Here is a 72,089-nt window from a genome sequence, read left to right on the forward strand (position 1 = left end):
CATAGTTGAATCTGAAATAATGTAATTTAATCCTGTGTCTACTTTATAAACAAAGTACATAAATGGATTAGCAAAATGAAATAGAAAATATCTCTACAGAGATTCATAACAAAAACAAAGTCTTTTAGAGGTCTATCTTTATCATTCATCCAATTTTTAATTAAGATATGCCTCCTAACTTGAAAGAGGCTCGTTTGTAGCTCAGGTGCCACATCATTCTTAATTTACTCTTGCTTACAGTGCATATTTTATAAGGCATTATTATTGTAAAATAAACTAAGAAGAGAAAAAAGAAAAGCATACTAGATAATTTCACCTTTTTTTTGGTTTTCATGTGAGTGGAGCAAATTACAAAATCTGTAGTTGCCAAAAATGTGCACATATTTGTTAAAGGAGCAGCTGGTAATATTGTATACAAGCTGCTCTCCAGAAATTAATTGTGAATATTAAGAATAATTCTGACCTGGGTCACAGCTGCACTGATTTATTTTTTCCCCCTAGACATTTATCAGGCCTGTCTCTTCTTCCACCTAACTGAAAAGCAAGAAGTCTTAGAGTTTATGAAGAAAAATCTGCCAATGTATTATGAACCTATACAAGCAAGACATCTGCTTAAAAACCCATGCTTTGGGGTTGTTCATGATTGTAGTATGCCAAATTCTGAACACTATATGAAACATAGAATTGCTTTGGCTCACCTTCTCATTATAGGTAATTTTTTTAAAAGACTTATCTAAGTGAACAAATTAAACAAAATTTAGTAGCATATATTGAGTGGATCTAGTGATAAGAGTAATTTGGTGTCTGGGCAAAAAATTTGTATAAAGTATATTGCTTTATGGTGGCAACAAAGTAAATCTAAGAAAATGATTTCTGGGGATTTTGACCCAAGTTACTTTCTATTTGTGTTTATGTGTTTTTAAACTTCATTTGTGATAAAGCAAGTGCAAGTATTTTTTTAATAATATATTTATTAGAGGCATATAACTTTTATTTTACTATTTCTGATGCATAACAAAATATGATATGCTGACTTTCAAATTGTGGGTTTCAGCAATATTTCAATGTTGTGTTAATTTATTCATATGTAACATGGGAATTTAAGACAAATGTGATAGAGTCTTTGTAAGGTCCACTAACAGTAGCGTAAAGCATATGGCATATAATAATTCCATACCTCACAGACACTGTTTTTAAGAGACTTTAAAGGCTGAACGCTGTGACCCATGCCTATAGTCCTCAGCACTTTGAGGCCCAGGCAGAAAGATCACTTGAGGTTAGTAATTTGAGGTCAGTCTATGCAACACAGTGAGACTCTGCCTCTACAAAAAAAAAAAAAAATACACAAATTAGCTGGATGTGGCAGTATGTGCGTGTAGTCCTAGCTGCTGGAGAGACTAAGGAGGAAGAGCCACCTGAGCCTGGGAATTAGAGGCTGCAATGAGCAATAATTGTACCACTTACTCCAACCTTAGCGACAAAGGGAGAACTCATCTCTAAAATAACAAAAAATTTAATTTTTTTTAAAGTGCCATTACACAATCATGTTTAAAAGCATGCTCACTGACTTCATTAAGCACTTAAATCCTGCCTCGCAGTGCTATATTTTTCTTGTCAGTTTATTCTTTGACTTCCCATGCTTTTCTTTTTTAAATAAATTTTATTGTGTATAAAGTATACAACATGATGTAATGAGATAATACCTATAGATAGTAAAATGATGACTATGTTGAAGCAAAGTAACATATCTATTATGTCACAGAGTTATCCCTTGGTGTTTGTCTGTGTGTGCATGTATGTATGTGGCAACAGCAGTATCTACTCATTTATTTAAAATCCTGAATACAATATACTCTTATAAACTATAGTTCTCATGGTATACATCACAGCTTGATACTCGTTCACTCTAAGTAAATGCTACTTTGTATCTTTTGACCTACATCTTTATATTTCCTCTAGCTTGCCTCTAGTAAACACTCTTTATACTGTATCTCTGTATATTTGACTTTTTCTGGGATTCCACATAGAAGTGAGATCATGCAATATTTTTCTTTCCGTGTCTTGATTATTTTACTTAGCATTTTGTTCTCCACATTCATCCATGTTGTAGCAAATGACAGGAGTTTCTTCTTTTTAAGACAGAATCATATTCCACCATATATATGTACCAATTTCTTTATGCATCCATCAATGACCACTAGGTTGTTTCCATATCTTGGCTATTGTGAATCAATGTTGCAATGTACATAGGAGGGCAGATATCTTTATGAGGTGGTGAATTCATTTCCTTTGAGTATATACCCAGAAGAGGATTTGCTGGGTCACATTGTAGTTATATCTTTAATTTATTTGGGAACCTTCATACTTTCTTCCATAATGTCAGAACCAATCTACATCCCCACAGTGTACAAGGATTTCTTCTTCTCTACACCCTCAAAAACACTTGTTATCTCTTATCTTTTTGATAACACCTATCTTAATAGGTATGTGGTGGCATCTCATAGTATTCCTAATTTGTGTTTTCCTGATGATTACTGATACTGAGCATCTTCTCATATGCCTGTTGGCCATTTTTATATCTTTGGAGAAATGTGTATTCAAGGCCCACACAACATTTCTTAATGTTCAATCCCTCTTTTACACATTTTCTATTCAGTCCCAGATTCTGAGCCTGCAGACATTGCCCTCAGTTCAATACATAATGGTATCATTTTCACAGTTTAAAAAAAAATAGCATTAGGTGGGCTCTTCCTTGAACTTTTACCATCAGTCACTAAAATACAGTCACTGTATTCTCATTCCATTCCTCCTTTTCTTTCTGTAGTTTTGGAATTTCTGCCCTGCCTTTCACTGATGGACAGTATGTCTACTAGAGTTATCACTCCCTCTCATTTTCCTCTCTGCTGACCCCGCTATGCTCGCAATAAAAGATTTTAAAATTCAGCAAATTTTGAAGGAAATTCTCTCCAAGCTATGGCGAAATGCCTGGTGTAGCCATTACCAAGAGTAATCAACCATGAAAATTATATTTAATAAAAGGTAAATATTGTGATACTCATGATTAAATACAATTTTTAAAAAAAATATAAAAGAGAAGACAACAGAGAACACCATATGCAAGTGCATATGGCTTCACATTTTTCTCGCTGTGGTGTTGGGCCAAAAAGGCATCTAAATTTAATAAAGTTATTAAACAAAAATGTCTGCCATAATTTTGAAAAGAACCATGAAAAATATTTAAAATAGTAAATATAGTTAATAAATAGTGGGGGGAAAAGAAGCTTGAAGGAGAAGTATGAGGAAATATAAATGAACTAATATTCTCATTTTTCCCATTTTTCATAATGGGAAATAAAGAGCATTAAGATATTAAGTTAAAAATCAAGCAGTAGAAAGAAAATTTGAAGTTGAGTTTTGTAAAATGCTAGAAAGAAACATGCCCATAGAAGCAAAGCAACACAATGGAAAGGCAATTCCTATAACAAAACAAGAAAACAAAAGTAAGCATTAAAAACCGGAAAATAAAATTTTTGGTCTCAAATGAAATGTTAAGTACTCTATCATCCCTTGGGAAATGACTTTGCAATTACGATATAGAAATTCAAGAAGGAATCAACTCAGACAATGACAAGATAATGTAAGGAGGAGGCTGGGGAGACAAAAAGTGAGAGATCTTAACAAATTTATGGAAGATGAAAAACAAACTGAGCAATATACTTTGGTGTATTAAAATGTGGGAATAATGTAACTCATTGTGATGGTTAATATTGCTTATCAACTTGATTGGATTGAAGGATGCAGAGTATTCTTCCTGGGTGTGTCTGTGAGGGTGTTATCAAAGGAGATTAACGTTTGAGTTAGTGGGCTGGGGAACACAGACCCACCCTCAATCTGGGTGGGCAAAATCTAATCAGCTGCCAGAGCAGCCAGAATAAAAGTAGGCAGAAGAACGTGGAAAGACTAGACTGGTTCGATCCCCCAGCTCACATCTTTCTCCTGTGCTGTATGCTTCCTGCCCTTGAACATCGGACTTCAAGTTCTTCATGGTTGGGACTTGGACTGGCTTTCTTGCTCCTCAGCTTGCATATGGCCTATTGTAGGACCTCATGCTGTGATCCTATGAGTCAGTACTCCTTAATACACTCCTACATCTATCCTATTAGTTCTGTCCCTCTGGAGAACCCTAATATGCTCATAATATAAAGACATTACAGAGGAGCATAAAAACTCTTGGAAAAATTGAAAAAGAGAATAAAACAAAATTTGAAAAGGGCCCAAATGTAGCAGGTACTAGAGAGAATGTGAGGAAAATAAGGTGGAAAACAAGAGGAGTAAGTGAAATGCTTGTGTATAACATAATCATCTCAGCCAAATACCACAGATACACTCAGGAATTTAGCCTCAGGAAAGAACCTCGTTTGGTTGTGCTAAGTCCATTGTAATGGGTTGAACAGTGTGCACCCTAAACTGATGTCCATTGAAACCTCATAAAATCATTTTATTTTGAAATGAGTCTTTGCCGACATTATTAGTTCAGGACCTCAAGATGAAATCATCTTGGACTTAAATGAGCCCTAAATACAATGACTGGTGTTGAATAAGAGAAAGGAGGAAATTTTTTTATTTCAATAGCTTTAGGGATTCAAGTGGTTTTTGTCATGAGCATCCGTATGAAGAGACCATCAAATAGGCTTTGTGTGAGCAACATGGCTGTTTATTTCACCTGGGTGCAGGCAGGCTGAGTCCGAAAAGAGAGATAGTGAAGGGAGATAAGGGTGGGGACGTTTTATAGGATTTGGGTAGGTAAAGGAAAATTCCAGTCAAAGGGGGGTTGTTCTCTGGCGGGCAGGAGTGGGGGTCACAAGGTGCTCAGCTGGGGAGCTTTTTGAGCCAGGATGAGCCAGGCACAAGATAATGTCATCGTTTAAGGCAAGGACCGGCCATTTTCACTTCTTTTGTGGTGGAATGTCATCAGTTAAGGCGGGGCAGGGCATTTGCACTTCTTTTGTGATTCTTCAGTTACTTCAGGCCATCTGGGCGTATATACATGTGCAAGTCGCAGGGGATGCGATGGCTTGGCTTGGGCTCAGAGGCCTGACAGTTTTTGGTTACATGGATGAGTTGTATAGTGGTGAAATCTGGGGCTTTTAGTGCACCCATCACCTGAATAGTGTTCACTATACCCAATAGATAATTTTTCTTACCGTACCCTCCTCCCATCCTTCTCTTTTCTGAGTCTCCAGTATCTATACCACTCTATATGCCTCTGCATACCCATAGCTTAGCTCCCCCACTTATAAGTAAACACATATAGTATTTGGTTTTCCATTCCTGAGTAACTTCATTTAAGATAATGGCCTCCAGTTTCATCGAAGTTGCTGCAAAAGGCATTATTTCATCTTTTTTATGGCTGGAGAGTAGCATTCCATGGTGTGTGTGTGTGTGTATCTATGTATGTATATGCATATATATATATATGCACACACATATAGATATTCCATGTCTCTCTCTATACACACACACACATATATATTCACACACCAATGTATTGCATGGTATGTGTGTGTTTGTATAAATATGGCACATATGTGTGTGTGTATGTGTGTGTTTATACAAACACACACACACACACGTGTCATATTTTCTTTATCCACTGATCTGTTAATGGGCATTTAAATTAATTCCATATCTTTGCAATTGTGAATTGTGCTGCAATAAACATATGAGTGCAAGTGTCATGATATAATGATTTATTTTACTTTGAGTAGATATCCAGTAGCAGGATTGCTAGATCAAATGATAAATCTACTTCCATTTCTTTCAGAAATCTTGATACTATTTTCCATAAAAGTCATATTAATTTACATTCTCACCAACAGTGAATAGCATTCCCTTTTCACTGCATCATTGCTAACATCTGTTGTTTTTGTTTTTTTAATAATGTTCTGCTCACAGGGGAAAAGTGGTCTCTCATTGTGGTTTTAATCTGCATTTCCCTCATGACTACTGACGTTGATGTTGATCAATTTTCATGTTTGTTGGCTATTTGTATATCTTCTTTTGAAATGTCTGTTCATGACATTTGCCCACTTTTTAGTTGAAGTTTTTTTCTTGGTGATTTGTTTACATTCTTTGTAGATGCTAGATGTTTGTTCTCTATTGGATGCATAGTTTGCAAATATTTTCTCCCAATCTGTAGGTTATCTGTACACTGTTGATAATTTCTTTTGCTGTTCAGGAGATTTTTAGCTTAATTAAATCTCATATATTTATTTATTTTGTTGTTGCATTTACTTTTGGGGTCTTACTGATAAATTATTTGCTTATGGTTTACCAGAGTTGTACAAAGGGAGAAGAAAGCCACGTGATGACAGAAACCAAGGAAGAGATTGGATTTATGCTGCTGCAAGACAAGGAAAATCTGGGGCTACCCAAAGCCAGAAGAGAAAAGGAAGGATTCATTCTCAGAGGCTTCATAGCTCTGCTGATACTTTGACTTTACATTTCTTGCCCCCACAATTGTAAAAGAACACAATTCTCTTGTTTTAGTCTACCCAGTGAGAGGTAATTTATAGTGGCAACTGTAGCAAACTTAATACATCCATCGTCTATCATAATCTTTCTTTTGGAAAAGGGAAAAAAGTCTTCCCAGATTTTTTCACCTTCTCTTGCCTCATTTTCTGTGGTTGAAGTGGGGGTAGGGACTAAGCATGGCTAGACATATTGACGAACTAGGCAGGTTGGATGATTTCACTTCATCTTCTGTAAAATCAGATGAACTTGTAGCTGGATCAGCAATTTACTCTAGTTCTATAGCTAGCTGTACACTCTCTCACTCTCCTCAGGAGATTATTTTGTATCACTTTCTCTATTCTTAAATATTTTATTCTCTTCTCACTACTTCACTCTTAGCTAATGATTTTTCATAACATTGTTAAACAAACTGAAGGTATCCAAAACAAGCCGAAGGTATCCAAAACCAAAGGTATCTTCTCCCTCTACAAATCCAGTGATCTGTGCTCTGATTCTTTTCTCCCATGTCAATGATTAGTTCCTATACATGTGTTCTCGATGACATCTTCTATTATCTTTGAAAGCACTGTGCCTCTTCATTAAGCCATCACTATACTGCATCATTAGAGTCTTTGTTCCTATTCCATTATTCACAGTTTACAAACATGCTTTCGTGTTCCTTATCCTTCATAGCAAAATATAACACAAACATGGAAGTTATTTGGTGTCAGGCCTCTGAGCCCAAGCTGAGCCATCATATCCCCTGTGACCTGCAGGTGTGTATACATCCAGATGGCCTGAATCAACTGAAGATCCACAAAAGAAGTGAAAATAGCCTTAACTGATGACATTCCACTATTGTGATTTGTTTCTGCCCCACCCTAACTGATCAATGTACTTTGTAATCTCCCCCACCCTTAAGAGGTTTCTTTATAATCTCTCCCACCCTTAAGAAGGTTCTTTGTAATTCTCCCCACCCTTGAGAATGTACTTTGTGAGATCCACCCCCTGCCCACAAAACATTGCTCCTAACTCCCCTGCCTATCACAAAACCTATAAGAACTAAGGATAATCCCACCACCCTTTGCTGATTCCTTTTTTGGACTCAGCCTGCCTGCATCCATTTGAAATAAGCAGCCTTGTTGCTCACACAAAGCCTGTTGGTGGATTCTCTTCATACGTACATGTGAGACACTTGGGAATAACTGCCTTTTTCTATTTCCATTTTCTTCATAATGAATGATATCCAAATGTAAACACCTAGTCCAAATCCGTTATATGTTTACTCTGGCAACATATTTGTCAACACCAGTTAAATGTCTTACTATATCAAATATAATTTTTGTGAAAAAAAATTTTGCTGATTTTCTAATCTCTATCATTTCAGAGTATAACTACTACAAACTAATCATTCAAGAAAAAATTTTAATGGAAATATAATTCCTGTAATGAATGAGGACTATAAATTGGGATTTGAATTAGTAAGATTATTTGGCAGGTTTTATTAAAACAGTCACTAATTTGAGACTTTTCTATAATGCTTAAATTTTAGGTCTGAAACATTATGAATATTCTAAATTGATCACTAGATATAATATTTTATTTGTTCTCTCTTAAAATTGTTGATACAGCCCGGAGTTACTGTTACTGGGCAAACAATTCACCACTTTTGCTGTATTTCTATGGAGAACTCTAACATTAGCAGATAATCTCTACTTCATTATCTTCCTTATCTCTGCCTGGATTTATTACTGATGATCTCATGCAGGAAGACATAGCTTCTTAATGCTTCTCAGATTTATCTCTTCCTCAATTCTATTTGTCCTCAAGGAAAGATCCTAAGTCCACTTTAACCATTAGTCAGGAATTCACATCCAAGGTCCAACATTCATATGCAAAGGATCAGACTTGAATCTTCATTCCAAAATAAACTAAACTCTTTATATCTTTTGTGGAAATTTTCTTCTTTTTTTAACTTATCTCAGGAATTTGATAAAACTTTAAACATCTTTTTATCAAACCCTTTAATAAAGGTGAATACTGTATTCCATAATAAAAATAAAGTTAAAATATAGTTAAATGTAAAGACTACTAAATGTTTGTTAAATTTGGCTTGCCATAGTTTTCTTTACAATCTCCTCTGTCTAAATGCTTTCTATTTACATGCTTATATGTAGGGACATTAAAATTTAATTTTAATTAAATGAACAAAATATTTTAAAACATGTTCAAATACACAGATTATGTTCTACTTATTGCCCTACATTTATCACTGGTCCTTCTATATTATAAAATAATAGAATAAAATACATATAATACAAAATATTTATTTTATCCTTAGTCAAACACAATATTTATCTTACATGCATGGCTATGATTGCTCTGTTGTTATAATCAGCACTAATATTCTCAAAATAGATTATCTTTTTCTAAGTAAGTAAATATTTTGATTGGAGATTTAAAGCTGTCGGGCTAAAAGGTGCTGATAGTTCAATAGATCAAAAACAAGAGTCAGCATTCCATTGGTTTGCCAGGTTTCAACTTTTTTTGTATAATTCAAGGCAACTAATAGCTTTATATTGTGTGCTAGTAAAGAAAACAAATCAGATTCACCCAGCATTGCCAAAATCCGTTGTGACATCCATGCATTAAGGATGGAAAGATGAACGTCTTTAGCGAATTTGGTAAATTCAAGAGGAACAAACTAGATAAATGAAAAGGACATAGTAGTATTTATTTTGATTGTGTATATATAATGCACACCACAAATTAAATGCTGAAAATTGAATTTTTTTAGTTTAATATTTCTTTAGTTTAAATGTAAGTGACTCCCAGATTGCCTATTTCACCTAAGAAAGATTGACTACAAAAAAATAAAGCATTTAGGCCCACACATTTGCCCACAAAGGAATGTGCACTGTTCTTTTACTAAAGTCTAAGGGACTAATGACTGAAGGAGGAGAAGGAGCATGCTGATGAAAAGAGGACACGATCTTCTCATACTTACAGATATGCTGGCAAAACGCAGAGCAGTGAGCACAGTGCCAGCTACCTTCTCAGTAGGTATCACATAAAACTTCATTATCTAACGTGTCAAACTCTCTCTAGAATGGACATGAACTAAGCTTTCTGCATGGTAAGAGCACATGGATAAAGAGTACGTAAATATAAAATGATGTCAAATATAATAATTAATCATGTTAACAATGATCTTTTTGGTATCATTTACCATCCACATGTGTGTTCACGTCATCTAGTTGTAGAGCAGTACCAATGAATTAACTCAGGGAGAAGAATTAAAAGCTAAATTATTACAGACATTTTCCTAGAGCTTTATTTTTCATAATGTAAGGCTATTATATATGCTAGATCCTCAGCCCATAGTTCAATATTTGATATCCAATAATCTCATTTTCCCAAGATAAAATTTATTGACTTCAGATATACAAATGTGGGATAAAAAAGCTTGGAATCTAAATGATATTCACCCCACGAACTTCCTGATACTCCGTACAAGCTCTTAGGCATTTCAACACCTAGAAGCACCACAGTTTCCAATGTAAGATTTGACATTGGTATTTAGGTCATCTCTAGTTGAGCTATCCTTTATTACAAAAGTTTAGAGTTTTTTCAGATGATATTATGATAGTTTTAAAGTACACAGATAAAAATTTTAATATCTTCATAGTGCCTAGAAAATACTTTTAAAAACTGAGATCCAGTTTACTGGCAACTGGGAGGTTTTATTGGAAAATCCATAACCTTAAAAGTGTGAAAAGAGATATTTTGAAACCAAACTAGAAGGCAAAGAGAATGAAGCTTTAAAGTCAGTGTAAGCATTAAAATGTTGTTCACTCAAAATCTCACTAACTGTTGAAATATTTGTGTTTGGCCACTACCATCTTTCTTTCAGTTTTTTCCTCATTATATTTATTTGTTATGTGTTTGTTTCATTTACTTATATACATAGAGTTGGCATTTTTAGTGCTTTTGTTCCCACACAGCAACTACGAAGAAATAGGAAGAAGGAAACAGAAGCAGAAGTTGAAGGAGGAGGAGGAGGAGGAGGAGGAGGAGGAGGAGGAGAAGGAGAAGGAGAAGGAGAAGGAGAAGGAGAAGGAGAAGGAGAAGGAGAAGGAGAAGGAGAAGGAGAAGTTGTTTATTGAGAGTGTGCTGGCAAATCAGGAGTGGTTTAATCATCTGAAGACTCTGCTAATTGATTTATGTTTCATTCTCCATCATCTTAATCTTCCTAATAGAAAAATAACAAAATGTAATTCTATAATAATGAACAGTTTGCTTATTCTTATGTATTTATACCTCACCTTATTTCATAAAATACTTCAGGTCATTAAAGGTCCTCCATTGTAAACCAACATAAGGCCTGGAGAAAGCACAAAACAACATCTTTCATGTGAGCATAAAAATGTCCTACTTAAGTCCATTCCATCCTAATAATATGACTTATCAACCTGCTCATGTTGAACTGGAGTCATTAATTATTGATGTTCTTTTTGTGGTTTTAAATGAAAAAGTGGTTAACTTCTTAAATATTTGTAAAACTATAAACAAGGTGACTTAAATACAGAGTATTAAGGCTATTATTTGGTTCCTTAAGGTAAATGGATTACAGACTTAGGACAGCTATCACATTGTAAGTTACAAATCCTGATTTTTGGCTGCTGCTAAAATGTCCGCTTGTGCTATTCACTCTAATGTCCCGTTTGAATAATGCATAGAAGGCATTAGAAAAAAAAAAAAATTATGTTAATAATGGCAAGGGAGTGTCTGAATTCTATCAGTCACCAACAATCTTAATTACATCACAGCAGTACTCTATTATTACTAAAAATGTTTATCTGTTTTATTTGTTTAGAATTTGTAATAAATTCATTTTTTTAATTAGTTATTTAGAAAATTATATAGTTAGTTCAAATAGATAACATAAACTATGCCCTTCCATTGACAAAATTGTAATTAAAATACTAAAGTTGCCCAATTCATTCAGTCAAATATTTAGTCTGTGTTTTCGATCATAGTGACTGAAAATGTGTGTGTGTGGTTTCAACTAATCCTATGGTAGATAGTTTGTTTATAAGATGGTGTGACCTATAAACTAGAATTATTTGTTATCCCAGTTTTTTCTTCATATAGCCAGGTTTCAATTCTGGATTTATTATTTGAATAGAGGTGGGATCAAAATCACTTTGTTTTTATAAACACAGTCCTAATCACATTACTTTCTACAATGGAATTAAGAAGTTGTGGACAAGGACCAAATTCAGTTCTCTGCTTGATTTAATTTAACCATGATAGTGATAATGCCTTTATCGCTAATACTATAACCCCCTCAAGTATTAATAATTAGACTTTATATGTTCCCTTTTATTACATTATTTAGCATATTTCTAATCTTATAGATGTATGTAACCATTAAGGAGCTATAAAAATAATTATACAGCAAATCATTATTGCAAAAGGTATTTATATTAATAATATCATATACTGAAATGCAATGTTTATAACTAATGCTCACTAAGGCTCCATTATATATCTTGCTTTCTTTGGTTTCCTTTTATCTTTACTATTTTACTTTGGTTTTGACATCTCACCTAAGATTCTTCCCCAACCCCTTCTCTCCCTTGACTCTGGGTATGTCTTTTCGTTTCTCTACATCTCCTCCTATTGTTATACCTTGATCATTCCCACAATTTATTTATACACTTCTTTTACTCATCCTCTCCCTACACTAATGCTTAGCAAATTTTATGCAAACAGCCACACATTTTTCATGGATACCAGTGGATATACTGACAATAATGAGTCCCATAAATTTTGATAAAAAGGAGACTAATCTAGCACAATGGTAAATCACTCGGAATGAGTAGATAACTCTGTCATTTCTCATGATATCATTTTTTACCAATAACTGCTAGATACCAACAGCTGTTTATTCCAAAGCTACTCAAGCTCAACATATCAAAATTGGAGCACCTTACCTCTCCATTTCATTTTTATTTATTTTTAAAACTTACAAATAATGTTTCTGCCTGGTTACAAGCTGTATTTCATCACTTATCTTATTTTTTTTTTTTTCCTTTTTGAGACGGAGTCTCACTCTGCAGCCCAGGCTAGAACGTAGTGGCGTGATCTTGGCTTCCAAAACCTACGCCTCCTGCATTCCAATTCAAATAATTCTCCTGGCCTCAGCCTCTGGAGTAGCTGGGATTACAGGCACACACCAACATTCCCAGTTAATTTTTTTCTATTTTTAGTAGAGATGGAGTTTCACCCTATTGGCCAGGCTGGTCTTGAACTCCTGACCTTGTGATCCGCCTGCCTTGGCCTCCCAAAGTACAGGGATTACAGGTATGAGCCACTGCGCCTGGCCCACTTAGCTTTTTTATCAATATCATTCTATGTTCAGGTATAAAACTTAGGGAACTTGGGACATCTTTGACTACTTTCCTTGTGTACCATACTTAATAGTCACCAAGACTTTAATAGGCACTCTTGTTATCTGTTCTCAATGGCACTGCCCTGGCCATGCCTTCATTGTAACTTGGATACATTATCAAAATTGCCTCTTAATTATTAATCTTATTAATCACCTCCAATACCTATCCTTTGCACATGTGGTCATTATGCCACGTTTATCATTCTAAGGTATGATTCTTATCATGTGCCACACCCACTCCAGTAATGTTAACATTAGATAGTCTTTTGTCTTCAATAGTTTGCAAGCTATTTTAAGTATTCTGCATGTATTTTATATAATTAAATCTTCCCAACAGTCCTGTGAGGTAGGCGCAGCTATTATTATTTTACTTGACAGACTGTCTCACATAAAAAGCCTTTCAAGTTAGGTCAAATAATATTTCCAATTACTTTTAAATGCTCAACTTACCGTATAGCAAGTACTTAATAAACTCAAGTTCTGATAACTATTATTTTAGATATATGCTGATGGCAACTCAGGGGTCTGTGATATGATTTTGTTTCATGACATTTTGAATATTTATTTTTATCTGCAGAGCTTTATAACTCTTGATCTATTAAGGGATTGCCATAGATTTAAAAGAAGCCTAATAAAAATTTTAAACTATTAAATTTTATTGCAATAAACTCAATTTTTGTAAGATGACTGAGTTATAAATTATGTAAGCATCAGAGGTTTTAAAAAATATTGTGTCTATCAATTACTTTACTAGCTTATTTCAGTAATATAGGCAGCCAAGAATCTAGTAAAATGTTTTAAGCTTTTGGATCTTTCATATTTAAACTTATGATTTTGGTATACCTTTATCTGTATGGATTTATATACTTAATGCTTTTCTTTGAATCAACACATTTTCTGGTTAAATTTATTTTAATGAAGACCTATATCACTATCATAAATAGTAAGCCAGTATAATTTTCATTATAAAAATGTTATGTTAAATATGAATATATAAATCTATTTCCATTGATAGTGAAATAGCTTGTCTGAACAAACCCTCTTACATTAACAATTATAAATCCTAAACATAAATTTCTTTTTTAAATAATAAAAACCCTACTCAACAGCACTGAAAAGTGACAATATGCATATAGATACTGTAGAAAATTTGACCCATAAAATAGGTCCCATATTAAGTAAGATCAAATTCTCAATGAAAGCAATTCCTACTCTATGCAGAACAGGGTGCTTAGAATTCAAAAGGAAATCTGAAGTCATACAGGTTTGACGTATCACAGGATGAATTTTAGGGCTTCCAGCTAGTAACCAAAAGGGTAAATCCCAGAAGGGAGAAAGGCTTAGATAGCAAGCCTTAAATCGTCACATAACCTCACCTCAACTCCATGACTGATTCTGATTCAGATGTGTAGGAGAAACTCCACAGAAATCGCACACACACACAAAAAAGGAAAAAAGTGGATAGAGGATTAAATAAGATGATTTCAGCTGCTGCTCTGGATGAGCGAGTTGAAATATATAGGTCTTTAAGACAGAGGACTTTGTGAACATTTCCATATGTCCATAGAATTTTCAGAAGACCATATAGTTTGATGAAAGTTTTTCCAGGACTGAGAAATTACTCTGAGTGTAGCCAAAACCAAAACAGGTCAGCTCTAGGAAAGTGTTTAGTAATAAATCCACAGTTTGAAAGTGATCAGGCATTAAATCCATTCTAGGGAAAAAATCAACCTTAAAAAAAAAAAAAATTTGAAGATCTCTACAGTGTTTCATCTGCGATGTCCAATATACTAAAACAACAGCAACAATGAGCATTCTACATGTGAATAATTAGAAAAAGTGACTGATTTTCAAGAGAAAAGCAGTTCAAGGAAACTTCAGTGTTTAATTGTTGCAGTTTGCTATTAAGGACATTAAGCAGAATTTTAAGTATTCTTAAAGACTTAAAGAAAAATATAGTTGCAATGAATGAATATATAAAAATTGTGGCCAAGGAATGGAGGAAAAAAATCTGAGAGACTATAAAGATAGTAGGACTATATTACAAAAAAAGAAAAAATGCGTAAGAATGTTCTTCAGGTCAAAAGGAAATCATAACAGATGGAAACTGTGATTTATAAGATTGGATGAGTGGTAATGGAAATGGAAAATACATAGCTAAAAATAAAATGAATTTTTTAAGTATTATTTAAATTAATTGAAAGCATTTGACTTTATCCTAAAACTTATAACATTGTATTGTGGGACTTAGATTGTATACAGTATCATTATATGACAATAGTAGCCCAAAAGATTTAAGTAAAGTAGATGGTTATAGTGTTGCGAGTTTCTTACACTTTATATGAAGTAAAACAAAAGTAATTCTAAGGGGTGATTAAGGATACCTATTATAATACTAAGAGCACTTTCTAAAAAAATTACAAATCTAGAACTAAAAAGAATTAGTGGAATTAAAATGGATTATTAAAAGTATCAACTCAAAATGAAAATAAGAAAGGAGAAGAAGGAGATACAAATATAAGTGAAAATAACAGAAAAAAAGTATAAAATAGTATACTTAAACCCAACATTATCTTTACCTATGTTAACTACCAATGAAATAAACACTCCAACTAAAAGTAGATTTTCAGAAAGTGGGTTTTTAAAAAAAGAAACAATGCATTTATATATAGTTACTATTGAAGCATTTTTAATAAAAAGAGATAGGCTGAATGCAAAAGGGTGGTAAAAGTATACCAGGGAAATATAAAGACTAAACTGTTTGTGTTAGTATCAGACTATGTGGACTGGTGACAAGAAATATGGGAAACAAACAAACAAAAAATCATAATGATCAATGGATTGATATACCAGGAAGAGATAACAAACCTAAACATGTAATTACTTGTTCAAGACACAATATGCCCAAAAATAAAAAGAGCATAAAATGCCAACACTGCCATTTTAATCACATTTGTTTGTATATTATTATTATCAATTATACTGTTTGAAATATATAAACTGAAATAGTTGATTTTGTTGTCATTTTCTAACATTTATAAAGGCCAAGAGTAAGAAATGTTCAAAAATGTTACCAAAAAAAAAAAAAAAAAAAAACTTTTGTGTTTTGTGTTGCAAATACATGTGCAGCAATTTGTAGCTTCTGTTGCTATGAGCTACAGCCAGAGAGATTCACTTGTGTGGTTGATTTTGATACAGTCCATGTTTACGAAAGATATATTCCATTTCAGGTAGGAATAAATCAGTTCCTTTACACATTGACTTTCACAGAATTGCACAAACAAAGCTATAAAGTAAAATAAAATACAATATTGGAACAAGAAGGGCTCTATTTTAAAAGGTACTAATTTTAGAAAATTAATTTTAAAAAAGATAAGCATAGACTTCAAGGTATATGCAGCTCTGAGATATATTTAGTATGAATAGCTATAGTCAATTATTTTGAGAAGAGAAAATACATATCAAATTGATTTTTTTTTATATGTCTTACAAATCCAGGCTTTCTGTAAGAGCAGCTATAGCAATTACTGTTTGTCTTTGGTGTCCTCTTCCTTCCTATAACAACTTTTCAAACTGCAGAGTTTTTTTTTAAATTTCAAAATAAAAGCTATGCTGAAAAGTATTGTGATAGTAAGAGGAAACAAAATAAAATTCAAATTTAGAAAGAAACATCATTGTTCCTGACTATTCTAATACTCGAACACTACTATTTCAGATAAAACACGGGATTTGACAAAAATCAGAGTATTTGTTTGTAGTATTCCTCCTAATCAATCGCCAATTCACAAAACTTTTAATTATTTTTACTCATTGTCAACTCTAAAAGATTAACTATAGAACATTTTTTATTTTCTTTAGAGACATGGCTGTGCTCTGTAACTCAGGCTGGAGTGCAGTGGTACAACCACAGCTCACTGCAACCTCGAACTCCTGGGCCAAGTGTATATGTTTATGAAAACAGTCTAGGTCAATAATTAAAAATATGAAACATTGTAAAACAATATTTTGGCATTATTGGGGCACATGATTTAACACAGTAGCATATTCCAGAGCAAAATAATTTCCTAAATATTTCACAGTCACTGAGATCAAAACCAGAGTATGTTCATGTATTAGTCCGTTCTCATGCTGCTATGAAGAAATACCTGAGACTAGGTAATTTATAAAGAAAGGTGTAATTGACTCAGAGTTCTGCATGACTGGGGAGGCCTCAGGAAACTTACAATCATGCGGGGAAGCACCTCTTCACAGGGTGGCAGGAGACAGAATGAGTACCAGCAGAGGAAATACCAGATGCTTACAAAACCAGTAGATCTTGTGAGAACTCACTCACTATCACAAGAACAGCATGGAGGAAACCATCCCATGATTCAATTACCTCCCACCACATCCCTCCCATGACAAATGAGGATTATGGACTTCTGGGATTTCAATTCAAGATGAGGTTTGGGTGGGGACACAAAGGCAAACCACATTAGTTAGAAAGCGCATCACTTTATACGCCACTCTGGAAGATTAAAGTAAAAGAAAAAAATGGGTCACTCACTTGAACACATGTGGCCCAGAGGCTATGTTAATGAGAATAAAGGTATATTTTTGGTCTGTATTATCCAAGTGACTGCTAACATCAATCAGTCTCACCAAAAACTACACTCTTCTCCTTTTAGTCCAAAGAACAGCTCAAGTGGTACAACTTGACTGGGATTAGCCACTCTTCAGCAGAACAGCCAGAGAGTTCGAATTAGAAAGAAATAATGTGACACACATACTCAAATACTAGTGTAAACAATTCTCATTTATATTACCATTAGGCAACAGGAACCTAACTTAAATATGAAAATCACAGTAAAAATCACATAAAGATTAAATGAGAAAGGTCACACACATTTAGCACCTTGCCTAGCAAGCTCTTGAAAAAGTCTTCCTTTCGTGCCACATGTTTCTCTCTCAGTTTGTGCTCTGCTCCTCCTCCCGCTTTTTCTAACTTCAGTTAAGGAGAAACTTACTCATAGAGAGCATAAATTGTTTAGATTTAGGAAAAATGTGAATAGAATGAACAAATCTAAGTTAAATGAAAATATCAAGATTATTTCAGTAGATTTACAATGTATTAGGGAATAATCATCATTCATTCCCATATTAAAAAATAAAATCATTCTGAAGTTGGCAGGGGTAAAACAAACAAACAAACTTGTACAGTATAACATATAATTTTCCAGTACCAGATAATTTTATATGAAATAGATAAATGCTGATGGCATTGCCAGTATGCACAGTATATTTTGCAACACTACAAATTTGTGATTTCAAATACAGCTGTTTGACCAAGTAATGTCTTTTTCTTTTTTTTCACTATTTCAAGTCTCGTTTATTCTTCCAGTGACTCCTTCCACTCAAGATTTCCCATTGACTCTAAGCGAATGGCACTGCCTACCTTGTTACTAAAGAAATAGAAGCTTTGATGTGGGGATTTACTCTAGTTTTGTTTTCACTTCAGCGTAATCCCATATTCCCATTTTTCTTCTCCAGTAAATAATTTCACATCTGTTTTCTCTTCTGGAATATTGTTTATATTGTAACTCTCTTCTTTATATTGTAAATCAGCCACTCTTTACTTCTCTTCCCTCCACCAACAAGTATGCTATACAGTTTCCTTTTCTCTTTATACTAAATCTCCCACTATTAAGGTATCTTCTTTCATTTATAGCCAAGCTGCTCAAAAGAATAGCTAATGTGTAATGACCGTATTTCACTACCTCCTCAATGTCCTTACATCTGATTTCTAGGTTTATGATTGAGATAGCTTCTATCATGCCAAGCAATCACTTAGTATTGCTGTAAATTTGATATTTTAGCTAATTCAACTGATCAATCTTTTTTCTTGGCTTCTAGGATATCATTTTTTTAATTGTTTTATTACAATTACTTCTGTCTGATAAAGTGCCTGAAGTCTATGTATTAGTGTTGTATTGTAGGGGACAGGTGTGAAAGCATTGAGGTACACAGTGTCCTAACCTCTGAAACAATAAGCTCTTCCAGGCCCTCATGGAAAATAATGGGAAATATATTCAAGACCACTTTGAAGCCTTTGCAGCTTACCAATATGCCACGACCCACTAATCATAAATCTGCATCTATACACCTTCCCATCTAAATGCCAGCCATTTTTATTGCTTGAAAAACCAACTTTAGCTACAGCTCAAATTATCACACTCCCCTTCTTGACTCCATATTTACATATTGAATTACCTACTCTACATCTCTCTTTAGACTCCAGTGAGCACTGAAAAATCAATACATGAAATGAAGTCGTAGTATTCCATCTTTCCTCACCTTCCTCACTCCTAAAATTTTATTTAACTTGGTAATTTTCATCTCCCAAACGAAAATGCCATAATCTTTTTAGTCAAGGGAGAAATGGAGAAGTCATTTTTACTTCTCTCTCCTTCCTAAATCTGTCCTTTAATTTTTTTCATAAATTCTAGTTGATTTTATCTCTTCAATATGTTGCTATTTCTCTTTACAATCACTAACAGATTTCCTCCTTTCCCATGCCTTATAATTTTATACCAAAAGTCATATTAGAACTATTAGTTTTTAATATTCACTAACATTGCTATCTTCAAGTATATTTTACATTGCTGCCACTATAAAATTCCTCAATGCAAATATTGCCATGGCATACTCCTAATTAAAATTCATCATGGCTCCTTATGAAGGCATGGATATAGATACTGTATTAGTCCAGATTATCCTAGAAGGGCAGAACTAATAGGATATGTGTGTGTGTGTATGTATATACACACACATACACATTCAACTCCCATATATATATCTATATAGATATAGATATAGATATATAGATATAGATATAGGAGTTTATTAAGTGCTAATTAACATGATCACAAGGTCTCACAATAGGCTGACTGCAAGCTGAGGTGCAAGGTGAGCCAGTCCAAGTCCCAGTGTTGAAGAACCTGGAGTTCGATGTTCGAGGGCAGGAAGCATCCAGCACAGGAGAAAGATGTAGGCTGGGAGGCTAGACCCCTCTCTCAATTCACATTTTTCTGCCTGCTTTTTATTCACTGGAAGGTGATTAGAATGTGCCCACTAGATTAGGGGTGGATCTGCTTTCCCCAGCCCACTGACTCAAATGTTAATCTCTTCTGGCAACACCCACACAGACACACCCAAGACTAATACTTTGTATCCCTCAATCCAATCAAGTTATCACTCAGTATTAACCATCATGGATACTTATAGCCATAGCTTTATCTATAGCTCTATATTCTGGACTTTTTAGGTTTTTGGTAAGGTTTACAAACCTATTTTAACGTATTTTTTCCTGTAAAAGCCCTGAACAATATTATCTGACTCTGTTCTATGGTCAAAAGATAAATACATCTTTTTTTTTTGTTAAATTTTTGTCTTCCTCTTTGTTATTATCATGCAAGTTTGGAAGCACCTTTCACATATGAACAAGTAACTACATATAGGGAATCCTTGTTTACGACTGCAGTATTCTTCAGTTATTTCTCTAGTTACCAAACCCCATTATTATCTATTATTTATCATTGTAATGGAGATCACTAAGCACTGCTTGATTTGTTATTATTTGCAATATATTTTACCTAAACGCTTATACTTCCTTTCCTCAAATGAAAAATGTGACTAATTTCATGTGTAAGTGAGTCTTTTTCATTTATTTGACTTTACTATAGTAAATAATTTGGATCTATGTTGTTAAAGCCTATTTTTCAACCCAATATATATTTTTAAAATCATGCCTTTGACATTTCTCTTGTTGATTTTGTTTTTTGTTTAAGTGAATTTTATGTGAATTTATTGTTTCTTCCTTTTATATTCTAATTATTTTCATCATGTCTTTCCAGGGTTTATGCATTACAGCAGTTTGTTTTGATTTATTTCCTATATGATCATTCAATTTCCTCTTTTTTGATTTTGCTTCCTACTTTACCCAGTGCAATGTTAGTTCCACCATGAACTTGTAGTCCTTTATTTAGTTCAACCACCTAACTTTTAATCTAACTTTTCTCTTTGAAATGTGTTGTTTTGTGTCTTTTTAAATTTATTTTATATCTCAATAAACACTAATCTACTTATAGCAAGTCTTTCATACAAACACCATGCTCTTCTTGTATTTTATTGAATATATTAGCCACGTTTCCGAAATTTTATTTTGAAACTTGTGAAATAATACGTTTTGCAAATAAGCCTCCTTCATCTTCAGCATGATGAAAACTTTGTTCTCTCTTCCATAGCATTTTTCTTCTTTAATGACATCTTTTGATATCCTTAATCATGCTTAAACAATGAAAATTCTATTCAGTTGACTTTTGCTAAACAATCTGAAATTCTGAAATTATAGCATTACTCTCACCTCCTAAATGAGAAATGCCCAAATTGCCTTCACACAGCCCAATTAACAGTGTAGAGCAAGAATTAAATCAACAATAACATTTGCTAAAGATATACTTTCCCTAATTATTCTCTGATACTCAGAATCAATGGACAATATGGCAATTTAAATATTGGATTTGTGATAATATCATAAATTAGCTTTTCGTTTAACAGATCCAACCTATGCAGCCTCTAAAATAGATGTATATGAAAAGAATGAATTGCAGATTGATTAAACATTAATGTCACCCATGACTAAGCATTTTTGGTTCATGTCTATATATTTCTCTTTACACTTAAATCATTAATTTAGTCAGTGGAAGTTTCACTATATTTTAAAATGTTAGGTGTCATTTATGCATTTATTTGAAAACCCCTTACTTTTAGTTACATCTTTTTCTTTGTTCTTATAGGTATTTTAGTAGAGTAATAAGAAATACTCTATAAGGGGCACTAATTAAGCACATTTTTTCTTCATAAGTATGTGATGGCAAAATGAATCAAAGAGTCTCCATAAACTGTACAAACATTTCTAAAGCTTCAGAAAATTCCATAAGCTTAATTTTGAAATCAAAAGCTTACATTCATTCATTCAACACTTGTCCCACTTCATTTTTTTCAAGATATTCTGGTTTTCCCTTTAATTGTTTATTCATACATTTTTAAACTGTTAGGTAGTCATGGTTTGTAATATGACTACTTTCCTCAATTAAATTTACAACCTCTACTGACTTTTTTTTTTGAGGTGGAGTCTCACTCTGTTGCCCAGGCTGGAGTGCAATGGTGCAATCTCAGCTCACTGCAACCTCTGTCTCCAAGGTTCAAGTGATTTTCTTGTCTCAGCCTCCTGAGTAGCTGGGATTACAGGCATGCACCACCATGCCTGACTAATTTTTATATTTTTAGTAGAGATGGATTCTCACCATGTTGACCAGGCTGGTCTAGAACTCCTGACCTCAAGTGATACACCCATCTCAGCCTCCCAAACTGCTGGGATTACAAGTGTAAGCCACCGCACCCGGCCCTCTACTAACTTCATATTTTATTTATTTTTCAAGTGTTTTCTGTTGTGTACAGCATCATGTTTTGCTGCACACAGACATTGCAGGATGGGTAGATCTAGCTCATTAACCAAAATGTTACCTCACATTATTATTGTTTTTGTGATAAGAGCATATAGCATCCACTGTATTTATTTTTTCAAGAATACAGTATCACCATTACTTATAGTTACCTTACTGTACAGTAATTACTTATTTTTAAAAAGACGTAATTAAAGATTCCTAACAGCAAGTCAATTCATTTTAGGATTATTTCAAGTTTTCAAACTTTGCTTAGGCATGGCTTCAATATAACTTGTATAATAAAATTATTCCCTTTGAAATACCTCTGCATGAAAGAAAATCCAATACATTTTAAACTGTAAAATTTGTAGGGAACACAATAGCTTTATACAGCAGTCCCGCACGCCTGCCTGCTCCTTTAAACTAAGAGGATTCTCAGTAAATTGAGGTTAAAACAATAGAAATTTTTAGTGAGTCACGTTTTTTGTGTTTTCATTCCATTGGTAATATGAAATAATTGTATTCAATATGAATAATAAATTGTTCCTATGTGTTTTCAAATGTTTACTATGCATTCAGATTTGATTTTTCAATACTGCTTTTAGTTGTACCATCATCCAAGCTTGACTAAATGTAATTTCTTCTGACACTAAAACTACAGGTAAGATGTTGGTAGTCGGTAATATAATTGTAATGCTAATACTTACACTACATGTATTGCTGTATTATAGTCAATAATAAAAGCATGCTGAAATGTTGTGAAAGCTCCTCATGCCTGTATTATGTTATGATTTTTGATAACCTTTATTTTTAGATGAAAGTAGTTTACTATACTGTATCAGCTATAATGAGCACCAATAAACAAGATGCTTTGCCAATTTCAAGCAATGAAATCAGATCTACAACACTGTATCTTCTATTCTTCATTTCAGATTCATTAACTATTATGGAGATCAATCTCTTTGACACAGTATATTTCTAACCACATTTATGCCAGAATGTGTCCTCATCAGGATGTTTGAACTCCATAGCTAAACTGACAGGGTTTCCCTCTTGCTTTGTGATATTACACATAATTTGAAAAGCAGGCCTTGAATATTCTGACAACCACATTATTTAAGATTTTTTTTTCTCTACATGCATACATTTATGCACATCCTGTACCTTTGAGGAGTATATTAAACATATTGAAAAAATAGTACTGTTTACAAAACTTTTTAAAATTTAAATAAGAGCAGTGCTTTAAATAAACTATCTTTAGATATCAGTGCTTAGAAATATTAATATTTTTATTTTTCTTCCTAATGTATAATTGTAAATTTTAACCATATGTGTGTGTGTAGGTAGATATAATATGAATCACTACACTTATCGTCTAAAGCTTTTGCTATTGACAACTTTTGGAAAGGTCATCTATTAAAATTTATAAGGTTCCTTCTAAGTGTCATAGCTCAGTTATGTTCCTTACAGCTTCAACCTTATTTCTTTGACACAACTCACTGCAATACATTTAATAATGAGGAACAGAAAGAATAAAATATAACCAAGGAAAAAGTTGATCTCAATCAAGAGTTATGTTTCTAGACAATTAAGACTACCAAACTTTGCTTTTTTTTCACTGAATATTATATTAGGGTTTTAAATGTCTGTTTTTTATAACAAACAAGCAAATAAACAAACCAGAGTGGTTCAAATATCTTCTCTGCACTTCATTTTGCTTGGATGTGGTGAATGCATAATTCCTTAGGAGGAAAGACAATGGCAGTTTTGAGGAAGAGTAAGTAGTTAGGGATGGGCTTCAATACTTGTGAGCAGTGTAAGAAATACAAGACAAGAAAGGCTAGTTGAGAAGAGGCTTTTTTTTTCAAGTGAAGAAGTTTATTTAGTGTTTTCATTCTGATTAGGAAGATACATAAAATATATTTGATCTGGGAAATGACATGATGGTTTTATTTTAATAAATTCTGCTAACTGCATGGAAAGGTACGGGATGCTGGCAAAAGGGATTACTAAGGTGACTGCTGCATGATTTCAGAGATTTTAAAGTTAAATGGAAGATACAAAATGACACTCAGCCTTAAATATTTAAAAAGGGAAAAGTCATCAAAAGGTTTACATTTGTGATTTTTTTGCTGGAAACGTAGGAATTTCAGAACTAGATTTAGTCCTAGACCTGTGACATATTAGCTGCATTATTTTATCACATTACAAGCTAAGAATCTTAATTTCCTTATATGTAAAATGGGTTGAGAATATCTGATACCTTAAGTAGTTATTATTTGAATGAAGTCCATGAGTGTATAATTAACACAGATTTTCAGCACTGACAATACAATTCCAATCTGATTCAATTGGCTTCAGTGAAATGGAAACACAAACTTCCTGGGTGACCTGGAACCTGGGAGAGACTAGGGAGTTCTCTGAAGAGTAAGAACAGTAGTTGGTCAGGAAAGGACCTTTTTATAAAAGACTCAGGGCCCAAATATTAATCATTGTAACTGTGGGGCTCAAATATTAATCATTATAACTGTGGATCTAGAGGTAAAAAACAGAATGCATTATTATTAATTTCAGCAAGAAAAAGAAAGAAAGTAATGTGGACAAGAGCATTAGTATATCATGGCTCTGTTTTAGACTCACAATATTATTTTGGAGTTAGCTCCTTCCCAGAATTTTGCTACATCAAATCATGAAATTTAAGAAATGTGGCATACTATACTATTGTGTCAAGTTAAAATAACATTTTTAAAAACATTTATGCTCAGGTTACATGTGCAGGATATGCAGATTTGTTACATAAGTAGTTGTGTGTCGTGAGGGTTTGTTATACTAAAATGACTTTTAAATTACTTCGCTTTTGTGGATTCCCTAGTGGTTTCACTAATTTTTTGTTTGCTCTTTCAACTTTATATTGCCCCTACCTCCCCGTAATTGCTGTACCAACTGCACAGGACTGTTAAGTGTGATAAAGACAAGATCTATATCTCACTCCTGTCTTTTTCAGATAAATACTGTTTTGCACACTGTCTTGCTTAGAGAACGTGTGGAACCATTGAGAGTTAACCAGAGAAATGAAGGATCAATACATATTTTTAAATCTGTTTTTGACACTAAATGGGGCATGTGTATTCCTAACTACATCCAAATTTTCTTAATTCTAAGAAGTGTTTACTTCAGTGCTCTCTACTTAATAATGGCTTTTCAAAAAAAAAAAAGTACTACATTTAAGTTCACATTTGAGGTCACAAATGTCAATGTACAGCAATAAGTATCTTTGGGGAATTATTATACTTTACTTTCTCATTCTTTTGTTTTTATCTCAAGGATGTACAGATTTTTATTACATTAATGGATAAAAATGTTGAAGTCCTCTCTATGTATAAATTCTGAGAATGTGGGGCAGAGAATCTTACAGAATCAGTTCAAGAGAAAAGCCTTAACCGAAAGTGCTGTAAAGAGTGAAAAACTTTATACATAAAGTTATTAAGAATCTGAGTAAAAGATAAGAGTATGATTGAGTATTGAGGATCATTTTTGGTAGACTTTACTTTCTCAGTTCAGATCGAAGAAACCCAGAGAATGACTTGCTTTCTGAGAATACAGGTATCAAGAAATCAGATTGGAAAAATGGCCAACTACAAAAAGTGACACACTGCTCCTCCTCCTGCCACTAAATATTGGTAATAATTTAGAAAGGCTTGATACTGATGCTTATTAACAACTCAGGTATAGAGTAGATGCCAATAACCCATATTCATATTTTACTTTGGATTGAAAAATGTCCAGAAGCTGATGGATATCTGGTCTATGTGACTACTAAGTGCAACTAAGATGATGATTGATGTGCTTTTCATCAGTGATATGAGGACTACATGTTGTCAGATTTAAGCATTTCACCATCAGAATGAGTGCTAGAAACAGAAAAGAAATTATTATTTAGTTCCATGTCAAAAATATAGTGTCTTTACTTACTCTATTGTCTGTTTATCTGCACACAAAAAGCCATAGTACTCTTTAATAAGTTCCAAAAGTATGGCTCAAAGATGACCAAGGAGGCAGAGGAACAGCGTTAGTAGAACAAAGACTATTCTATAAGAAACAAAGGTTAGAACATAATGACTTGTAAATATATATTAATAGCACCAATATTAGTTACAGAATAGGTGCTATAAAGGCTTCTGATTAAATAAAATACAAATTATAGCTAAATAAATGTATCAGTCATAAAAACCATATAATAGCATACATTAAACATCACCTTTGAAGCATGAAAGATATTTCTTGGAATCGGAGTAATTCTTTGCAATTTAATAATGCTCTACAGATACAAAATAATTTTATGTAATCTTATTTTATTTGATCCCCCCTTTGATTCTTTGAAACAGATGATATCATTGACAACATTATTTTGAAAATAATAAAACTGAATATCAGAGAGCGTTACTGAATTTGCCCTGAGTGTATGACTCTCAAAAGAGATTCATTGCTTTCAATCCCAGTGCCTTCCAGCTGAAACAACCTGCCTATTAACAACATGTTCAGATGGAATTGGAATTAAAATGGGCTGAGAAATTATTGTAGTTCGAAAAAAAAAATGAAGCTCATGGAAATTATGTAATTTGTCTATATTTGTAAATCAAGTTACTGTCAGACTTCAGATTATAACTTAACTTACCAAATTTGTACTTTCAGAGCAACACTAGGGAAATAAACTAAAAATAAAATGTTGCTTTATAAGTTAATACTAAACTTAGAATTCACTTACATCTGAATGACTGAACCTGAGCAAGTTTAAAAAGGAATAAAAACAGTATTCTAGTATTACCTTAATGTTTTAAAAGTTGATGTCTAAAAATAAAAAAAAAAAAGTTCCATATAAAATGTATATTTTGTACCTGTTAGAAAGTACTTGGCTGAATAGGTTAGTGTATGACATCTATTATAACAAACAATTGCGATCAGACTAGACAAAAAGTATTAGTTGGCTACAAAATTTTACTGCAAAATTAAATTACTCATGCATGTTAAAAATTTTCAAAATAAATAATGAAATCCCACTTTGTTAAGAAGTCTTACCATTTACTAATAAGCTCATATAAGAGAGATACAGAGAAACAGGAAAACAAACAAGAATTTGCTTACAAAGTCTCTGGTGAGCATTCTTGTTAGCTGCAATACCTATCATGTACAAGTTCATGATGCTGTTTACGTTAGGTTAAATGTACTAATTAATACTTTCTTTTGAATCTACCTACAGGGAAATAGACGTAGAAAGTGTTAGCAAGCTAGAGATTTAGAAGACTGTGTTTACCCCGTCTCTACTAAAAATACAAAAAATTACCCGGGCGCAGTGGCAGGCGCCTGTAGTCCCAGCTACTCCGGAGGCTGAGGCAGGAGAATGGCGGGAACCTGGGACGCAGAGCTTGCAGTGAGCGGAGATGGCGCCACTGCACTCCAGCCTTGGAGACAGAGCGAGACTCTGTCTCAAAAAAAAAAAAAAAAAAAAAAAGACTGTGTTTAACGACAAGTGTTCTGCTGCATCTCAACCCACCCAAATGTCCATCTGTGACAGACTGGATTAAGAAAATGTGGCACATATACACCATGGAATACTATGCAGCCATAAAAAAGGATGAGTTTGCGTCCTTTGTAGGGACATGGATGCAGCTGGAAACCATCATTCTTAGCAAACTATCACAAGAAGAGAAAACCAAACACCGCATGTTCTCACTCATAGGTGGGAACTGAACAATGAGATCACTTGGACTCGGGAAGGGGAACATCACACACTGGGGCCTATCATGGGGAGGGGGGAGGGGGGAGGGATTGCATTGGGAGTTATATATGATATAAATGATGAATTGATGGGTGCTGACGAGTTGACGGGTGCAGCACACTAACTTGGCACAAGTATACATATGTAACAAACCTGCATGTTATGCACATGTACCCTAGAACTTAAAGTATAATAAAAAATAAAATAAAAAGACTGTTTAACAACAAGTGTTCTGCTGCATCTCCCTTACCCCCACCCCTCAATGTTCAACTTCTAGTGATCTTCCCATTGTTTCCATGTGGTTTACTGGAAATGTAACATTTTGGAATGTCTGTTGAAGGGGTAGTATTTGCATCCAAGTCCTAATGTTTATGCCCAGCAGTGTAGTATGGAGATACCTTCATTAATAAAACATTTATGTTTTCTTTATCTCTTACTTGCTCTTTTCTTAGGGATGGATGTTGGAGTGAGAAGGAAAATTGCCTGACTCATGATTTTGGAAGGAGAAACTAGGCATGGTCCTTTGCTCTTTCTCTTTCCCTTAAGACTTTGCTGACAACTGAGAGCATAAAATCTAACATAAACTCCTTTCTTATACAGATAAAGCCATATTTTCCATACTAACTTTGTTAATAATAAAGGTAATATTTTATCCTTACAACTTTATTATATGTCATTATATTTTCAACTGCATGGACACTCAGCTAGAAAAAAATGGGATGATATTTATTTAGTTCTTTGAACACTCAAAATTTGTTGCATTGATCTGTGTGCCTGAAGAAATAGACAAAGAAAGTAAAATTTATAGAATAAAATACAAATGGAGTGGTTGAGGTTTTTCATGTGGCTACAGCCTTGAACTTGAGTATGTTATTGGGAAGCTGTGATGTTGGTGGCTTATAAAGGCTTAAATTGGAGCATATGACTGGGTTTGCCTTATGTTTTCAGGTTACAAATTCTGAACAACTGGCATCCAATCAACAGAATGTATATTGACAAATCTAAAGCCAAGAATTTAGATTCTACATACCCACATACCACCGAATCACTCTTATGTCTAGGTAACAGCAAATACTGGGTTCTAGAAACAACTTGTTTTAGAATATGTGCATTATAGGCCTAAAATGGAGTGTTTATTAAATGTTGTGGGTATTCAGTACAGTGCTGAAATGATTTTGCTTGCCTTATTAAATATTTTCTACCTTATAAAAAATGAGGCAAATAAAAAACTTTGAATGCATAAAACATCTTACGTCTTAAACCAACTAAGAAACTACACTCATTCTAACCAGAGGCACTTCACATGTCAATTGCTTGAAGAATGCCAACTCTTCCCAGGAATTAAGCATCCTTCTCCCTAATACTGGGAAATAAGAAATTGGAAGGAATAAATTTTTAACTATTTTTGTTGAAACACTGGTTTTAGATTTTAAGACCAATAAAATATTTTGTATTTTATTTTAACTTTATTTCTCTGTGGCAATTTGATAATGGGATAAAATTATATTAGTTTAGATTCTGTGCCATTTCCTTTTTATTTTTAGAGTTCCAATGACTTTACTCAACAATGAAGCTGTGTATAATTTAAGATGAAGAATAAAATAAAAAATTAATTTCAACTTCACATACAAAGTAACTTAAGCATTAATTAACACACTACTCTCATTTTTTTGAGAGTCTTCTGGTATCAAAATATCTACTAGTACCCAGTGATCTCAGGAATATGAAAGAAGTCAGGGTTGTTACTGTAAATTGGCTTTGTAAAAGTGAAATTAGGCCCATCTTGATGGAATATTGACCTTCACAAAAGGAAGAATCATAGTTCAAATGACCACAAATTCAACATTTATTCTGAATGTATTAAATAATTCCACTTAACTAATGACATAAACCAATATTTTAATATTATCTTTATTGGTAATAAAGGTAATACTGATACAAATCTGACATACTCTTGTCTTTATTCCTCAGTTTGTTGGAAACAGGCTCTGGTAAGTAAGGCAGTGGAAAGAATTACTCAATGCCTATCATTTGCTTTGTTGTTATTTTTGTTGAACTAATTACTTTATTTTCTAAAATACATTAAAATTTTCAAAAATTAACAAAAATGACACATCTAATTCCCAGATACCATTTACTCATTTCATTGAGTTTTAACATTTTCTCACATTAGCTTTATTATCTACTTAGTCTGAATCTCTCTTTTCTCTCTCTCCCTCTGTCATTCTGTGTGCAAGAATTTCCATTGTAAAATAGATGACAAGCATGGGACTCCTTCAGTTTCTCTATTGTAAAGTTGATATTTTCCATTTGTGAATTAAAATAATGGTGATAGGGAGATACATGAAACCTATAAATATTCTGTGTTTTGTTAAAGTAAAAATTCCAAAATTCCAAAAAAGTTAAACAGGTTAAGAAAGACTTTATTTAGGTCTATTGTAATAGGTAAGAGAGGCCAGAACTCACATCTTTGCCAACAAACAAACAAACAAACAAACAATGAAAGCAGAAGTGAGAAGGATCTTAGGCCATCTGCATTTTCTAATTGATCTTACCCAAATAAAATGTAAACTTTCTTGTATTTTTCTTAATGACAGAGGTAGTTTTATAATATAAAATCGCTACTGAAGTTAAGTTCCTACATTTCCACGGAAATTGAGAGAAGGGGTGCTATCTTCCTTGATTATAACATTTCAAAAAGATGGCTCCCAGGTTATTAAGAAAAAGACCCTGAGACTGGGGAATTTATAAAGAAAAGAGGTTTAAATGACTTACAGTCCCAAAGGACTGGGAGGCCTCAGGAAATTCACAATCAAGGCAGAAGGTAAAACAAACATGTCCTTCTTCACATAGCAGCAGGAGAGAGAAGTGTCAAGCAAACGGGGAAATGCCCCTTATAAAAACCATCAGATCTCAAGAGAACTCACTCATTATCACGAGAAAAGCATTAGGGTGTTCCCCATGATTCAATTACCTCCCACTGGGTCCCTCCCAGGACATATGGTGATTACAAGAACTACAATTCATGATGAGATTTTGGGTGGGACACAGCCAAACCATATCATTCTGCCCTTGGTCCCTCCCAAATCTCATGTCCTCACATTCCAAAACATATCCATGACTTTTCAACAGTCCCTGAAAGTCTTAATTCATTACAGCCTTAACTCAAAAGTCCAAGTCCAAAGTCTCACCTGAGACAAGGCAAGTCCCTTCCACCTAAGAGCTTCTAAAATGAAAAGCAAGTTAGTTATTTCCTAGATACAATGGAGGTACAGATATTAGGTAAATACACCTATACTAATTGGTAGAAATTGTCCAAAATGAAGGGGCTGCAGTCCCCATGCAACTCTAAAATTCAATACGGCAGTCATTAAGCCTTAAAGATTGAAAATGATCTCTTTTGATTCCATGTCTCACTTCCAGGTCACAATGATGCAAGAGTGGGTTCCCAGGTTCTTGGGCAGCTCCACCCCTGAGGCTTTGTAGGATACAGCCACCCTCCTGGCTGCTTTCCCAGGCTGATGTTGAGTGTCTGCAGCTTTTCCAGTTGCATGGTGCAAGCTGTCAGTGTATCTACCATTCTGGGGTCTGGAGGATGGTGTCCTATTTCTCACAGCTCCACTAGCAGTGCCCAGTGGGGACTGTGTGTGGGGGCTTCAACCCAACATTTCCCTGCTGCACTGCCCTTGCAGAGGTTCTCTATGAAGGCTCTGCCCATGAAGCAGACTTCTGCCAGGACATCCAAGCATTCCCTCACATCCTCTCAAATACAGGTAAAGGTTCCAAAACCTAAATTCTTGCCTCCTGTGCAACCACAGGCCCAACACCATGTGGAAGCTGCCAGGGATTGGGTTTTCACCCCCTGTAGCAATGGCCTGAACTGTACTTTGGCCTCTTTTAGCCACAGCTGGAGCAGGTTGGATGCAAGACACCAAGTCCAGTTGCACACAGCAGCGGGGCTTGGACCCAGCCCAGGAAACCATTTTTACCTCCTGAGCCTCTGGGCCTTCAATGGGAGGGGCTGCTGTGAAGAACTCTGACAAGCCCTGGAAACATTTTCCCCATTGTCTGGGTGATGAGCGTTTGGCTCCTCATTACGTATACAAATTTCTGTAGCAGGCTTGAATTTCTCCCCAGAAAAGGGGTCTCTCCTTTCTACCACATGACCAGCCTGCAAATTTTCCAAACTTTCATACTCTGCTTCCTCTTGAATGCTTTGCTGCTTAGAAATTTCTTCAACTACATAACCCAAATCATCTCTCTCAAATTCAAAATTCCACAGATCTCTAAGGCAGGGACAAAATGCCACCAGTCTCTGCTAAAGCATAGCAAGACTGACCTTTACTCCAGTTCCCAGCAAGTTCCTCATCTCCATCTGAGACCACCTCAGTCTGGAATTCATTTTCTATAGCATTATCAGCATTTTGGTCAAAGCCATTCAACAAATCTCTAGGAAATTCCAAACTTTACCACATACCTGTCTTCTGAGCCCTCCAAGTCTCTAGGACATTTCAAACTTTTTCACATTTTCCTGTCTTCTGAGCTTTCCAAGTCTCTAGGAAGTTCCAAACTTTTCTACATTTTCCTGTGTTCTTCTGAGCCCTCCAAACTGTTCCAACCTCTGCCTGTTACTCAATTCCAAAGTTGCTTCCACATTTTTGAGTATCTTTACAGCACAGCCCTACTATGCTGGTACCAATTTACAGTATTAGTCTGTTCTCATGCGGTTGTGAAGAAATATCTGAGACCAGGTAATTAAAAAAAAAAAAAAAAAGGTTTAATTGACTCACAGTTTTGCAGGACTGTGGGGGACTCAGGAAACTCACAATTATGGCAGAAGGGAAAGTGAACATGTCCTTCTCATGGCTGCAGGAGATAGAAGTGCCTGGCAAAGGGAGAAACACCCCTTATAAAACAATCAGATCGGCCGGGCGCGGTGGCTCAAGCCTGTAATCCCAGCACTTTGGGAGGCCGAGACGGGCGGATCACGAGGTCAGAAGATCGAGACCATCCTGGCTGACATGGTGAAACCCCGTCTCTACTAAAAAATACAAAAAACTAGCCGGGCGAGGTGGCGGGCGCCTGTAGTCCCAGCTACTTGGGAGGCTGAGGCAGGAGAATGGCGTGAACCCGGGAGGCGGAGCTTGCAGTGAGCTGAGATCCGGCCACTGCACTCCAGCCCGGGCGACAGAGCGAGACTCCGTCTCAAAAAAAAAAAAAAAAAAAAAAATCAGATCTTGTGAGAACTTGCTCACTATCACAAGAACAGCATGAGAATAACCACCCCTATGATTCAATTACCTCCCACCGGGTCCCTCAGGACATGTGGGGATTATGGGAACTACAATTCAAGATGAGATTTTGGGTGGGGATACAACCATACCATATCAGATATCTTGGTGGGTCTCATCAAATTTATTGTAAATTTTTAACCATTGATTATTTTTGCTGGAATTCTTCTTAATGTGATGTGAAATAGTAATATTATTACTCCATTTAGTATTTTTGCTTGTTTATTTTGTCAGGTGAATAATAAATCTGTATTTTAGACTGTGTCTTTTATTAAAGTAACAAGAACATTTTGTCTTTCAGGGTCTCTTAGTCTATCATTTCTTCTGTATTTGTTAGTTGGCAGTCTACTCTAAAGAAGAATCTCCACTTATATCATTTTCTATCTATCCATTTATCATTAGTATTAACAGATTATTATTTTATTCAACTATTTACAACCCAAGAATACACCTTTTTTATTGCGTTATTCCCAAATTCTCAGTGTTGGTTACTAGGAATCCTTTAAAGATGGATTCCATGTCTTTTCAGGCCATCATTAATTTTTAAGCTCTTGTTTTCTTGCTTAAAAAGATATTTCAGACTCATTTTGTAATATTTCCCTTTCAAACATTTGTTGGAGAATATCATTTATCCAAGGAATGATATTTAGAAATATTGATATGTGCATGAAGTGTGCTCGTTGCTGCTGGGATATCATTGCTTCTAGGCCATTTCATCAGACACAGCTAAAGCAGATTGATGCTTGCCTCCTCTGACTTTCCTCATTCCATATTTGTATCTCTTTTTATCACAGGGAGAAGTCTGTTGTCCAAAACATCACTATATCTACTAATTTGTTCATTCCAACAATAGGCATAAAATCGTTAATCATCTTGGAATTACTATACCTATACTATACAACAAACAATGCTATTAAAAAACTGTGATTTTTTTGTTTGTTTGTTTCTTGTTTGATGGTATATAGTTTATTGTATTAAAAGTAACTGGGATTAGTTCTTGTTTGTTTCCCTTCAGTATGATTATGGAATTCATTTGAAATTAATTTGCATTCATTTGTTTCTGTTTACATTCAGTTTTAAGGTTTGTTTTTTCCTATATATGTTGATTTATTTATTTTAAATAAGCAGGGTAGTAACATGCTTTTAGAAGTCAAAACTTTAAGAAACAATACTCAGGGAAGTGTTATTTTCTTTCTCTCTTCCACTCCATTCTCCTCCACCACAGAGTAGAAAGATCTGTTTTATTTATTTCCATTGTATTCCCCCTACATATCTTTTGTAATTACGCTCAGCTACATAAACAAATAAACGTTTATTTATTTTCCTTGCTTCTTTACAAAACAGAAGCGTACTATTGATACTGTTATACTTGTTACGTTTTTTCTTATTTCAACACACGATAGAAAACATTCTACAACAGCTCATACCTATTTTCCTTATTCTTTCTTACATGCTAGTGTTTCCTACAGCTAATAAAATAATCTTCAGTGTTAGCTAACGTAGGTAAATTTTTTTTTGGAATCAAAAATACCATCAATAGGTTTACTTGTGTGCTATACTTTATCAATATCGCAGCAGTATGTTTTGATGGGAGATAAAGAAAACTAAACAACACAAAGTTGCTGCTTTATTATTATGAAAAATATTTATATAAGAAAGGCTAGTTTTCTACTTCTCTGATAAATAAAACTGGGCATGAAGTGCTCTAGTAGAGACTCTGGTGTTGCAAAAGTCCCTGTTTCTCCCTTTTCTTCCTTTTCACCCAATAACACCCTGTCTGATCACCAAATTGTCTGTGAGCCTGAATTTTCATGGCCATGGGAAAAAGAACTCTGTCTTTAGCTGAACTAAAAACAAAAGTCCTGCAACAATAATATCCTGGACAATGAGTATGCATCTGTATGTGTGTGCTTGTATGTATGCATAAATACATATAGACTTGTGAAGTCTGGATACTCGTTAATAAATTTACCTGTGAAATCACACATTATTTTAGATTTCTGAAGTGTTTCATTCATTTAGTCAACTAGCTGGTAAATGGTTAATAAGTAAATATATTTTACACCACACTCCTGGACTCCTATATATTTCTAATTTGGTGTGTATAACTCACTATCACTTAGTTTTATTGCCTATATCAGTACTTTAAGAAGAAAAACTCAGTCAAAACTATTTAGTATTGTTTAATATTGATTATGGTTCTTCTTACTTTTATCTTCATAACATAACATGGTAATTTGAGATGTAAATTATTATAATTACTATAGTAAGTATCTAGAACTGTGTCCATGACATTTATTTCTCTCTCATGTGGTTAATATTTAGTTTCCATCACTGGTCAGGGAAGCAAGTCAAGGAACAATGTTGATGCTAAGCTTGTCAAATTACATTTAGGACTTTTATAAATCCCTCAGAAGTTATGTTAACAATATTATACCCTAAAATCATTGCCCAAAGTAGGGAAATTAGGGTTTAGTAATTTTTTTCTTAAAATATTAACTCAGAGTGTTCACAGAGAAAAATGACAAAGTAAAAGTCATTGCACTGAACAATATTTTAATGCCTGAGATATTCTCTATAACAGTAATGCCTTACTGTGCTTATATTGTACCATTTTCTATGTTAAATACTCTCTTTATTTAACCCTTACAGCTATCTAGTGGGTTTGTATGGGACAGTCCGATTTCTGATTTCTGCATATTGTCACAATGTAGTTATTAAGATATATATATATACACATACACACATTAAATTTGAAGAGCAAATACCATTGGACTTTACAAATATATCTATCTATCTATCTATCTATCTATCTATCTATATGCATGTGTGTATGTGTGTGTGTGTGTGTGTGTGTATATATATATATTTGTAAAGCCCAGTGGTATTTGCTCTTCTAATTTAATGGAGAAATGTTCAAGGTAGTCTTCAAAACTATGGAAATACCCATATAATGTGTTCCGTGAAATAAATCAAATTCACCGAAAAATAATAATGAAGCTCTGTTAATGTGGTGTAAATTATATGGAAAAATGGAAAATGATCCAGGGACAAAACCATCAAATAGACCTTTATAAAGCAAGTCATATGACAGAATCACCAATCATCTGGATATTTATTCAAGTTTACATTAATTCAGTGGTAGATAATGGAAAGAAAGAACATTTGAACTTGCTGGTGCCTTGGATAAAATAATAAGAGCTGAACTGAAAGGTTCATAAATCAATGACATGACATCAATGACTTGCTATATATTCTTAATATATGAGAAAAAAGATGTAATAAGAATAAAAGGAATTTTATCCACATGTGTATTATATTATAGCAATAAAAGTGAAACTTACAGGATAACAAATTTTTATAAAACTTGGAGATTTAGAACAAAAGATACTATTACCAATATTAAATATCATTACATGGCATTTTTCTACTTTATGCTCGCAATTATTCTTTAAAAATGTGGTGAAATGTGTGAGTCCATTTTCTGCTGCTATGACAGAATACCACACAACGGGTAATTTATAAACAATAGAATTTTATCTTACTCATGGTTCTGAAGGCTAGAAAGTCCAAGAATATGACACAAGCATCTAGGGAAGGTTGTCCCATGGAGGAAGGCATCACATGGGAAGAAAGCATGCAGAAGAAACAGAAGAAAAGGATAAAACTTAACAGGTGCTCATTACTGTGATAACAGCAATAACCCACTGATAAGGACAGAGTCTTTATGGCCTAATCACCTGTTTAAGGTCTTACCTTTCAACTGTTACACTGGGGATTTAGTTTCAAACATACAAACTCTTTTCATTGCAAATATTTATTTATTTAAATTGTTTTATTTTTATTTCAATAGTTTTTGAGGTATAGGTGGTTTTTGATTACACAGATAAGTTCTTTAGTGGTCATTTCTGGGATTTTGGTGTACCCATCTCCAAAGCAGTGTACCCTGTATCCATTATGTAGTCTTTTATCCCTCACCCCTGCTTCTAGCCTTCCCCTTCAAGTCCCAAAGTCCATTATATCTTTCCATTCTTATCCCTATGCATCCTCATAACTTAGCTCCCATTTATAAGAAAGGGCATGCCATATTTGGTTTTCCATTCCTGAGTTATTACACTTAGAATAATGGCCTCTAGCTCCATCCAAGGTGTTACGAAATACATTATTTTTTTCCTTTTTTTTTTACAGCTGAGTAGTATTTAATGCTGTATATATATGACATTTCTTTATCCACTTGTTGGTTGATGGGCACTTAGGTTAGTTTCATATCTTTCCAATTGTAAATTGTGCTGCTCTTAACACATGTGTGCGTGTGTCTTTTTTATATAAGGATTTCTTTTCCTTTGGGTAGATACTCAGTAGTGGGATTGCTGGATTGAATGGTAGTTTTACTTTTAGTTCTTTAAGGAATCTCCATACCGCTTTCCACAGTGGTTGTACTAGTTTGCATTTCCACTAGCAGTGTAAAAATGTTCCCTTTTCACCACATCCATGCCAATATCTATGGGTTTTTGACTTTTTAATTATGGCTATTGTTGCAGGAGTAAGGTGGTGTCGCATTGTGGTTTTAATTTGCATTTGCCTGATAATTAGTAATTCAACACATAAACTTTTGAAAGGCAGTTTCCAACCACAGCATTTTTCTCTTGGCTCTCAAAAGTTATGTCTTTCTCAAAAGGCAAAATTCATTTATTCCATCACAGTATCCCCCAAAGTCTTAAATTTGTTACAGTATCAACTCAAAAGTTTTAAGTCCAGAGTCTCATGTAAATCAGATAAAGATGAGATTCAAAGCACAATTCATCCTGAGTGAAATTCTTCCTAACTCTCAGTCTGTAAAATCAAATCAAGTTACCTACTTCCAAAATACAATGATGGGACAGGCATAGGATAGACACTTTCATTCCAAAAGAGAGAAGCAGGCAAGAAGAAAGGAGAAACAAGTCCCAAGTAAGTACAAAACCCAACAGGGCAAACAATATTAAATCTTAAGGCTGGAGAAAAAACTCTTTGACTCCGTGTCCTGGTTCATGTATATACTGGGGCTGGGTTTGAGGCCCCAAGGCATTGGGCCGTCCCATTTCCCTGACTTTGTTAGGCTCAATCCATACAACTCTCCCAGGCTGTCATTGCACATGGGTAACTCTACGGTTCTTGGGTCTTCATGGCTGTCCACACCCATAGCTGCAATAGTGATTATCTTAATGGGGACCATGTGGTGGTCCCATCCCTGTGGCAGGTTTCTGTCTGGGCTTCCAGGCATCCTGTGACATCATTTAAAATCTAGGTGGAGGAAGTCATGCATGCCTCCATAGCTCTTCCATTCTATGTATCCACAGACTTGACACTACATCGACACTGATAAGGCTTATGGCTTATATTTTTAAGAGAAAAGGGTGGAGTCACAGGTAGGCATGCCTGAGTCACACCTGGGATGGCCAAGAAGCACTTTGATGGGAAGTAGGGATTGAAAACCCAAGGTGATTTTGGGAAGAGAGCCTGTAAAGGCCACCCCCAGCCTATCCCTAAAAGTTATTCTGCCCTCCTAGGGTTCTGGGCCTGTGATGTCAGGGGAAGCATGAAAGATCTCTAAAGTACCTACAGGGTCTTTCTTCCATTGTCTGCTAGAAGAAATATTTCAAATGTCTACTCCAGGTACTACTGTGCCTGGTTTCCTTCTCTCCACACTAATCTCTTTAGCAAATGGTTGATTGGACACACTCTTTACATGGACTGGCAGTGAATTTTCCAATTCTTTCCATTCTGCTGCTCTTTTAATTATAAATTCTGTCTTTAAGTTATTTATTTCCTCTATAATCTCCTTGTATACAGTTAAATGTAGTCCCATAGCAGCCTGAATGCTGTGCTACTTATATATTTCTTCCACTAAATATCCTAAGTTGTTGCTCTTAAAATCTGCATCCCATGAAGTCTTAGAACATGAACACATTTTAGCCAAAGTCACTGCTACTTTATAACAATGATGGTCTTTACTCCAATTTCCAATACTCAGCTTTTTATTTTCATCTGAAACCACATTGGAATGGCCTTTACTATCCATATTTCTACCAATCTTCTGGTCAAAACCACTTAAGTAAACTCCAAGAAGATTCAGACCGTCCCTATAGCCTCTTGTTCTGAGCCCTCACCCGAATCATTCTTAATGCTCCATTCATGGCAATACAGGCTTTTTGGAGCCTACTCATTCAAGTTATTTTAGCCTCTACCCATTACTCAGCTCCAAAGTTGCTTTCACATTTTTAGTTATTTGTTACAGCAACAGCCCTACTTCTTAGTATCAATTTTTCTTGTCTCATACCATTTCCTTCTGCTATGAAAGAATACTACAGACTATGACATTTATAAACAATAGAAGTTGATTTGGTTCACAGTTCTGGAGGCTAGAACATTCAAAAGCATAGCATCAACATCTCGCAAGAATCATCTCATTAAGGAAGACACGATATGGCAAGGAAGTACAAACATGAGACAGAGAGAAAGGAAGGGGGCCAAACTGATCAGAAGTCTAATCTTGCAATACCAAGCCTACACTCACAACAAGAACATTTACCCATTTTTGAGGGCAGAGCTCTCATTATCTAATCACCTCCTCAATGTCTTACCTCTCAACACTGTTGTACTGGGGATTAAGTTTCCAATACATGAACTCACATAAGACACACTCAACCCATAGCATGAAGCAAAAAGTAAGAGTGCTTTCTCTTTCTGTACCATCTTATTACATTCTGCTAATGTCTGGATAAATGCAAGAATAAATACTTACAAGTTCTTCCCATGTTATAGCAGCTTTTAAGTAAGAAAGAAGAATGGAGCCTGTAATCACAGCACTTTGGTAGGCCAAGAAGAGGTGGATCACTTAAGGTCAGGAGTTCGAGACCAGTCTGGTCAACATGGTGAAACTCCGTCTCTACTAAAAATACAAAAATTAGCTAGGCATGATGGCACACGCCTGTAATCCCAGCTACTTGGGAGGCTGAAGCACAAGAAATGCTTGAACTCAGGAAGCAGAGATTGCAGTAAGCCGGGATCATTCCATTGCACTCCAGCCTGGGCAACAGAGTGAGACTCTGTCTCAAAAAACAAAAAACAAAAAGAAAAGAAAAGAAAAGAAAAGAAATAATGGCTTACATTACTATGGATATTTGTCAAAGTAAAGAATTCCACAGACTGCCTGAAAGCCTAGACAAAACTTGCCACGGGGGAGGGACCACCACACAGTCCCCACTAGAGCAATGGTTACTAAAGCTATAGAAGCGGACAACCACCAAATATGCCTACTATGTGACAGAGACCATGCTAAGACTTTTGCTCATATTTTCCCATTTAAACTTTTCGGTGTCTCTATATGACAAATAATATTATTGCCCTCATTTTACCGACAAGAAAACTGACACAAATAAATGGAGGATTAGTGGTAGAGCAGATATTGAAAACTTTATGATCTAATTCTAGAGAAGGGTGAGAATAATTATTTTTTGTTCATTTTTATTTTTCTTCTTTTGATAAGAGCTCTAGTTTTTGTAGAAAAATAATTATGGAGAAAATAAATTTGGATGTTTTTGAGTCACAAAAGGAAAACTTCTAAATTAGTTTAGTAAGCAATGAGAAACTATTTATTGATAAGTAAGTGATGAGAGATCTGAGAAGATCAACAAGGGTATATTAAAGGGATATTTAAATTAGAGAAATGAACAAGAAAGCTATTTTAATAATCTAATATATAACAAGAAATAAGATGTTGATAATATAAAAGTTATAGACACAAATTGAACAAGAAATATGAAAGTAGATTTTAGAAGAATTGGTCACTGATATTGGGCAGACATCCAAGTAGAATATTTTCAAAAAGATAAATGAAAACATTTAACAGAAATAATGTAAGAGAAGTGAGTAATATTTGTAATTGACTCTACCTACAAAGTACCCTTTTGTGAGGTCATGGAAAGGGATAAAACAAATAAATCATTTTTGATTAAAATTATTATTTATAGGCAATATAAAGAAGAAACTAGTTACTGAAGATACAGAGAATAAATATTATTCAAGAGAAAAATGGAAAAACATGAAATATATGGATGAGAAATATATGAGTTTAAGAAGAAGGAGGTATAATTGAAATTATGAAAGAGCTCAAGAAGATGAGATCATCTGACTTCAATGCCTGCATGAGTTATTCAGAGGCTTCTAGTAGAGATGTGTTTATAAATTATATATAGTATATTGATTTATAACTCTCTACTACATATATAGTGTATAGTATAATAAATCAATGAAATATATATGTGTATATTATTTTTTCTAATTTGAAGTGCATTGGAATTTACTTTTTTTTTTTTTTTTTTTTTTCCGAGACAGAGTCTTGCTCTGTCGCCCAGGCTAGAGTGCAGTGGCGCGATCTCGGCTCACTGCAACCTTCGCCTCCCCAGTTCAAGCAATTCTCCTGTCTCAGCCTGCCAAGTATCTGGGATTACAGGTGCACACCATCAGGTTCAGATAATTTTTCCTTTTTTTTAGTAGAGACAGTGTTTTACCATGTTGGCCAGGCTGGTCTCAAACTCCTGACCCTATGATCCACCTGCCTTGGCCTCCCAAAGTGCTGGGATTACAGGCGTGAGCCACTGCACCTGGCCTATTTATTTCTTTTAATTAAAGCATTAAAAGAAATTTACTTTTACATTTTAATGTGGAAATGATTCACAGCCTACATTAATATTGTTGGAGCCTAGAGCAGGGATTCACAAATGTAATACCAGCATTTTGGGAGGCCAAGGTGGGAGGATCACTTAAGCCCAGGAATTCAAGACCAGCTGGGCAACATAGTGAGACCCTGTCTCTCCAAAAAAAAAAAAATTAATTAGCCAGGCATGGTAGTTCACATCTGTAGTCCTAGCTGAAGCAGGAGGATTGCTTGAACTTGGGAGGTTGAGGATGCTGTGAGCTGTAATCATGCCACCACACTTCAGCCTGGGTAACAGAGTAAGATATTGCCAACAACAACAAAACTCTACATCTATATATTTGAAATCTAAAGTCAAAAATCTGAAATAGATGTGTTTAGTTTGTAAAGGAATAAAATGAATACGTCTCTTTTTAAATTTAAGGCGAGGGAAAGCAAAAACAGGAGAGTGAAAATTTAAAGAAATTATTTCAACATGAGAAAAAGGAAGTTGAAGAAAATAATATTGAGAGCTTAGATCTTTGGGAAATTGGAGGTGAGAGCACCTACAGAGCAAATGTGAGGTTTTTGAGAAAGAATAAATGTGAGGTTTTTGAGAAAGGTAGAAGAGATAACTCTGAATAAATCAATATAAAATTAATAAAAGAATTGCAGAGAATCAAGGAATTTAGATAATTTTATTATTCTCCTCTAGGTTGCTAAGTAGCTGGAATAAAAAAAGATGAAATGGGAAGTGGGTATTACCAAAGACTTGGAATTAATCACAAAGGAAGACAGAAATTCTGTTTCTTTGTGATATATTCTAGACTGTGTATGAGTTTACTGATTGTGAGTCCAAATTTGTCATGGAGGCAAGTGAAAGTTAAAACAAGAAATAATAAATCAAGTAAATGTCTTGTGTTTGAACTTTTAGATATATGATGAGGATGAAAAAGTAATTTGGTAACACAAAAGAAAAGAAAGTTTAAAAGACAAGGAAAGCCAGGACAACAAAAAAGAAACTTGACTTTGTGTTAGGAAGGTAAGCAAAATTGGTTAAATAGTAACGTTGACTCCACAAGAGTAATTATTCAAAGTATAATGATTAGGGAAGACAAAGGCCTAAAGATGGAGGAAAACAATGAGTGTTAGAAATATCAACAATGTGGCAGATGAAGTTTTAGAGGATTATGATTTCTAAAAAATAAAAAGGAAGACCTTACAAAAAAACCAAAACCATTTTTAAAAGAATGATAAAATGGTGAAAACTCTTCCTGATAATATTTAGCATATAGCCACAATAGCCAAGGAAGTCTGGTACTGGCAAGGGATAAATGCAAAAGAAAACAGAACCCAGAAAATAAATCCAAACAAATATGGCTAATTAATTTTTTAAAAAGAAGCAAAGGTGGTATCAATGAGGGATAAGCTTTTCAGCAAATGTACTGAAGCATTGGGGATCCATCAGCAAAAAATTGAATTCAGTCCTAAATCTCATACCTCACACAAAAATTAATTCAAAATGGAGCATGAGTTTAAAAGTGCAATATGAAACTGAAATCTGTAAAAAATAACATAAGAAAAAATCTTTGATACCTAGGACTCAGTTCTTAAATTTGACATCAAAAGCGCAATTTTAAAGGTAAATATTGGTAAATTGGACCTCATCAAAAAGAACACCTTTTGCTCTGTGAAAGATCCTGTTAAAAGGATGAAGAGATATTTACATTCCAAAATTAAAGATTGAGAGAAAATACTTAGAAATTACATATTGTTATAGGAGACAGAAGGAAATTTTTTAGGTAGACAGGTAAACAGAGTCCCTGGTAGAAAACTTTACTTTTAACACAAAGCAGCTCAGAATTATCTCCCTTTCTAACCTCATGCAGTTCAAAGAAATCATTTTTCTTCTAACCAAAAGCAGCCTGGAATATCAGGCTGTAAAACACAGATAAACTCGGGCACAGAAGGAGGCGGAGGAGTCTCTTGGGTAATCACCAAACTTCACACTCTTAGGATGGGCCCCGGTAAAAACAGTGGGTCTTAATAAGCATATTCCTTTCCCTTTAGGCACACTAAGATAGGGAAGCTAGAAGTGGATGCTGGCAGAGGTGGGGGGGCAAGGAGATGCCTGCAGCAGCTAGAAGATGTCTAGGAACAGACATGTAAACTCTCCCTCCCAGATAAGCAAAACAGCTACACAGACTAAGAGTCTGCCTACCTGATCAAGGAATGGGGGAAGAGCCCATAGAAAGGTCTGCTCTGTACATCTATACAGATAGCACACCTGATCCCAACTAAATCTTCAAGCCTTAGGAAGATAAGACACCCCCTCCTCGCTAGCCAATTTTTAAAAACCCTGACAGTTTTACTACAACTTGGCAACCCACTCGGGACCCTTCTCTGTGACAGAGAGCTGTTCTTTTCTTTTGCCTATTAAATTCCTGCTCCAATCTCACCGTGTGTGTGTGTGTTTCTGCAACCTCGATTTCCTTGGCTGTGAGACCAGGAACCTTGGTATTTACCCCAGAAAACGAGGATGCTTCAGTATCTGACAAATGCCTTGAATACAGAACACATAATTATTCTCAAAAAATATACTACCCTCAGAATTATTAATATATATCACTTATTCTCAAAACTTAATAAATGAACCAATTAGAAATGTGCTAAAAGAAAACATGCAGAGACCTTTTGCTGGAGATAATATAGAGGTGGTAAATAAGCACATGATAAGATGTTCAACATCATTTTCCATTATAGAAATGCAAATTAAGTCCACTATGAGATATTACAACTCACCATCAGAATGATTAAAATAAAAAATAATCACATCAATTGTGGGCAATTATGTGGAGAAATTAAATTGCTCATACACTGCTGGCAGAAATGTGAGATGATACAATCACTTTAGCATCCAGTCTAGTTCATAGCATCTTACGCCTTTGAGTAGATAAACGGTTAAACAAACATGTACGTTCATATTATGGAATACTATAAAATAAGAATAAGGAATGAATTACGGGTTCCCTGCAATATTTGGATGAACCTAGAGTTTTTAAAAAGCCAATCTCAAAATGATATATTAAATATATTAATATACTGCATGATTTCATTTATGTAACATTTATGAAATAACACAATTACAGAGATAGAGAAGAGAGTAATTGTGAGGACTTGGAAGTGGGTAGTGAAGGGGATGGATGTAGTTATAAAACAATAACACAATAGAGGCTTGTGGGGATTATACATTTATGTTGATTGTGGCAACAGTAATGCAAATATAAACAAGTTAAAATTGCATGGAGCTACATAAGTACACATGCACACATACACACACAAATAAATGTATATTTAACTGGTGAAATCTGAATAAGCTCTGTTAGATTGAACCAGTATGAATTTCTTACTGTTTATTTTCTTACCTTGTACTACAATTATATAAGCAGATAACATTGTAGGAGAGTGGGAGAGTTTGCATGGCACTCTGTGTTTCTTTGCAATTTAACGTGATTTTTTTTTTAATAAAAAGTTAAAAATACAATCTGAGATATGGAAAAAAGATGCTTGGATGTTGTGAAAAGCAGGAAAGTTTTGGAGGTTGGATTTGCTTGTGAAAGAGAAGATGAGAAGATTTTTTTAAACAAGCAGGATAAATTTTGGAAGAGAAAGGAGGGAATTAGGAAATTATTTAATAAAAACCATCACAAATATTTTGAAGAAATGTATTGGAGCATAGCTATGTTTATTTTTTGTTCCAGTAATAAGAATGAGAATGACAACTTCTACTCCGGAAGATAGTGATTTTAAGGAAATCTAAAGAACAAAAATATCATCATAGATTTATGTGTGTGGAAAGAATAAGAATATACAGAACAGGTAATCTTGAGAGGACCTTGAGATCTGAACATGAAATACCATTACACTTTTATAAGCCAAGTGAGCTTGGACTACTTTATATCAATGTCCTTCAATTCAGCAGTTTTATTATATTGTTACAGTCTCTAAAAATCTAACATGAAAGAATGTCCAGCTTTTCTTATTTTCCTTTCAAGGATATAATTTAGCTAAATAATACTTAAATTTAAATAATTTACATTTATTTTAAATATTTAAATATTTTAATCAAACTTTTAGCTAAATAATATTTCAATTTAAATATTTAAATAAAGTTTAATTAATTTAAATAAATTTAATTGATTTGAATGATTTAAATAAGAATTTACTTGAAATATTTTAATTAATCATTTAGCTAAACAATATTTAAATTTGAATACTATTTAGCTAAATAGTTAACTAAAAAATAAGTGTTAGTGAAAGAACTTGTTATTATATTACATGGTATAATTTTTCATGTTGACCAATCAATAAAAATTGTGTTGGTAAGAAGATATGGAATTAAGAAAAAGACAACAAAAAGTATATTTTTAGATAGTTGTAATAACATAAAATAATCTAAAATGAATGATCTCAAATTAAGCTATCTGAGAGCTGATGATTAGATTAAAAAATTAAATATAATTGCTTGGAGTTTCATGTTAATTTTCTAGATTGCAATGATTTTGTAATGAAAATAACTAATTATTAGGCAATTAATATAAGTGCAAAATGCTGTTAAATTCTAAACATAACAGATGCTAAAATAAACAGTGAAATTTACTTTATTAATCCTTATTTTCATTTGGGTAGTTATTTATACCCAGTAGTCATTCAGGAGCAGGTTGTTCAGTTTCAATGTAATTGTGCAATTTTGAGTGAATTTCTTAATCCTGAGTTCTAATTTGATTGCACTGTGGTCTGAGAGACTGTTATGATTTCCTTTTTTTTGCATTTGCTCAGGAGTGTTTTGCTTCCAATTATGTGGTCAATTTTAGAATAAGTGTGATGTGGTGCTGAGAAGAATGTATATTCTGTTGATCTGGGTGGAGAGTTCTGTAGATGTCTATTACGTCCACTTGGGGCAGAGCTGAGTTCAAGCCCTGAATATCCTTGTCACTTTTCTGTCTTGTTGATCTGTCTAATATTGACAGTGGGGTGTTAAACTCTCCCACTATCATTGTATGGGAGTCTAAGACTCTTTATTGGTCTCTAAGAACTTGGTTTATGAATCTGGGTGCTCCTGTATTGGGTGCATATATACTTAGGATAGTTAGCTCTTCTTATTGTGTTGATCTCTTTACCATTATGTAATCTTTTTTGGCTCTTTTGATCTTTGTTGGTTTAAAGTCTGTTTTATCAGAGACAAGGATTGCAATATCTGCTTTTTTTTGTAACTTTCCGTTAGCTTGGTAAATCTTCCTCCATCCCTTTATTTTGAGCCTACGTGTGTCTTTGCACATGAGATGGGTCTCCTGAATACAGCACACCGATTGGTCTGGACTCTTTATACAAGTTGCCAATCTGTGTCTTTGAATTGGGGCATTTAACCTGTTTACATTTAAGGTTAATATTGTTATGCGTGAATTTGATCCTGTCATTATGATGCTAGCTGGTTGTTTTGCCCAATAGTTGATGCAGTTTCTTCATTGTGTTGATGCTCTTTACAATTTGGTATGTTTTTTGCAGTGGCTATTAGTGGTTTCTCCTTTCCATATTTAGTGCTTCCTTCAGGAATCATGTCAAGGGTGGCTAAGCCCTGCTTCTTGTATGAGAAGGTTAAACTTGTACTCAAATGGATGTTGAGGCAATTTAAAATAATAAAAATTGACTACCAGATTGAAAAGCTGTTAAGTAAAGACTGATTTCATTTAAATTATTCCATCAGGATAAAGGTCAAAGTTATCAATGTGAATAAAAGACCTAAGTAAAGATTAAATTTCAACTAATTCCTGATGTTGAATTGTTAGTAAAAGAAAATTTAATCATATCTAATTATAATTTGGAAAACATCCTAAATCATTAAGAGCAATGTAGAATATGTAAAATAAATAGGTAAATACATATACAGAAGATATACAAGCATACTTCCAAAAAGACATACATATATTAACATTACATATACTTATAAGACATCCATGTATATAACATTTCAAACTCTTGAATATCCAAATAATTTTTTATTTACTTACATTTGCTGATATAGCTTACCTTAGAGAGAACCTTTTCTGTTCCTTATTTTATTTCAGGCAAAGTTTGAAAATCAATTCCAATTTATTTTTGACATGAAATACATCTCATTCTCTTCAAGTTGAATCTCTTTCATAGTTTATTGGTGATATGAACCCCCCATATAAAATTCAATTTGGCACAACATGCTATCTAAGAGCTAATCCAGGATAAGATTTTCTTAGATGAAAATGAATAGTTCATTCAATCTTACTTTTTGAATCTGAGACATGTTTAACACTTTGTATAGTGGAGTTAATATTTATCTTATTAAACATATGTCAAAAATAATGATAATGTTAACATGCATGAGTTCAGGGATCTAATCTGTTATAAAATCTGGGTGTCGATAATACCAAATTGCCATTTCACAACATATCACAAATCGAAGGCAAGACTAGAGAAGAATTCAAAAAGGCTATAGTAATTCAAGGAGCATGTGGTTCTTCCCGAGCTCTTAGTTTTTCTCCAATATAACAAAAAAAAAAATTAAAATTTTCTTTAAATAAATATATATTCTGAAACTGTTATTTATAGCAATTATTTTTATTTAAAAAAAATTCCAAGGATAATGACATGATTTAGCCATGTCCTCACCCAAATTACATCTTGAATTGTAACTCCCACAGTTCCCATGTGTCATGGGAGAAACCTGGTGGGAGGTGATTGAATTATGGGGGCGAGTCTTTCCTGTGTTGTTCTTGTGATAGTGGATGAGTCTCACGAGGTCTGATGGTTTTAAAAATGGGAGTTTCTCTGCACAAGCTCTCTCTTTGCCTGCTGCCATTCACATAAGATGTGACTTGCTCCTCCCATGCCTTCTGCCATTATTGTGAGGCCTCCTTAGCAAAGTGAAACTGTGAGTGCATTAAATCTCTTTCTTTTTTAAATTACCCAGTCTCAGGTATGTTTTTAACAGCAGCATGAGAAGGACTAATACAGTAAATTGGTACCAGTACAGTGGGACACACTTGAAAAGATACCCAAAAATGTGGAAGCAACTTTGGAACTGGATAACAGGCAGAGGTTAGAACAGTTTGGAGGGCTTGGAAGAAGACAGTAGTATGTGGGAAAGTTTGGAACTTCCTAAACACTTGTTGAATGGCTTTGTCCAAAATGCTGATAGCGATACAGACAATAAAGTCCATGCTGAGGTGGTCTCAGATGGAGATGAGGAACTTTTTGGGAACTGGAGCAAAGGTGACTCTTGTTATGTGTTAGTAAAGAGACTGGTGGCATTTTGCCCTTGCCCTAGATATTTGAGGAACTTTGAAGTTGAGAGGGATGATTTAGGATATCTGCCAGAAGAAATTTCTAAGCAGCAAGATAGAAAGAAAATCCCGTTTTCCGAGAAGAAATTCAAGCTGGCTGCAGAAATTTACATCAGTAACGAGGAGCCAAATGTTAATTACCAAGACAATGGGGCAAATGTCTCCAGGCATGTCAGAGACCTTTGAAGCAGTCCCTCCCATCATAGGCCCAGAGGTTTAGGAGAAAAAATTGGTTTTGTGGACTGGGCCCAGGGTACCTTTGCTGAGTGCCATCTAGAGACTTTGTGTCCTCTATCCTAGCTGCTCCAGCTGTGACTAAAAGGGACCAAGGTATAGGTGAGGCAATTGCTTCAAAGGGTGGAAGTACCTTAGCCTTGTCAGCTTCCATGTGGTATTAAGCCTGTGGGTGCACTGAATTCAAGAATTGAAGTTCGAGAACATCTGCCTAGATTTCAGAGGATGTAGGGAAATGCCTGGATGCCCAGATAGAAGTTTGCTGCAGGGGCAGGGCCCTCATGGAGAACCTCTGCTAGGGCAGTGAGGAAGTAAAATGTGGGGTCAAAGCCCCCACACAGTTCTTACTGGGGCACCGCCTAGTGGAGTTGTGAGAGGAGGGCCGTTGTCCTCCAGACCCCAGAATGGTAGATTCATTGACAGCTTGCACCATGCACCTGGAAAAGCCACAGACACTAAATGCCAGCCCATGAAAGCAGATGGGAGGGAAGCTATATCCTGCAAAGCCACAAGGGCAGAGTTTCCTATGACCAGGAGAACCCACCTGTTGCTTCAGTGTGATCTGGATGTGACACATGGATTCAAAGGCAATCATTTTGTAGCTTTAAGACTTGACTTCCTGGCTTGATTTCAAACTTGCATGGGACCATTAACCCATTTGTTTTAGTCAATATCTCCTGTTTGTAATGGCTGTATTTATCCAATGCCCATACCCCCATTGTATCTAGGAAGTGACTAACTTGCTTTTGATTTTACAGGTTCATAGGCAGAAGGGACTTGCCTGGTCTCAGATCAAGCGTTGGACTGTGGACTTTTGAGTTAATGCTGAAATGAGTTAAGGCTTTCAGGGATCTTGGGAAGGCATGATTGGTTTTGAAATGTGAGGACATGAAATTTGAGAGGGCCCAGGGGTGGAATGATATGGTTTGATTGTGTCCCCACCCAAATTTCATTTTGAATTGTAACTCCCACAATTTCCACATGTTGTGGTAGGAACTCAGTGGGAAGTGATTGAATTATGGGGGCAGGTCTTTCCTATGCTCTTCTCATGAGAGTGAATGAATCTCATAAGAGTTCGTGGTTTTTAAAATTGGAGTTTCCCTATGCAAGCTCTCTCTTTGCCTGTTGCCATTCACATAAGATGTAACTTGCTCTTACTTGCCTTCTGCCATGATTGAGAGGCCTCCCCAGCCATGTGGAACTGTAAGTCCTTTAAAACTCTTATTTTGTAATTAACCAGTCTCAGGTATGCCTTTATCAGCAGTGCAAGGACAGACTACCACAGATAACTCTTAATGTTACTGGCATTCCTATAAAGTCTAGATATATTTTGTCAATGAAAAGAGCCAAATTCTGTAAAATATTTGAAGAGATTGATTCTGAGACAAATATATGTGACAATGGCCAGTGACACAGCCCCAGGAGGTCCTGAGAATATATGCCCAAAATGGTATGATTGCAGCTTGGTTTTATATGTTTTAGAGAGACATATCAATCGATTCACGTAAGCTGTACATTGGTTCAGGACAATAACTTGAAGCAGGGTGGGGATGGTGTGAGGGTCAGTCTTCAGGTCATAGGTAGATTCAAAGATTTTCTGATTGGCAATTGGGTGAAATTTTGTTGAAAGAGTTAAGAAATTATCTAAAAACCTAGAATCGATAGAAGTGAGTGTCTAGGTTCAGATAAGGGATTGTGGAGACCAAGGGTCTTACTATGCAGATAAAGCCTCAAGGTAGCAGGCTCCAGAGAAAATAGATTATAAATGTTTCAGATAAGACTTTAAAAAATGACAGACTCTTAGTTAATTCTCTCCTGGATCAGAGAAGAGACCTGGATGGGAAAGAGGATTCTCTATAGAATGCAAATTTTCCCCACAAGAGACAGGTTTTCAGAGCCATTTCAAAATATGTCAAATAAATATATTTTAGGATAAAATACTTTGATTGCTTTCAGGGCCTGCCATCGTGTTGATATCTTACTGCTACAAAGAGTCTGTTTTGTCAGTCTTAAAGTCTGTGTTAATGTTAATGCTGGTCAGTTATGCCTGAATTCAAAAGGGACAAGGGTATAACGAGGCATGTCTAACCCCTACTTCCCACCATAGCATGAACTAGGTTCTCGGGTTAACTTTGTAATGCCCTTGGTTGAGAGGAGGGGTCCATTCAGTTGACTGGGGGAATTAGAACTTTATTTTTGATTTACAATTCTCAAGTATTCTTTCCTGCTCTAGAAATCTACTTGTCATATGTTGTAACATACCTAATATAATTAATTACATAAATTATCCTATTAAAAGTATCTATTTAAATAGCATAATTTACTAAATCTTATGTAACTGAGTCATAATATATGTTTAGCATGAAATTATTAGAAGTAATGGCACTTTACTAAAGCACTTCTCTGAAATACATCCAAAAAATATGCTGTTAATAAGAGCATGTTAAAATTATTACATAATATTAAAAAAAAACATTTCTTGTTAAGCCATCCATTTTCCAAATTATTCAAAACTTCTTATAACTACTGGTTCTCAGGCAAAAGGAACAAGTGCATGTCCATAGCGAGACAAGGAGTTCAATTATTAACTTTGTGTAAAAGAAGAAAAATTAAATAAGAGTTATTTTATAGAAATATTTCATTTGGTTAAAAGTAATCAAATATTAGAATTCAGTTCAAGAAGGGAAAATAGCAATCTGTTGAAAAGGTAATTTTTAATGTTAACTAAAAGCAGCCATAGAAGTAAGCTATTACTTCCTCAAAAGTAATAGAGATTTTGAAGATGATATTAACTTTCCAGCTGCTTTCTTAACTAGTTTTGGAATCTCAGCAAAGCTACTTCTTACATTCCCTAGGTTTTAATTTCCTCATTTATAAAATGAAAGGTTTGTCCTCATTGATTTCCAACCATTACTTAAAACATGTCATTCATGGCTACTCAAAGAAAATAACAGTGCCTCTGGCTTACCTTTATGCTCCCACATGTCCCTTGGAAGAAATGTCATAATATGAAACTAGGAAGAAACCTGCAACAGCTCTGGAAATCAAAAGGGAGTACCCTCTACTTGTCATAAATTGGGGTTTCTGCAGTGATGAGACAGTTGCTGTCAGATTTAAAATAATACCCGCGGGTCAATTCAAAAGGCATGACTCTTACTCCTAAAAGAATCTGATTTCCTAAGAAATAAGAGGTAAGGTTAACCAAAATGGTCTTAGTCCCCCTCAACTTAACTAAACTTTTAGACAGAATTCTTTCTGACTGTAGGTCCCTGACTTACCCTTTATTTGAGCATTTACTTTAGAAAAATTCGAACTGTAAACTCTTTCTCTGTCCCTGTGAGATATAAATCTTCTCTCAGCCTCTTGCCAGTTTTACAACCCAAAATGCCTTTCTGAAGGACCTGAGGGTCATCTGTTTTAAATGTAATAATCTAAAGAGATAGCATCCCAATCTCCTGGTTTCTAGGGGAGGGTAGGAGCCTAATGTCAATAAGCAACAATTAACAAACACAAATGTTCTAATCACAATGACCAACCCTCCCCTCCAACATCCTCCAATATTTTTCCATGAGCTCACCACAGAAGTTAAAAACTCTCCCACCTTTTGTGGGAGAGTTTTATAGCAATACAAGTTTCTGTACCTCCTTAAGGGGGTTGGGTCTTCATTCTGAACACTCCTGTGCGTACACATTAAGTTCATGTGCCTGTTTTTCTATTAATCAATCTGCCTCATGTCAGTAATTTTTCAGCAAATCTTTAAGTGGCCGAGGGCCTTGACTCCCCCACTCCAACAATATGCATATGTACACACACATACAAACACACACAAAATGGGAATTGCCTCACTTAATTATGGAGTCAAGAAGTCTGAAAATTGGTAGGCTGGAAATACAGGAGAGGCCATGGTGTAAGTTCCAGTCTGAGTCCAAAGACCCAGAAAACACCAGCATACATGTCTGAGGGCATAAGACAATGGATGTCCCAGTTCAAATAGAGTGAATTTCCTTCTTCTTTGCTTTTTTGTTTTATTTTGACAAGAAACAGACTGAATGATACCACCTGCTTTGGTGAGGGTAATCATTACTCATTTCATTAATTCAAATGCTAATCTCTTTTAGAAACAATCTTACAGACACAACCAGAAGTAATATTTTACCAGCTAGCTGGACATACCTTGGCCCAGTGAAACTGACACATGAAATTAACCATCACAAATTGAAAAAGAAAAAATGTGCTACAATCACACTATGGAATTTTATAATCTGCTAAAAGGAATGAGTTAAAACTACATCCATTGTTTAAGAGGCATATCCATGTTAAGGCAAAGAAGAAAATTGCAGAGCAATGTATATAATAATTAGCCTTTAAAAATATACAAACCAAATAACCAAGCATGGAGAAAGCTGTGATAAAACGTAAAAACTGTGCTGCTATTATCATTTATGTTACTGAAATGGGGGAGTTCCCTGATTCCCTTCACAGGACATGCAACAGGGGTGTGACTCACCTGCTTGGTCACCCTACAGCTCAGACCCTTAGTAGGATCATGCAGATGGACAGGTGCAGAGGCTGGTCCAAGTGCTTTTGGGCTCCGGCTCCATGGCAGGGACTAGGGGTAGGTGTCTGTTACACTCAAAGCCCACTGTGATACAGTGTTCCCTTAACCGTAAACATCTAGAAGCTAGTAATAACTTACCTCCTGGGAATACAGCCCAGCAAGTCCCAGCCTCATTTTTCCTAGCCCTCGCTCAAGATGGAGTCGCTTTGGTTCTAATGCCTCTGACAATATGAAACATACAGAAGAGAGCTATCCTCTACTAAAAAGTAAAATCATAGCATTAATATTTTTAGTAATAAATGAGAAAATAATCATGAACCTTAACATATTAGAAACTGAATCCAAAAATTAGAAGTAAATTTTAAATATGCATGAAAAAGGAAAAGAAAAAATTAAAGTAATAACTAAATAAAGAAATAAACATAGGATAACTAAAGTTAAAAATAGAGAAGTAACAAAATTAAGAAAATTTGTCAAATACAATCAAAAAGGAGTTAAAAAGCAAATAGTAAAATCATTAAAGCAAGGTAATAATAACACAGTGACAATGAAAGTTGAAATAAAAGATACATTAAAGGAAATTAAAATAATTTACCCCACAATATATACTTCTTTGACATATTTTGATATGGGTTTTCAGAGATCCGGAAAACAGAAGTAGTCATGCAAAACTGTCTTTTGTGGGAGAGATATGCCTTTGTAAGGGAATATTTGCATATTTGCATTTGAGGTAGCTAGACTTTCTCTGAAGGTCTTCCCTTGTCTGATCCAGGAAGGATTAACTGAGTCTGACACCTCTAAAGGTCTGAAAGACACATTTACCATCTACTCTCTTGAAGGCTGCTACCTGTGAGGTTCATTTAAATAACAAATCACCTTTATTAGCCAGGCCCCCTTTGCTCTCCCACCCATTACCTGTCTTGCCACCATAACCTAATTTAACCAACATAACCTACTTGTGGCCATGCTCTGAACCCTCATCTTTTGTGTAACTCCAAAAATGGCATATAAGTTTCAGTACTGCATTGGGAAGTCGGAGGAATCACTCTGTGGTTCTCACCTATGTTCACATTAAAAAATTGTGTGTCTTTTCTCCATTAATCTGCCTTTTGTCAGTTGATTTTTCAGTGAACTTTCAGAGTGCTAAGGGAAAACTTTGCCTTGGCCCCTGTAACATCTTCACATTTTAAAATTTAAAATATTTATTACAAGAAAAATTATTGAAGAGTTAAAAGATTATACTACCCCCAAAGAGTATACATATTAACTAATCCATTCCTATTAATTGGTGACTCACTATGGAGCACAGAGAGATAAAAGAGGCAGTGAAGCTCTCTTAGTTTGGGTTCCCCAGAAGTAAAGGCTTTGAATGGGATTCATTTAAAAGTGATTTATTGAGGGCATGCCCACAGGAGAGTCCTATGAGAAAGGGAAAAAAGCAGGATTGAGTAGGGGGAAAAGCTATGCAAAATTTGGTTTCAGTTAAAGTCTCAACTTGACCCTGTGGGGAGCTGCATTTGTGAATGGCATCTTAGAGTTACTTCCACTTGATGTAAGAGGACCGTCCTTCTGTATGCAAGTAATTGGCTGTGATACAGTGTCTGGGAAGGTTGTAGCCTCCCATGAATTTCTACATCAAATTGTGCCCAATAGTCCTGGGAAATTCTCCAGCCATGACTGCAGTTGTGAGTCCTCAGCAGCTAATACTCATACCAGCCGAGCAATGTAGGAACCTGGGAAGCAAATGGGGTCTGAGTAGGTACCAACAGCATCTATTTCTAGCCTGTGCTAATGAAACTGTCTTTACAAAATTATGACAGTATGAGAAATCCGACATAGTTGACTCCACCTTGCTCCTAACCTCTAGGCTGTCCTTGGTCATTCCTGGGCATATGCCAAGCTTACTTTGGGAGGAATTTAGTTTATAGTTTAACTTTAAAGCAATGATGATAATAGTCCTTCCCAAAACTAAACTGCCTTTGTAAAAGTAATGAAAATCATTCTGCCAGTGTAGGCACAGTAAAACAATAATCAGCCAACCCATTCTGGAAGTCGCAAGATTTGTAACTTCTCTAATTGCTCCTGCAGATTTTAGAACACTATTTTAGAACATAAGATTGGACTTTTGATATGTATTTTCAGAATTTTGAATTTCTGGCAACTGGTTGATTCCACCCAGACCTATGACCTGTGACTCAACCAATCCTGTTGACCCTGCCCAGAGGCTGATGCAGCACATGAAGACCATTTTCCACATCCCTAAAATTTCATCCCCAACCAATTAACATTTCCCATTCCCAAGCCCTTGTGCACCAAATGATCCTTGAAAAGCCCTAATCTCCACCGTCAGGGATATTTATTTGAGTAATCACTCCATCTCCTGCATGGCCAGCCTCATATCAGTTAAACTCTCTTTTTACTTCAATGCTGCAGTCTCAGTGAATTGATTTCATCTGGGTAGTGGGCACAAAGAACCCTTCAGTTGATTACACTGAAAGAGATTCTGTTAACAGGGTTTTCATTAAGCATCTATTTTAAAGTATAAGGATAATCAGAAAAAGCGTTTTCCCAAATTTCAAAACTTAAAAAACAAATGTCATTTCAAAGAACATATTTTCACTTTTATGTAATGTCAGGCATGATTTACTGTAGAGTCAGAAGAGAGGGTAACTGAAGAAAGAATTATCTGTACTTAAAGAGAGAAAGGCAGGATGAGAAATTGTGGGGACAAAAGAGATAGATTGAAAAATTAAAGCAATTTATATAATTGTAGAATCAGTGATTATAAATGAGTAGAGTGAAGATTCTAATTATGAAAAAATGAAAGAATATTAAACTAAAGAACTTTAGAAATGAGTAGGCCAACAACGATGTCTCGTCACTGTTTGAGATAAAACCAAATACTCTCAGTTTATCTATAGAGAGTATAAACTTATTCTCATTAACTTAGGTCAATAAAAGTAACATAATCTAATTAGTAGGAGAAAGAAAAAATACTATGATGAAAAGGAAAAATGAACTTATGTTGCATGAAAGAAGCCTTACACAAGAGTATGTGCTATAACATGAAGCTCTAAAACAAACAAAATTAATATATGGTAGTATAGGGAAGGATAAATATTTTCTATCTTCTATACTCTTTAGTAGGGACAGACTCCTGTAATGAGAGACAGATTAATAAAAGAAAAACAAACAGAAGTTTTATAACATGCATTCTTCCTGTATATATGGGAGCTAGCCAGAGAAATGGGTAAATCTCTACAGGAGATCTCAGAGAAGTAGCTTTGACTTCAGGCTTAAATACTATCATTCTCTGAGGCAAAGAAAATAGGGTGTGGAAAAAAGTCTACTTAAGGCAAAATGGCCAGTATTGTGTTACAAGAGTAAGGTTTGTCTTGCACATTTACACCTTAATTTAGGATTTAAAATACCTTCTGCATTGATTAAAAATGTCTAGTAATTTAGTCTTCCTTATCTTTGTGGTGCAGAGAAGGAAATACCGTTACAAATGGAGATTTCTTTTATAGGTTTAATTTTCTCTTACAAAAGGGTAAATTTCCAGAACTTCTTATGTATCTGCATTCCTTAAAATCACCAATTCAAAACAATCCTTAGGCTGAAAAGGCATATTTTGGGCAAGCAAATTCTGTTCTTCAAAATATGAGCAGTGATATTTTAGGATAATGAGTCTTAAACCTTATTAGTGAAAAAAAAAGCAGTTCATGGTTGTATATGGTGAGATGGAGACAGAATGTTACTAGAAAGGGTCATGAACAATCATTCTGGGATGATAGTAATGCTGTGTGTTCCATATAGGTGTTTGGATTATATAGGTTACATGCATTATCTAGTTATACATTTGTCAAAACTCAGCATATGCTTATAAAATTTGTCTGTATTTCATTGTATACAAAATAGAACAGTGAACTCTGGTTAATGATACATATAACAAAAGATTTAGGAGGAAGTATACTGATATCTAAACTATTTTCTACAAAAATCAAAAAATAAGACAGATTATGTAATGATAAAAGAACGGATAGAGGGAAGTTCTGTGATAGAACAAGTATAATGAAATGCTTAAGGTAGAATCATGGTACTGGGTATATGAGTCTTTATTGCCAAATTCTCAACATTTTGGTATGTTGGGAAATAGCCATAAATAATTGTGAAAGATGGCTGAAAATAATTGAAAGAGTCATTTTAAACTTGTAAAAGGCATGTTAATCCTATATTAATTTCATATTCTGATGTAATGTTCAGAAGAGATAAATGGTCACTCATTCTTACAGCACATTTTCTCTGTGACAAGAGATGCTCATTATAACAATAAAGTATTTTATAAAAATCAGGACTCACCTATGATAAATCTTTTTAATGTTTTGGACCTTTACTGAAGAAGAGATGTATATTTAATCCTCAAGTTTTCTAGCAACTTGAAAAATGGGATTTGTGTACCTTAATTTTTTTTTTTTTTGACCACAGAACACAGACCACAGACCACAGAACAATATGATATGCTAAATTTGGCAACTGTGAAATGCAGAAACCAGAAGGTGGTTTCATATACTTTATTAATGTTATCAAAACACCAGTGGTTTGGTCTAGGTCCTGTTGCTCACCACACAGAAAGCCAGTCACTGAGATGACAAGTATTGTCAGGGAAGAAGGCTTTAACCAGGTGCATCAGCTGACAAGATAGGAGCTCAGTCTCAAATGTCCTAACTGACTAAAACCAGGGGTTTGTATAGCAGGCAAGAAATCTAACTATGTATAAGAAAATAGGAATCTGGGAGGGGCAAAAAAGCAATTGTGGTAAATGAGGAGTCCAGCATCTGTTGTGGTGATCTGGTTTCAGTTCTTTGATACCTTTCATGAGAGGCCTAAAGATCCTTCCCTGAGGAAGGAACTCAGATAAAGCAAACACAAGTTTCAAGCTTTTTAAGACCAGAAGGGCCAATTTCTATGTTTATCCCCAAATAACTGTCTATGGGATGCTTGGGCCAGTTTCATTAAGAAATAATTAAGTTTCAGAATTGGCTTCCTACCATTTCTTCAGTCCTTGGAGTTAGACATACTCCATATATTAGGAGACATGTTGTAGTGAAAAAGCTGATGTAAATTCCCTTCTCATTGGGAGAAAGGTTAATTGAACTTTTAAAATGTTGCGTTAATTTTCTAATCATTGGTTTATTCATCTGCAAAATATAATTATCAGTTCTTAAATTGCATGGTTATATAAGTTGGCAAATTAGATAAATAATTATACAAATTTGATAAAAACATACTATTTATTTTCAGTATGTTTACTTAGTTTTCTATTCTATTAAGGTAAAACAATAAAATACAAAAACAATCATTTGACACAATGGTAATTAAGACATACTTTCAAAAATTTGCATGAACATTTCTTTCCAATGATTTGAGGACTAAGGTTTCACAGTATTGTCTATTATGGCAGAAAACATGGTTGCTTTGAAGAAATGTAGACACATTTTCTGAAAATCTAAGCCTATCTGAAAAATTACCGTACTAATACTTTGAAACGAACAGAAAATTGTCCAAATGACAGTCTCACGACTCCACATTAACAGCTTAATCTTGACAATTAAATTATGAATATCATCATGACCTATACCATATCTCTCTGCTAAAATTTCTATGGAGAATTTATAGTGCAGACACACACACACCAAACACAAAGAAACAATAAACAAAGGCAATAAAACATAATAGAAAAAACACATATATCTGTCCTCAAAAGACATTTTAAATTCAGTTGATATGAGATTTTTTCTGTTTACCAAGGCAAATTAAAGCATTTTTAAAAGAAGAGACATAAGTAAAAATTTGTCAGCACACTTGTCTCTATTTTTGGGCATAAATCACAAAGATAAGAACACACTCTGCTAAGCAATAAGAAAATACCTATTTGTATAGTGTGAAAGTAATATAATTTGGTTACAGCCTCCTACTTATCTTTTCCTAATAACAACACAAGTCAAAACTCTCAGTAATATATTTATGTCTCCTGTAAGTAATATGCAATAAGACCCGTCTAAATTTAGAGTTATTTTTGTAGCTTCACTAATTAAGGAAGATAATTATAAATGGTACAATTAACATATATAACACCATAAAAATTCCCTTTTACTAGATTAAAAGGCCCTTGCTAGCTTTAATGGCTAGTCAGTTATTCCTTATTTGTAGAATAAGCACAATGAGTGCACTCATGACTCTCAGCAGTGGATCCATGCTTATTTAACAAGGATTATTTTTCCTTTATCACAGCCAACTTTGTAGTTTCCAAAATTTTGTAAAAGTTCTTTAACAAATATATCTAATATAATGTAAAATAATAAAGAATATTTTCAAATTTATTTATAAAACATTAAAGAACTCACAACAAAAATTAAAATTATAATTAATTAAAATATTAAAAATCAGATGTTTTGTTGTTGCTCTGTTGTCTTTTTTTTTTCCTCACCCATCATTTCCTGGTTGCATCCACTTCTTCACCACAATCCTTTTACTGATAAGGAACTTGTATATGTGGATTCATTTTCTGGTTATTTCATTGCTCCCCTCACTGCCACTATCAATTTGGCTCTAGTTGTCTCAGCCAACAAACTTTAACTTTTAAGAAATTATTTTTCATTTTTAATGATATTTACTAATATTCTGCTTCAGTAACTCATTCTAATAGGCACTTCAGAAACTTTGCATCTGTCAGACATTTACAACTTTAAAATCTAACACTTCAATTTCCTCATATTCATGTTATTTTTTTCCTCATTCTTACTCTATGTTTGCTTCTTCGTTTGTTTTAATTAAGGGCTCAATTTTCTTTATCCTTCTATGTCCTCTTGGTCTAGTCACATACTCCTAAGGACTTTTTTTTTTTTTTTCTATTTTAAATCTGAAACCTATGGTCTACTACTTTAAGAACCCTCTTTCTAAGACCTTTAATTATCTTTATTTCTTTTTTTCCAGACATATTCCAAAATTACAAAACTTTAAATCTATTCAAATGACGATTTTCTTCCATTTTTAACTTTATGTTATTAAGTATTGCAAAATAAAAATATAAACATTGTCATGACTTGAAAACCATTGTTTCTAAACTCAACGAAAATGTTAAAGATGTTTACTAATCCCTTTTCTTATACATGGACATTTATTTATCTCTCTGCCCACATCTGTCACCTCAGGTTCTAAACCTTACCACTTTCTCTTTTTCTTCTCAGCAAATAAAATAATTAAGCAAGAACTCCTTCTGTTACTGAAACACCAGGGATTAAGTCTGGATCCTCCTGTTTGCCACAGCAAATGCCAATCACTGAAAAAATGTGTATTGCCAAGGCAGAAGGCTTTAATCAGGTGCTACAGCTGAGAATATGGGAGATCATTATCAAATCTATCTTCCTGACTGACTAAAATTAGGGATTTATATAGTAGAAAAGAAATGTGTGGTAAAACAGGAATTAGGGAGAGGTAGGGAAGAAGATTTAGTCAACAGGAAGCAGGTGGTTGGTAAGGTAGTCATGATGGGTGAGGGGTTTGGAGTCTTATTGTCCAAATGCAGTGATCTGTTGCATTGCAGCTCCTTGATACTATCTGTGAGGCATGATGGCTGGTTTTCCAAGAAGGGAACTCAGATGAGACAAATATAACTTTCTCAAATTTTAAGAGGAGGAGGGCCAATTTCCATGTTTATTCAAAGAAAGCATAAATGTCAGCTCTATGGGACAACTGGGTCAGTTTCACTTCCACTCCCCATCTTACTTCCAGCTAGTAAATCGCTATTTGCATTTATTCTTCCTTTCCCTTCCTGTCGTTATTGAAACAAGTATTCTCCCCAATCCAAGCATAACCCTACAACCTATACCATGAATACATCTGTCATTCCTCATCTGAGACCCAGAGGGAACGCTTCTGTTCTCCTCATGTTAACTTTAGAATCTTGATCTATCTTGACTTCTATGACATTGTCACCTTCTGGCTTTCAGCTTTTCTCTTTGGTCTCTTTCTGCTATTTCATAGTTGTTTTTCTACCTTTTGAATGTTAAGCTTTCTAAAATTAGAAATTAAATACATCTTGCTAAAATGATTAAACTATCAGATGACTATAGTTGGAAACACTTTTTGTAACACATAAGTCCACATGCAACACACTTCTTAAAGATATAAAATAGGGATAACACATATGGCATGTTTGATAATACTCTGGCAAGAAAGATTCATCAGAACTTAATTAAATTTTAAATTGCAAAGAATGACATCATAGAAATAATGAGAAAGAAGAAATTTAAACATTTAAATTTTAACAACAAATGTCTATTAAAGACTGATATAAAGTGAGCCAAACATTAAAAACAAAGAATATGAGAGATGGCATATAAAATAACAGAAAGTTGCCACCAAACATTCTCTTTACTGCTGTTTTAAATGATCACATCTACTAAAATAATTGGTGGTGAGGGGGTGAAATTTAAGTGATTAACTCTGGAAGCTGTGTACATAAGTCACAGACCTAAAATTAAAAACCCTATGTCGACATTACACAGTGTTATGTTCACTATAATTAATGTTGTAAAGAATAATTATATCATGGCCTGAGATAGAGCTATAAGATTGTAAATGTGTAATGAGGAAAAAGTACAACTATTCTGTAATACAAAAATTATTCAATATCAACGATTCAACTGAGTCCCAATTAAAGGAGTCTATTGTACTCTTAACTTCTTACTTCGTCAAATTAATTCTAGAAAGTGAACACTAAATATAAGGATCTGTGAAGCTTTGCCAGCAGTACATTCTGGAAAAACCTTCGAAAACTGTTATTGTTATTGAGCACTTTTGATGCTGAAATTAGTATGTTGAAACATACAGAGGTAGTTTGACTGAATAGTAAAGGCTGACTTGAAATTAAGCCATTGCTTATAATTTGCATTTTTTTGGCCACAGAAATTTCAGTAATTGTCCAGTAACCCATTTCATAAATATCTGCCTCTTCAATGCATAATTTTCTTCTATGCTATATTGACAATGTGAATATAGAATAACTAATAAAATTCCTTACTTCTTCTAACCCCTACTAAGAGTATCTAATTGGATTTTTCTCTTTAATTCCTTTTCACAAGGTGTGAGATAGTCAGTTTTCACTTGCTCAGCATGAGCATCTCTGTGTTTCTAATCTTGCCTCTAGGAGACAATGGATCATTAGCTAATGACTATAGTTGATTGCGATATTCACTATAGAGCAATGTAGGAAAATAAGGCTAATGACTACAAACAGAAAATGATAAAAAGACTATATCCTTAATAAATATACAGTACAAAACACTTAGAAGAATAAGTTATATAAATTCAAGTAGTATAAACATGCATGAAGCAGCCTTATTGATATTAACAACCAATGAAAAGTTGACATATAAAACCAACATGGATTAAATCACATTCAGAAGAGAGAATTTCAAGGAAACATTCAAAGCATGAATTCATCTAAAAAATAGGTCCTTTAAAGTATATGTATACTTAAAAGTCAAAATGAGGAAATAAAAATGAACACGTTCTGCTGTGTTTTAGAGGTTAGAGTTCTTGAACTTTGTATTTGGATGATTATATATAATTTGATATAAACTGGTGGAAAAACAGTTCCTTTTGAGAACTTCTCCAGAATCTATAGGCACACAATTCAATAAGGTAAACAGATGAAACACTCAAGTCCTGCTTTATGTCCAAGTGACTAGTGTGATTCAGGAATATGAACTGTATATATTTTTAAGCACAGAGGGAATTTGTTCATGTGAATGTTATTCAATCTTGTGAGACTTCTTTTTCACTTTTTTTCTGTTATTTATTTACTTCCTTTACTCAGACACTATTAGAAAGTGTATTTTGTATATTTGCTATTCCTTGTTGCAATGTGTAACTTTGAGTTCTATCACAAATCTGGTGGGTATAAGTCTCCTGAAGTCATGCTTTGTGTGTGTGTGTTAGTGTTTTAAATCTTATTTTGCCTCCTAAGGCAGTTTTCTTTGTTTTTATTCTCTTTTTTTTTTTTTTTTTTTTTTTTGAGATGGAGTCTCGCTCTGTTGCCCAGGCTGGAGTGCAGTGGCCAGATCTCAGCGCACTGCAAGCTCTGCCTCCTGGGTTTACGCCATCCTCCTGCCTCAGCCTCCCGAGTAGCTGGGACTACAGGCACCTGCCACCTCGCCTGGCTAGTTTTGTGTATTTTTTAGTAGAGATGGGGTTTCACGGTGTTAGCCAGGATAGTCTCGATCTCCTGACCTCATGATCCGCCCATCTCAGCCTCCCAAAGTGCTGGGATTACAGGCTTGAGCCACCGTGCCCGGCCTCTTGGTTTTTATTCTTAACTGCTCACATTCACACATATATTGCTTTTCATCTACAAGGTGTCTGAAACTTTACAGTTATAGTGAACTGGTATACACAATATGAAAATTGAAGAAAACCCAAAGTAGCTTATCTACACTCATAATTGAGACTTATTTATATGCCTCGCCATATTAAGAAATAAAGAATTTTATATCTAGAACATGGTATATACCTTGCTTACTTGCTCCACGAAGGATCCATGGTAGGAACAAGGGACAAATAATTTTAAATATCAGATTTACAAGAGAATCTAAAGATGGTGAATCAAATTTTCCTTATTTTGGCAATGAGAAAATAGACCCTTCTGAATGCTTAAATGTGGACATTGCAAATGAGAAGATCCTGTTGGAATGCTAGCTAATTTACTCTGAACTATAAGCATATATTATAGTAAAACCAATTAGAATAGGTAAATAGATGAAAAGATACAAAGATAGATAGATATATAGGCCTGGTGCAGTGGCTCACATCTGCAACCCCAGCACTTTGGGAGGCCGAGGCAGGCAGATCAATTGAGGTCAGAAGTTCGAGATCATCCTGACCAACATGGCGAAACCCCGTCTCTACCAAAAACACAAAAATTAGCAAGGCATGGTGGCACGTGCTTGTAATCCCAGCTACTCTGGGGGCTGAGGCACCTGGAAGGCAGAGGTTGCAGTGAGTTGAGATCATGCCCCTGTACTGTAGCCTGGGCGACAGAGTGAAACTGTCAAAAAAAAAAAAAGAAAAAAGAAAAAAGAGAGCAATAGACACATAGATGATAGATAGATAGATACATAGATAGAGACAAGCAGCATATAAATATCGACTTTGGTCTCCCTAATTTTGAATGAAGCATACCTATCAATATTGAATAAAATAAAATATCAATATTGACTAGCATGGGGTTCTTGGAAAAGAAGAATAACCAAAATTGATTGCTGACTCTAGCCTCTTCTATCCACATTGTGGATATGCAAGAGCACGGAAAAAGAAAGAAGCTATGCTTCAAGTATTTCTCTGGGGAGTGCTGTGTTGTAAGGGCCTACACTCTAGTGGAACAAAGTGGCATAACGTTCTCTTCACTCAGGAGAAGAAAAGAGTTTGATAAATCTTTGCTGCATTCAGAGGGACTCAGCAGATTTGTTTCTGCCTCTCACCTGGGAAAACTAGAGAGACAGGAAATAAGAGACATGGAGTGGCTCCTTGATTTGGCAGCTGAGTGGGGAAGAATGCTGTTGTTGAAAATGGCTCACTCCTAGAGTATGAATATCTCTTATAAATCATATTGTATTTTAAACACCAGACAAGCCCCAGAATACAAAGCCAGCTTCTGCAGGATAAGCTGACAACTTTCCTGTCTCCCTACACTCACCTCCCTCCAGCCATTTAATCGTATTGTGGTTAAGGACCTTAGCTACATTTAAAAGAGAGGTGAAAATATAAGGGCAACGTAATACCACTGTGGCCTGCCAGAGGCCAGCAAGCAGCAAGTTGCAAAAGAGAAAGGGAAGATCTCATTTTAAATCAGGTGTGATGTTTAGATTCTTTGAGAACTGGAAAACAACTAGAAGCATGTAATCACTAAATTGAAAACGTATTTTTTTCTCATGTAACTATATGATCTTTTATAATAAAAGTAAGCCAAAAAGCATAGGAATGCTTTTGGAGGAATGCTTTTTGGAGTTTTCAGCAGAGCATAGAGGTGGTACTTTATCATTGAACACATTTTTAAAAGACAATGGAAGAGAAAAGATGCTTTCTGATTATATCCATGAATCTTGGTTTCTCAATGCATGACATACAAACCATTTGTACTTTCAACGACAAAAATGTAAAGATATGAATGTTTGGAGGATATAAAATTTGAAGGAGTCCATTAGACTCAAGTGTGTAGTGCAAGAACATTGTTTTATAGCTCAAATTTTATCTCTAACCCAGCCTTAGTTCTCTAAATGGTGGACAACATATTTTAGTCAATTTAATGTGCTTTCTCACTGTACATTCAAGATATATAATTCAGTCTTTTAAAAGTAAATAGTGATTTCACAATTCTTTCTCCTTTTTCTGCCTTTCTCACTGGGCTGATTTCTGTTCTCAGGAATTGGAGAGAGAGTTGGTGGGTTCTAGTTGGCTTTTGATGAGGTATAGCTCACTTTATCTCATCTTTGGGTGTCTGCCCCTTGGCATCTCCAGTGACCAGCTTTGAAAATTTTGTGTTCATTTCTTTAGGGTTGCAAGTCCACTTCAGGACTGTGAGTTCACTGGTTCACTCCCAGTCAATCTTCACACCGCGTTCTGGGAGATGTAGGGATTCTTTGAGTTCTCCCCTCTTCATGCCAGGATCACATGGAGAAGGGACTGCAAGGATAGCTCTTTGGGCCCCCTGCCCCACTTCCAGTACTATCCTACAGTGTGAACAAGATATTTTTGAAAAGAGGTGTCCATAGCTTTTGCTTTGGTTTGAATATATAATGAGACAGCCAAGGGAAAAGGACTCCCTGGAGACCTCCAGTCTGGCCTGCACACTGGGAGAATGAGGTGGAGCCGCAGAAGTTTGTCCTGTTTGCAGAGGGGAGGAGCCCGGCCTCTTGAGTTCCTGTGTGGTGGGTCGGGAGCTAGTTAACAGGCTTCCGTCTCACTCTGCTGAAGGTTTTTCTCTTCTTCCTTTTTTGCCCAATAAACTTTGTTTTTCCCACCCTTCTATGTGTCCGAGAGCCTAATCTTTCCTGGCCATGTGGCAAGAATCTGATTTTTAGCTGAACTCAGGAGAAAGTCCTGCAACAAAATGTCCCTCCAAAGTTCATACACTGGAATTGATATCCAATGTGCTTGTAGTAAGAGGTGAGTTCGTTAGTGAGGTGACTCAGTCATGATGGCTCCCGCCTCATGAATGAATTAGTCCTTTTATGAAAGAGGTTGAAGGGAGTGCCATAGTGCTTTTTGCCCTTCAACCATGTGAGGACACAGCAACAAGAAACTATTCTGGAACCAGAGAGCAGCCCTTACTAGACCCTAAATCTGCTGGTGGTTTGAGTTGGACTTCTCAGCCCCAGAACTGTGAGAAATAAATTTCTGTTGTTTACAAATTACCGAGTTCAAGGTATTTTGTAATAGCAGCGCAAATAAAGTAAGACAGCTTTCTTCTGCAAGTTCTAGGTAGAAAGCTGGACACAGGCCTCCAAACTATCTAGGTTCTCCTTGCATAAAACCTGAGGTTTCATTCCCAGAATGGGACAAAAGAAAAAGCTTTATTATTATGTAATGACAATAAGGATACTCTAGGTATTATTTAACTGCTTCTCATCACACACAAATATGAAATACATGGAAATAATTTCTGAATAACAGATAACATGAAATTATTCTATTTTAAAATAGCAAAATAGTAAAAAATCTTGCAAATCATGTCATATCTGAACATATATTTGTGTAATGGAAGTATGTCAAGGAATTTAAACTGTGCTGCACACAATGATATATGTATAAATTCATTGATATACACATGTATAGTATTACTTTAGGATAATATGCCTTATTGAGCGATCATTTCTTTCTACGTATACATAGGAAGTCCTAAGATGATTCATAAGTCCTAAGATGTACGTATATATACACATACACACATACATATATCACCAACATCTTGTATGTATGAAAGTGATTTGCCATTATGACAGTAACCAATGAAATTGATCAAATTTAATAAAACTAAAACTCTGTCACTCAGATTTAAACAATTAGCTTCGGTAACATAGTAAGACCCTATCTTTACAAAAAATTAAAAAAAAAAAATTAGCTAGATACAGTGGTGCATGCCTATAGTCCCAGATACTCAGGTAAAGGTGGAAGGATTGCTCAAGCCCAGGATGTCAAGGTAGCAGAGAGCCATGACCAGGCTAATACACTCCAACCTGTGCAACAGAGTGAAATCCTGCCTCAAAAAAAAAAAAAAAAAATATATATATATATATATATATATTCACATAATTGAAATATTACAGTAAGGACAAGAAAAAATGCAATCACAAAATTGACATTTTATTTAGAAGGGAATTTTTTTTTTCAGTTACAAACAGCATAAAACATTAGGTGACAAAGAAATGTAGATAGTAATTGTGCTTTGTTTAATTATGTACATATGTGTGTATCACTTTTGCACATATATACAAAATTATTGCATGTTTTATATATAACTATGTCCCTATCCTTAGATACTTCTGCTACTGGGGTCTCTCACTTTCTCCACCTCTCTTTCTTCTCACTAACCAGCAGTTGATTATCTTCTCCTCCCTAATCCTAGTGAATACAGAGCTGCCTTTGCCTAGTTTCTTTGTTTAAATTTGAAAGCATGGATGTGGATAAACTGACACCAATATGGGTAATTGACAAGGAAGTCTTGGAGAGGGGAAGGTGAGATACAGGGGCAAATACGGTCAACAATAGCTCTGCAATCCATTCTCTCAATTTGAGAGGTTACATGTCCTGGGGAAAGAAAAAAGAAAGGTGATGTGGTCAAACCTCCCTGTAAACATGCTGACTGCTAGCAACAGACTTCTTGGCAAACATATAATGATACTTACTAACAGAGACTATCTGTGGAACATGCTTTGTGTGTCTAAGATTGCGTATGGTAAGCAAACACAGAATAGGAAGATATATAGGGCATGGCTCCCTGGAAAATGTCATGTGAGCTATGTAACTGAGTATAAAATAAAGATGTTTCAGGAATGAAACATCTCCATTTTGGGTATGTAATCCAGCCACGTATATCACTTAGAATCCTAAGATATTGTTCTGGACAGAGCATGTCCTAATGTGACAACAAAAGACTCAGGATGCTGTGATGATACTCTTAAGCCTCCCTTTATTTTGCATGTGCTGGTTATTTGTATACTTGAAATGATCAAGGAAAGTTAGTTCTGGGTAAGATCTCTGATTCATGTGAGTCTGATTTGATAAGTTGGTCCTTTCTGTTATCTAGATACATAACTCACTTTCAATCCCAAATAAAGTATTAGACAATTTGACTTCTGTGCATAAAACATGGTGGTAATAAAAGGATTGTACTGTTGATTTAACTATTTTGATTACTTCAAGTGAATAAAGGAGCTTACAAAGTTTAGCAAAAATTGGGGGAAAAAGTGCATTGTGGAGCATCTATTATGAAGCAATTATAGTACTCAATAATTTTTGCTTTTTGGGTTCCCTCCCCGCCTCAAATTATATTTGAGAAATGTTAGACCTACCGAAAAGTTAATGGAATAGTCAGTGAACACAGATACAGTCGTCACTTAGATTCACTAATTTTTAAATGTTTTAAATGTTCGTTTTGTCTCTCTATATAAATATATACTTTATTTTGGTGATCCTTTTAAAAGTTGAAGATTTTATGATGCTTAACCTCTAAATATTTCAGAATATATTTCTCAATACGTTCTGATAGCCTCACTATTATTATTATACCATAGGACATGAACATTTATACAGAATTTTATCAAATATAGAGTCTACATTCAAATTTTCCCGAATTTCCCAATAATATTCTTACAATTGATCTTAGTTTCTACTAGAAAATTTTTATCACTCTCTCACTTGTGGGTGACAGATACCTAATTCAAACAAACTAAAGTACAAAATAGAAATGTATTGGCCTATGTAACCCTCGGAAAATAGGGTTAGATTTCAGAGAGCGTTCTAAGGGCTCGGTACCATCAAGTCTCTCCATCTCTCTCTTTCTCTCTCTTCCACTTTAGCTTTTCACTTTACTCTTTCTTCTACTTCTTTCATTATTGGTCAAGATCTCTTTATATTGTGTAAGCATTGCTTACATCATTCTTACAGTTTGGAGTTCAAAAGAAAAGAATGCTTCTTATTTAAGAACTGTAGCAATCATCTCAAGGATTGATTTTCACTGGTGAAGTCTACTTTGGGGTTATAGACTCATTTCTGAAAAGAATCATCTTGTTCAGGCCTGGAACACAGGTCTGCTCTTTGAGTCAAGTATAAAGTTGATTCAGCCTAAAGCATGAGATGGAGAAGGGAAACGAATGGTTGTTCGAAAAGGGAAAATGTTCAGATCAATTTAAAAGTAGTGGAAACTATCAGTACAACCTGGTGCTGAGAATTTAAAGAGGAATATATGTTCCAGGCCAAAAAGCTTACTCTGTAATAGGGGAGAAAAACATTAAAAAAATGCACATAATATTGTATACCAATTATCACAAAAAAGATGTAATTCAAAGTGAAGTCAAAGCACAAAAATTTTTATTTTGACCTTTTCAATCCAAGATATCTACCTTTTTCTACAGAATAAATGAAATATTTTTCTGCCTTTCATTCAAATAAAACATAATTGTAAAATTATCATTTATTTTGGTTTGGCAATTTTTTTTGATATTAAGTGGCTGAAAACTCCAGAATAGGCCACCTCAAGGTTAAAAGGTACAGAGTCCATTACTTCAGTTCTACTTTTGAACACATTTCTTTCAGCCATTCTACTACATATTGGAATAAAAGATGGTCCATGCTCTCAAGAAGCTTAAAGTTCAGCAAGACTGCAATAGAAAATGGCCTCAGTTGTGATGCCTTTCCTTATTTATGTGTGCCAAGGACTTATTCTTCTACTTGACTTCACCTATTTCTCATTTCCTGCTGATGCCTCACATGCTCTTGGGACACATTTTGCTCTGATTTCTAAGTTATATGAATTTTTCTAGTTCCTGGCTATCTAACTAAATTCTAGTCCTCTCACTTTTCTGACCCCAATTCTTCATGTTCACATATTGCTTTGCTTCCTCAAACCCAATAAATATTTCTTTTAACTCATTGAAATGACTATCTTTGTGAGAAAATGTTTTTAACACACTTGTGGTGAAAGTGAAAACTAGTTCATCAAAGCAGAACTGATAATACAAATGTCTTATTTTATACTTCTATAACAAAGACAAGTCCAAAAGTAGTATTACAATGTCCTGAAACATTAATTATGACATCTTGTGTATGTTAGCCAACTCATTTTAGTTATAAATTGTTTTTCTGGCCAAATGCTGACTGATAAATTCATTATTTTAAAATGTCAATTTAAAATATCATTGAAATATAATTTTTAAAGTTTTTACTATTAGGAATAGCATTGTTTGGCCAGGTGTGGCAGCTCATGCCTGTAATTCCTGCACTTTGGGAGGCCGAGGTGAGCAGATCATCTGAAGTCAGGAGTTCAAGACTAGCCTGGCCAACATCGTGAAAGAAAACCCCTCTCTACTAAAAAAATACAAAAATTAGCTGGCTGTGGTGGTGGGCGCCTATAAACCCAGCTACTCAGGAGGCTGAGGCAGGAGAA

This window comes from Trachypithecus francoisi, unplaced genomic scaffold (assembly GCF_009764315.1).
Source record: "Trachypithecus francoisi isolate TF-2019V2 unplaced genomic scaffold, Tfra_2.0 Lachesis_group18, whole genome shotgun sequence".
In the NCBI taxonomy this organism is placed as follows: domain Eukaryota; kingdom Metazoa; phylum Chordata; class Mammalia; order Primates; family Cercopithecidae; genus Trachypithecus; species Trachypithecus francoisi.